Genomic DNA, 72,089 nt, shown 5'->3' with positions numbered 1-72,089 from the left:
CACTATAACGAACGTAACGAAAATCAACCGAATTTGTGTCGACTCACCGCCGCAATGCTTGGATGCGCAGCTTGAGACAGGAAACGCTCGGGTTTTACCAACACCCAGATTTTAATAACCGAATAAACGTCAATTTAATTTTTTTTATTTTTTTATATGTTAATTTATCGAAATTATTTTGGGTTTTTCGACTTTTGGGTTTTACCAACGTTGTTTATGTAACATTTGTTAATTTTTCAAACCTGAAAACAACTCGTTTATATTTTCCGATCTTCTTTTAATTTCTTAACTTGATCGTTAATCTTATTTTACATGTTTTATACTTTAATTAAATTCTAGAGGTTAAAACTGTCAATTTCTAAACTTTCTATGAAAACTTGTTCTTTGCATAATCGCGTGATCAAATTTAATAAAATTCTCATTATTATTATTATTATTACTACTACTACTACTACTTAATCATAAATTATTCATTTCAAGTTATTAACATTATTTTCAAATATTCATTTCATTGTCTACATGCGTAATCGTTAATTTGATACGTTGAACCGCGTATGTCTAGATAAATATTTTAACACGTAGCATAAATAATAATGGCATCTTAAATTAATTTTTATCCTAAGTATTTTACTTGGCACCTTTTATAAATAGAAAAATACATTTCTAGCATATATTTTAAACACAACTTTCTCTTCAAGACTTACTTATTTAACCGCCTTCAAATTACAACTATAAATACCCTTTTATTTTCATCTTATTTCCTTTACTCTTTCAACTCTTCCTCTCTTCATGAAACTGTCACAACCCGACTAGCACAATGCGGAAGCGTAAAACGGGAATGTAACAGACACCTCTGATATAAACACATTGTTTATAAAGAAATATTACAAACTAATTTACAATATATTACATTTCTTTGTTCTATCATTGTTTTATAGTCTAGGTGATACAAATAAAACTAGTTCGTTAACTATACGTTCTTACTACTAACACCCTTGCCTCTATTCACATAGCATCAACCACACACCTTGGGCAAGTAACAGATCACCAAATCATTCCGATTTAGATATACCTGAAAAACAGTTTAAAACGAGTCAACTACTAGAGTTTGTGAGTTTCACGAGTTTCAAGAAAACAGTAATGAGTATTCACAAGTTAACACTTGTAATCATGAAATAAGTATGTATGTATGTAAATGATGTAATTATGCTAAGCTACAGTAAAGCCTTGACTGTATGTGCTGCGTGCATCCATTTCCCACGCTCAATCAACCACTGTGGCCCCTTTCCGCCCACAACATGCCCCAAGTAGCTATGTCTAACACTACATAGCGTGTTGTATAATTATGGTCATGTGCAAACGGGGTAAAGTCTCAGCAATACATGCCGGATCCGTTTGGGTTTGTCAAACCAATAGTACTATTCACAAGCCACCGGCTCGAAGTTAATCACTGTGATCGTGGGGACTTTCGTGTGTTAGCACTTAGATAATTCACATCAATATATGTTTCAGGTATGTATATATAATCAAACATGCTTTTCACCCCAAAAGTTCGTAAAACTGTTTAAAGAGTGGGGTCATGAAACTCACGGTTTAGTAGATAATCAGTACTGTATCAGCTCGTGGTTTGTTCGGTCCGCTATCAGTAGTTCCTATAATCAATATTATAATAATATTAATATTTTAATATTATTATAATCTCAATACTAAACTGGGCTGTATAACTAATCTGGGAGTAACTGGAACGCCCAGAAAGTGGCAATAAGCTTAGGTTGTGATGTTGTTCAATGTCTAATACTTAAAACCGAACTTGGCTCAGATTCCCGTTTTTCCAGCTGGGCCAAGTTGTTCGTTTACGCGTTCAGAAAACAGTTATGGGAAAATAAGCTTGAGTAAATGTATTGGTTAATAAGATGATTAAGTTATAAAGAAGGATCACATAGTGGGGTCTCGGATTAGTCACGGGCCCGTTTCCGTTTATTCAGTTTGATTTAAGAAGAAACACGCACAATCCATCCGGATTGTCCAGGTTTCTCATAGAAAAGTTCGTTTTTACTTAATTAATCCAAAAATATGATTTTTGATCACTCTTGGTGTTTTGATATTCCCGCAGGTTCGTTAGTAGCGAACTTGCCGGTTTTTATAAAAACTGAATTTGTTTAATATTCAAATTAACATAATTAATTAACCGTTATTCATTAAATCATGAAAATTTAGCCACTTATCAATTAAAATATGTAGATTTTTATAAAAATATTTCTGGAATTATTTACTGATTTATTAATTTATAAAAATTCATTTTATCAGCTATATTTCGCCTGAAAATCGTCCGTTTACCCAAAAAAATTTCCAAAAATTCCACAAAAATTCTTGAATACTCAAATCATGTCCCAAAACAACCTGTATCAATTTCAGAATGTAAAAAGCTCGTGTGATATTCTTTTCGGCCCAAATTCGGCTATAAAAATTCACACGAACGCATATATACAAAACACCTTTTGACTTCTCCAAATGATCCCAAAATTCATATGTGATCAAAATACATCAAATATGAGTTCTCAGAAAAATTTAATAATTTTTGAAGTATTTTAGCTATTTTTCCCAAATAAACGTCCCAATTCGGTAATAAATTCGCCAAATATTCTCGGATGGTCGGAAAATTACCAAATTTCAACAGGGACTCTTTGACATGGTCCCTGATGTCCTTGCAAAATTTCAAGGCCTAATAATATGCACATCACAACCTTAACCTAATCAGCCCTTAAGCTAGTGTTTCGGCATTACCTTAGCGGTTTTGGTTCATTTCCGCATTTCTAATCAACTTTTCAAGCTCTTGTACTCCTATGTAGGCTAGATAAAAGTCCTATATCACAAACCAAGCAGGTTTCATCAATAGAACAGCCCTTTAACTTAGGGTTTCGGCTAGTGCAAAAAAACGAACTTTTGAACCGTAAAAACGTCGTTTCAACCCTTTAATCCATGTTTATGGCCTAAAAAAACTATCAAAACAGGTTCCTTACCATGTGTATGATCAGAACATGTTTATGGACCATTTTTGGGATTTTTACATGGTTAGGAATGATTTTTAGTAATCAAGACATGTTTTTATGGTATTAATCAAGGTTAAACAAGTACAAAAGTTACTTATTTAAGCTCCTTACCTTAGGGTTTGAAGGATTCTGGAAAATCAGGTTTAGAGTTGCTTGGACCTCAACTTCTTATAAATTAGAATGAATAAACAAGCTTGTGGAATAAGTTTTATAAAAAAAATGGGGGGTGGGGTGTGGCTGGTCCGATCGGAAGGCTTTTGGGCCCATTTTGGGCTTGGCCTAATATTCTGATTTCTCAAGCCCAAATATGAAAATCCCGGTCCAAATTTAGTTCGGGTTCGGTTTTTGGCGCGAAAAACTTATCGGGTGCGTTAAACAGTGCGAAAACGAGTGTTTTTTCGGCTAGTTTTGTGTAAAATTATAAAAACATACTATACGTTTGTAAAAATCAAAAATATTTTTACGGATCGCTTAAAACATTTCAAATAAGTGTTTGGTAAGTCCTTTTCGGCTTAACGGATGATACAATGCTTGGTTTGTAACTATCTTTCGTGTTTAAATCTATAGCGGGTAGTTAAACGAGCATGTTTTCGTTTAACTTGTTTGCTATAGAACTAAGGCCATATTACTAATATTTTAGCTTGTATAGATCGTATATCACTTATAGAAGACCCCCCCCCCAAGATATCTGGGTCATAACCCGACCCGTTCGGTTAATCGTTCGTTTGTTAAGCAAAAGGCGTTTATTTGCTTAATCGGTAAATACGTACTGAGGTGTACCTTGTTTTGGCTCAAATGTCACAGAAACATTCCTCCAAGTAAGGTTTTTAATTTATATTTTTCATATTTTCTTTGTTATTGATAGTGTTTTATGTGATTGTTCTTTGTTCTCTCTTATATTTCTTTTTGTTTATAATGGTTTTAAAACCATCATATAATCATGTCAAGGATCACACAGAATCCGTACACCATGGTGTGTGTTGTGGAGGAGACAAAGAACTAAAGGTTGGAAGATGATCTTCAGTGGTCACACCTTAACAAATTCTTACATTGTTGAGTTTTTGTTTTGTTTAATTTATTTCAATTCATGAACCATAAGGATTTTGATGATGCATTACCAAACATATTGCATTTATCATACCACAAGTGGTTCATAATTTTTCTTTATAAAAATCCATTACAAAGCATTAAAAACATGTTTATTTACAATGTTCCATATTTGACAGCAGTATAATTGTTCGACAAAGATTGAGCAATAACTTGGTCACAACAAACTGGAACAATGCAAGGCCAAATCCTATCATTAACTATATTGAGTTACAGTTCTAACAACTATTTATTTGTATTTTTTTTCTTTTGTATGACTTCACAATCGTTATTTTAAAATCAGTGCGCATATTTGTATCCTTTTAGAAGAATGGCTGTTTTAGCCAATATTGGTCTAAATCTGACCAAACTTAAAGTTGTTCCTAACACAATGATTTAGTTGTATGGAGTTTTTTTTTATAATTTTTGAGAATTGTTTCATATTTTTTATAATTTATCTATTCTAGGACAGCAAACTATCCAATTCTGTTTTCATTTTTCTTTTTCAAGTACAAGTTATCATATCATCATTACATTATAATCCTTAGGTCAAACACAAACTAGAACTATCCTTATTACTTTTATTTAGGGCTTACACGTTAGTACATTGACACACTTAACCAATATCTTAATCTTTCAACCTACCAAATTCAAGGTGAGTTGCATACCCCTTTTTCATTTTTTATATATTCTGGGGGGTAGCATGTATACCTTATGTATTATTCGAGTATTATTACAACATCTATTCAAAACATAATTCAATTTATATTTATGTATGATTATTGCATGCTCTATGATTATGCTATATGTGCTTAAGTGTTTATTTTATTGTTTGGTGGTTTGGTATCTCATCCTCATCTAGTATCATCATACATTACCCAAGTACGTTGATTTTGTATTATTAGGAACGGACCCACATCTATTTAATTGTTTATATTTTCATAAGAATTGTAATGCTTATCATTGACATATAAATTATGATTTTATCTATATATATCTAAACTTAAACTTATGTATTCTCATCAACATTCGTGCTTACAAACTTTATTTGTATATATGCTACAGGTTCAGGTATTTGATGTAATCAAGATCGAAGGTAGTTAGTTGGTCTTAGGATATTTATTCAAAATACAAAAGTATGATATATTTGATTCAATTATTGTAATTGTGTACTTGTTTTATTGTTAATGAACTAAATAATTATTGTCGCTTTAATTGGTGTCTTTTGAGCTATTGTCCAATCAATATGTTACGCCCCGACATGTTTTGCCGCTTTCGGTCGAGTTGTGACAATTTATACTGTAACGAGTATGGTCGATACCGCTAAGGTCACGCCGACTCTCCGATGCAACGATCGGGTTTTACTAGCGTCTGGCTTTTACTGACCGAATAAACATCGTTTTAAAATATGTTAGTTTTTTTATTATGGTACGTTATTAATATAAAACAAAAATAAATGATTATATATAAATATTATAACATTTAAGTAAATTACATAATAAGCCCTCACCCAAATAAGTTACATGATTAGTCCTTTAAATTTGAAAAGACTGAAATGCCCTTAATCTTAATAGAAAAGTTCATAGAAGTTAAAGTTAATAGAAAAATTCTATTAACTTATTACCCAAACTCGTTACAAATTTAAAGCTTAAAACTCAAGCTTGTTACTTTAAAACCTTAGTAATCAAATGTGTTACTTACTCAAACCTTAAGTACCATTTGCGTAATTGTGTCTTCATTTTACCTCAATCTAAGCTTTTTATCTTTAGCGTCACGGTGTGCCAAAATAGCCATCCCGCCTGTTTTAAGTTCGGCACGCATAGAAGTATATTCTCAAGTGTTCATACTTCCTAGGAGCCACGGTTAACACCCTTAATTAGTTTTTGTGCTTTCAAATTGAATATACAAACTAAAAGCATCAACTCGTGGTCTAGCAAAATAAAATCAATACTCTTAAGGTTTGATTTGGCTTGTGCAAGAAGAAGAGAGTGAGGAGACAAAATTTAAAACTAAATATCCTCATATTTATTTTTTCATGCATCACATACATGCAATACTTATCGTAACATGCAAAACACAAAGGTTCATTATTTAGGAACAACATATAAGATAATTTAACATCTCTTAACCTTTGTATTCAGCCCATAACTGATCAACCGGCTTTCCTAACAACTCAACGAAAATATTGACGTTATAACCATCTCTCATCTTTCTATTAAGTTTGGCCACAAATCCGTGTTTAAGACTATTACAATAGTCTAGGAACCGAGCCGTCACCGAGTAACCTTCATCCCATTTGTTACCCTCCCTGGGCTTAGCCCAATAGCTAAGTACAAACCCAGCCTTCAACCTCACATAATCCGCGATTCCTTCGGTTAATCCTCGTGGAGCTTGACCATTACCATCCCATTGCCATACATGTGTCATTTCATGATAAAGTACTCCAGTGATCTCAGTCTTGACATTCCCGGTGTCATCTTGAATGTATTTCGCACTTACACGAATATTATTGTTTAATGTGTAGGCAGGGACTTCCATGCCATTCAGTTTCGCGTGTTCATTAATGAATACACGTACCTGTGCAACGTCTTGTTTGTAGGAAGACCATGTAGACCATATGAAGGCTGAGGCGTCGGCTAAAGTTTGGTAGGTGTAATCGACCCCGATGACGTTGTTGAACTTTTTACCGCCCGGGGTGCCTGCAGCATGGTTGATGATGTTGTATTCCACAGCCACGGTTAGTTGGAGGGTTGCTAGGAATATTGTAAGGAGTGAGGGGAAGGAGGAGTCATTTTGTTGTCGGTTTAATTAACTTGTTTGCTGGGTTGGGTTTATATAAAGGTGGCAAGCAAGATGATGATCGTGGTCGTGGTGTGGAATTGGACCAAGTCAAATATAGCACCACCAATTATTATCTTACAAACTATTCATCTAGCTTGTTGATATTTTTAATGCATTTAATTTAGTATTTCTTTTTATTTTTTTTTACTTTTTTTTAATGAGAGTGTTGTACATGAGATTATTGGTTCAGTGGTAGCTAGTCTCTATCTTTTGGTACATGGGTTGTAGATTCAGAGTATTCCCTTCCCATCCTCTAAATATGTTGTTAATGAAGTTTGTAAAATATAGGCTGGAGTTTGAATGATTGTGAATGTAAATTATAAGATAGAGAAAAAAAAAGGTAATGATTTTTTGTAAATTTGGAGAAAAGATAGTGATTTGTTATAAATTATAGTGTGGAGAGAGCAAAATGTAATGATAAAAGTATAAAAAAATATTATTTAATTAAACAATAGAGATAAATATAGTGTTTTTTATTATAATTACAGAGATGGGATGAGGGATAGGTTGGGAATGCTCTCAGACCTAGCCACTTTGGAATCGAAGTTTTTATATTATTATTATTATTATTAAACTAAAAGTTTGGTGCCGCTAAGCCACCATTGGTCACTTGGCGACACCTTACTTGTCCATGCAATTTTGTTTTTCATTTCGGTACCGTAACGAACATAATGAAAGTTAGAGATAAGCATTTTCGGTATTGGTACCGATTGGTACCGGTACCGAATTTTGTACCGAATCAGACCAAATTTTGAGTTTTCGGTATCGGTACGGTACCACTACGGTTCGGTACAATACCGGTATTTCCCGAATTTTGCACGAAATATTGGTACCAAATATTTCCAATTTTCGGGATCAGTACTGGTCGGTACCGGTACCATCACGAGCTCATCCCTAATGGAAGTTGGCCGAATGATAATTTTGTTTTTTCTTTTGTTTGTTTTAATCCCGATATCATAACAAGCGTGACGAAAACCTACCCGATTCAGCATAGACTCAACGTCTCAACGTCCGGGACCAACAACGTCCGGTTTTACCAAAGCCCGAGTTTACGGGCTGACACCACTCCACTGGTCCACTCAATTTTTATTTATATATATTTTTAGCTCTTGTACCCCTAACAAACGAAGCCGAAACCAACCAAATCCATGTCAGTTACCGCCTCAATGTCCGGGACTGACAACATTTGGGTTTTACCACCGCCCGAGTTTACTAACGAAACAAACTTCGTTTTAAATAATTTATTTATTTTTATATGTTAATTTGACGACTGTATATTTTTTTGGACGCTGAGGTTTTACCAATGGTGTCTATACTCGTAAACGATATTAATTGAATTCGCGTCAACTCATCGACTAACGCTCGGGTTTTACCAACACCCATATTCCAACGTTGAGGTTTTATTAATTGCTCCGGCGCAACGCGCCGGGATGAAAATCTAGTTATTATATAAAAAGAAAACTTTGGTGACGACGAAACATCATTGGTCCAATTGGCATGATGCCATTGGGCCAAGTTTTTTTTATATATTTTCTGTATTTATGTTTTAAAGTTTGATAATTATATATTTCTAATTATTTTTGTTATGTTTTTTTATTTGTATTATTTTAGTTCTGATACCGACATACCATAACGAACGCGACAAAAACTGACCTAATTTGCATAGGCTTACCGCATTTTGTTTTAGTTCTAGTACCGTAACGAACATAACGAAATCAACAGGATGTCAATTCTTTTTTTTTTAGTCCGGTTTCGTAGCGAACGTGAAAAAACCAACCGAATTTGCATAGACTCACTGCCAGGAACCAACAACGCTCGAGTTTTACCGACCAGTTCCTCCTAGTTGGTCCATCTCAATTTTTATAACTTTTTTGTTTTAGTTTTCGTACAATAACACACGTTACATAAACCGGCCGAATTTACATCAACTTACCGCCTCAACACTTAGGGCCGGTAATGTTTGTGTTTACCAACGTTTGGATTTACCGACCTGTCCGGTGCAACGCGCTGGGTAAAAGCTAGTTATTATTATTAGTTTCTGAACCCATGTATTACACGAGTTTTGTCAAATAATAAAAAGAGTTAAGTGACATTTTAGTACCTGTGGTTTGTCCAATTACGCAACTTTAGTACCGTCTTTGAATTTATTGCAAATGACTACCTTAGTTTTCCAAAACTTGCAATTTTAGTACTTTTTTTTCTAACCCCGTCTATTTTATCCATTAAGTCAAGGGCAAATTAGTAATTTCAGTTATTTTATTTATTTTCTCTTTTAGTTAAATGCTATTTTCATACCCGTGGTTTGTTCAATTATGCAACTTTAGTACTTTTTTTAATTTATTGCAATTAGATACTTTGATTAGTTTGGATAGACTGGCAAACCAAGAAAGGCATTACACATTACAATTAAAAGTTCGTCTCTAACCCTAAATGGATATATCAACCCCTTCCCCGCGCTCATTGATCCTTCAAATTATCCTAACCATTGTTCATCTTCAAGTTCAATGAATTACGATATATTGTTTGTCCATGTGATTCGTCAACTGTCATTCATCTACAAGTTCAATTGATGTTATACTAAGAGGTGCGAAGTTGTGTGATTGTTATTGGCTTGATCCTCCGATGTGTTAAAGAGCTACTATTATCATACCCGAACTTTAAAAAAAAATCAATACACATAAAGAAAATGCTAGAAAAATGGCTAAGATGAACTCGGATCTTGAGCTACTAGAAGTAAAGTGACAATCAAGAACAAAAGGCTAAAAAATATGTTATACATTTCATGGTTGTTTTTCATCTTCTATCATGTATTTAGTTATTTTTTAATTGTAATATGTAATACTAGGTTATTGACCCGTGTACAATACGGGCGGAAATATAGAAATCATTAAGTAAACATATATATAATTTCAACCGACAAGTTATTTTTTCATATATTTTTTGAGACAACAACATGATTTCTAACATCAATTCATATTCATACACAAACAAAGTATGGAAATACATAAACTTACAAAGAATAACTTTACATAGTAGAATGTTTACGAAGAAAATTTAAAATTTAAAACATAAACTTCATAAACTTTAAAAAATAACATTAACAGATAACAAACAAACTTCACTAATATTAGTCTGGAAAGCAAGCAAATTAGAAAATAAGCATTTATGAAAGATTCCCGATAAGCATCCAAGAATGATTCGGGCTACTTTTCTTTCTGGACCGGGAACATAGTTGATGACATAAACATTCATATACCAATCTAACAAACATAGTGCCCAACTGACTACGAAAATTGTTTTTATATTTCATGTGAAAAGTCTTGCACCTAATAAACTGAAGGACGTCCAAAGCGCATTTAAGAACATAACCAAATCAAAACCCTTTTAAAATAACATGTTTTGACCAGAATCAAATCATTATGTTTTGAGAATGACCCATTTTAACCCGAACCAAATCTATATCTTCTAAAATTGACCCGTTATGACCTGAACGAAATCGATAACTTTTTATATTGACTCGTTGACCAGAACTAAACTGATACCCTTTTAAAATGACCAATTTTGACCCGATCCAAAGCAAATCGAAACATTTATAAGATGACCCATTTTCGTAAATGAAAATTAAAATAACACACTGGAAGACTAAGAAAAAAATGAAGGGTAACGCATACAATGTTCTTAGCTTTTGAAATCATTTCTGCCAAATGCCAATTTATTATTACTGGTTATGGAGATCAATATATATATATATATATATATATATATATATATATAAAGCTTCAGTAACTTCAACTCGCTTGAAAATTGAAACTCATGTGAACCTTTTACTTAATTTGTGAACCCTTCATATTCTTTCACTTTTCAATAGGCACTAAGACCAAACAACAAATAAACTAAATACCAATTGAAACGAAACTAAATTGAAAAAATCTAAAACAAAACCAAATCCAAAACCGAAACCGAAACCGAAACCGAAAACCTAATAAAACCAAATACCAATAAAACTAAACAAAAACCAAAATGAAACTGAAAAATTAAAATCGATAAATCTGAAACGAACCAAAAACAAAATCTTTAAAACCAAAACGAAAAACTGAATAAAGTTAAACTCACCTAAAATGAAACTAAAAAAAAAACAAAATTGAACTGAAACAAAACAACTTTATATAAACCGAACAAAAACCAAAAGCCAAAATGAAACCAAAATAAAAAATAACTACCATGAAACTTTGAAAAGAAAAACTCAAACTCGTTAAGACGCAAATGTATTAATTATTATTTATTAATAGTATATTAGATTAGAATATGTTAAATGTAATTTAATATAATTTGAATTATTTTATTACAAAGAAATTATGGGAATACATTTTATTTATGGAAAAAGTTATTGCTTTAATGGTACAGTAGAAGTAGATGTAGTGTCTCTTTTGGTTTATCTATCTATACAAAACTAATCAAAGTATCAAGTTGCAATAAATTAAAAAAAAAGGTACTAAAGTTGCGTAATTGAATAAACCACAAGTATGAAAATGACACTTATCTCAAAAGAGAAAGTAAATAAAATAATTGAAATTACTAATTTACCCTTGACTTAGCGGAAAAATAGACGGGGTTAGAAAAAAGTACTAAAATTGCAAGTTTTAGAAAAGTGAGGTAGCCATTTGCAATAAATTCAAAGCCGGTACTAAAGTTACATAATTGGACAAACCACATGTACTAAAATGACACTTAACTCTAATGAATGAGATAAGAGATTAGAGAATTAGAATGGAAATTATAACCTATTTGACAAAATTGATTTGACATATGACTCATGGATAGGTAGGATAATTAAGATGAGAAATTAGAGAATTAGAAAGGAAATTATAACCTATTTATCAAAATTATTTTGACTCATGACCCATGGATAACTATGATGAACGAGATGAGAGATTAAAGAATTAGAAACGAAATTATAACCCATTCGTCAAAATAGTTTTGCCCCATAACCCATGGATATGTATGATAAATGAGAAAAAAGATTAGGCCAAGAATGAATTTGAGATTATCACATCATCTTCGTTATTTTCTTTTATTAGTATAGTTAGATTAGATTAAAATTATTATTATTATTATTATTATTATTATTATTATTTAATCGTGTACATAGGACTTCTAGATGTCAATTTTTTTTCTAAGCGAATTCAGAACCACAACTTTTTTTCTTCGTCTTTTTACAATCATGACTCTTGCACCGGTCTTCTTTATTACAGTTTCTATCTTGGATTATATTGTTATTGATATTAATATTGAGCTAATCTATTTCGTCTTGATTCATATGGACATCGATTTCTCTTTTTGTCAATCTCTAAATTTGTAATGTGTCAGTTCGTTGAAGATGACATGGAATGAAATGGTTTCAGAGTCCAAATTCACTGGACAAAGAAAGAAAATATGACATTGTGGTTCTGAATTTGTGCTCAAGGGGTCAATGAACAAAATTTAAAAGCACAAACAAAAACATTCGTTTAACGGCTACTAGGTTCGGAATTCAGCTGCAATATGAGGCACGTGGTAACAAACCAAATGAGCTAAATATATCAAACATACTCATTTAAAAAATCATAACAAAAGGGTGTATGACCCAATGGCATCTTGGTATGTTATAACTGATAAGATGCTTCATTATCTGGAGCTTGAGGTTTCGAGTAATTTGTTAGACAATAGTGTGGTATTTAGTCTGAAAAAAAATATATAGAAATTATAACATAAATGCTAATAATTAAGCGGTTCAAAGATAAAGAGTCGTTTTAAAAATTTTGGATTTGAAATTGAACACAAACATGAGTTTTAAATGGGAAGTACCGTTCGAATCTATTAGTTTTTTTTATTTTATATGATACTAGCTTTAGAACCAATGTATTACACAGAATTTGTCAATATGGAGATTAATACAATAAATTATTTGAAACAAATAAAAAAACTAAACAGAATGTTTAGAAACAATTCAAATTTAGCTATATTGAATAAATATTTGGTTGATCAACTATTAATGTCACAAATCCTTAAAATTCTTTTTTTATGTAAATCCGCTTTTACTGTTTTACATATGAAAAGATTTTTTAAATCTATAATATATATAAATGAAACTCCTAAAATCCTACGTGTCGTGATGTGGTCGCTCCCTCCTTTTATGGAAGCCACCGATTGCTTGATTTTTAAATGGAGGCCTCTCATTGATTTAACCCAAATTCATGGGTATGGGTCTTACCAAAACCAGATAGCTCCTAAATGGGTTATAACATCTTATTAAATTATAAATTAATCTTACCAATTATTTGATATGAAAATCCTATAAAATAGGGATATACTAAAATTTAATATCAAATTTTAAAAGAAAAAAATATTATTTATAATTAACAAACAATTTTATAGTAAAAAACATAAGCGGGTCATGGGTCACCAAATCCAGATAGCTTTTAAACGGGTTATAACATATCATTTATTTATGAAACCCTTTTATCATCAAACCCTAAGTATATTATTAACTTTCTTACAATAAAGAGAATTAAAATCCAAAAAATAAATATTAAAAAACGAAAAATGTAAAACAACTGTCACACCCCGACCAAAGGCAGAACATGTCAGGGCGTAACGTATTGATTGGACAGTAGCTCAAAAACATTAATTAAAGAGACAATAATTATTTAACTTCATTAACATTAAACAAGTACACAAATTCAATAAGTAAATACATCATAACTTGTAATTTGAATAAATATTCTAAGGTCAACTAACTATCTTTGATCTTGAATATATCAAATACTTGTACCTGTAACATGTATAAAAATAGAGTTTGTCACACGAATGTTGGTGATAATACATAAGTTTAGTTGTATATATATATATGTAGGTAAATCACAATTCATATGTAAACGGTGAGCATTACAACACTTATGAAAATGTAAACAACTAAATAGATGTGGACCCGTTCCTATTGATATACAATCAATGTACTTGGGTAAGTGTATGATCATACTAGATGAGAATAGATGAGGATGAGATACCAACCATCAAACATAAAATAAACACTTAAGCACATAGAGCATAATCAATAAGCATGCAATAATCGCACATAGGCATAAATTGAATTGTGTTTTGAATAGATGAGGAAATAAAACATGAGTAAAGTTAATAAGGTATACATGCTACCCCCAAAACATAAAAGATGGAAAAAGGGGGTATGTAAACTCACCTTGATGAGTGGATTAATGGAGATGAGGATAAAAATTAATATAGAAACGGTCGAGCTTCTCGGGTGCGTCGACAAAAGGCCCTATTTGATAATGATAATATAAATTAAATAACGAAATTTTTAACAAGACTTATGACGGATTTAGGGTTTGTTTGGGTTCTAAGTAAAAGCTTGTTATTAGACATTTTATTAGTTTAGTTCAATATTGCGGATTATATCCGGGTTGAAAGATTTGGACCTCTTAGAGTTTAGATCATTATTATAATCGTTATTTATTATTTGATATTATAGTTACTAGCATTATTATTATTATTAGTTGCATTTCGATTTAACCTTTAAATAAATAAAATAATATTAATTGTTGATAAAATGATAATATATAACTATACTTGTTTGAGACCCGTGTATTACACGGGAAATTAATGAAAATTACAATATTTAAACGTTAAACAAAATACAATCAACAACACAATTATCATATATTGTTAATACAATTACAACTTTCATTAAAATTACAGGAATTACAAAGCAAAACATTACGCAATGAGTCTACAAATAAGAAAAAATTTCCTTGTACACTACATTTGTGGTTGTATTGGTCAGATTACCTTGTTTATCAAGAATCAGAATCTTGAGCCCAAACCTGCTTGTAACTCTTGACAAGGCGACGTATGATGACATAGACAGGTGACGAAAGCAATCAAGCCATCAAATAACCAAATCACACTAAACTAACTTGAATAATAATAATAATAATAATAATAATAATAATAATAATAATCTTACTATAATCTATATTGATTAACAACAATATTACGATTACCTCAACGCGAGTAGGCTGGAAGTAGATGAAGAAATAACATCCATCACCATTCCAATGAGACTCCAATTCCAAATCCAAACATGCCAGCAATCGTAGTCACCATACCCATCCTCAGTCAGGATCTTCGTCCAAATCCATTTCTCATTGACAGTAATCTCATATCCTAATAGACAATCATATTAATAAAACATTAAAGCACTTTAAAAATCATATGCATATAAGTACCATACTACCGTGTCCCCACCATTGAATGCCCACAATTTCATTTTAAAATTTTAATTTATTTTGCTTTCTCAAAACAATCAGTTCTTGAATCTTGATCATATAAACATCCATTAATGAAATGCTAATTGCTGATAAGCTTTAATTGAAGGAAATAAATATATAGGGGGTGAAGCTTAAGTCTGGGTTTTGGTCTCAATCCAAAACTTGTAACAATGGGCAAATCACTAGGAAGATGGATAAAGACTCTGATATTTGGGAAGAAATCATCAAGATTAAAAAAATCTAAACTAAATGATGAAGTAAAAATATGTTACCATACTCCACTAAAAAGCCAGAATATTAACAATTAGGTGAGTTTTAACTTCATATTCTTGTTGTAATTGAAGAAAATATACGTCAATCAAGTACCAATGTCCCAATATCATAAAACTGAGTTTAAGACAGAACAGAAACTACAGACTAATAACTCACAAGACAACATATACATATCAGCAACAACAGAACTAAATGCACAAAGTGAATCTGAATCTGATAGAATCAAAGAAGAACAAGCTGCTGTACACTTGCAGGCTGCTTTTAGGGGCTGTTTGGTAATTTCCTTAAGCTTAAACTGTAATATTGACCCTATTTGTAGCATTCATAAACTCTGTCTTTACTTAAATTATATTAACGGGTCACGATTAAATAACCAGTTTTACATTTTTGTGGCAATTGCTTGAAGATACGTATTTTTTATTTTAGGCTTGTCGCTCATTTCGGACACTAAAAGGCATTATAAGACTGCAAGCACTTATTCGTGGTCATTTGGTTAGACGACAAGCTATTTCAAACATACAAACACAATGCATGCCACACAAATTATAGACCTAGCCATCACATAAAAAATGCACCTCCCCATCAATACATCCCAATGCACTTCAAGCACTGCTCGTTATAAGCTCGTAAAGTAAACCTAAAAACTATTCACGGTAAACAGAAGCCTAGCTGAAAATAGATACCCCTAAACACAGTCTAATAACCAATTTAATCAACTAATACCATGCCTAAACTCAAATAATTAAATCACAGCGCAAAAGCATTAACAATCGTTCTATTTATACGTACATTATAAATGCTTGATTGCATTACAAGTGACACTTTACAAGTAGGAAAATTTAACTTACCAGTTTTTCCTTGATAGCATTACAAATGACATCATCGCAAACACCAACCCCATTAATATAAACGCGAAAGCAAGACGGAAAGACCGCAACAACAAAAAAAAAATAGAGGGTCAGCACTCAACATAGACGAAAAACAATATAAAAACAGTAGGTTAATCAATTTAAATGTAGGCGACAATGGGGGCGATGACGGAGGCGAGGTGACGGTGGTGGCGAGATTTTAAGAGAGATTGATAATGGATTAAAATAGACAAAGGTGGAAGAGAGGAACAAAGGAACGGTGATGGCGATGGCGTAGGTGGCTACGGAAGAGAGAAACTGGAATTAGGGTTTGATGAAAAGAAAGAAAGAATTAAAAAATTGGATCCGGGTTAGTATTATTAGGGCGGGTTAAACCGAATGAGATACCATTTTTTGAAAATGGGTTAAAATTTGTGAGTGTCTAAAAAGATAACAAGTGGCATATAGTAGTACTTATTTATTAGAATAGTAAGATATATATAAATAAATAAATAAATAAATATATATATATAATGGAAAGTTGAACGGAATTTTATTTGACTAACTAAAAGTTCGGTTAATTAAGCGAGTAAAAATTATATTAAGTTTTTAAATTAAGGAAATATAAATTTATAAATATAAGATTATGCATTTATATATACGTGTAGGGAAAATTTAAGCGAGTATTTATTTTGGAAGTTTAACGGGGTTGATTACGAGTTCACAGACTATTATTAATTTAAAAAAAAATAATTACTATTTAAAATTCTATAATAAAATAGATTAATAAAACTGAAATAAAAGAAAAGGAAACAAAACCAGGTCAGGGGGGATCGAACCCGCGCGTTGACCGTTTCCGTGTTCTAATGCACCACGCACCAGCCAACTGGGCTGGTGCTTTAATCTGATCAAAGTATGAAACGAGCAATATAAGTATAGATAATCAATTAATCCCCAAACCCTTTAGAAACCCTAAATCAAAAATTCCCAAATTGAGGGTCGATTGCCCTCTGTCAATTGAAATTGACAGAGGGCTTTGATTAAGCCTGCAAATCCGACCAGGAAACACATTTCAATTACTTGATTTGATGATGAATTGACTGTGTTTGATGGATTACAGCGTTGGCCTAGAACACGAGCTGGGTATTGATCTTAAAGGCTTCTACACAGCAATTAACTTAGGGTTTAGGGTCGTGACGATGAGAGGATGGTGTGGTAGGGTTTAATTGCGTTATGAGCGTGTATTTATAGTGTAATTGGGTTGCTTTAGCCGCGTCTTGCTAAACAAGTTTTTAGTTGTCGATTTAACATCAATACCTTAATTAAACCGTCGGTGTGATATGATTAAGGTTAGCAATTGATTTGGAAAGATTAATTACGGGTTTTAGGCCGTGAATTAAGGAACAAGAAAGATGGGGGTGGGGTGGATGGTGTCAGCGACGGGTTTGGGAGGGAAGGGATGGGATGGGATGGGATTTTTTTATTAATATTTGCAATTTAGTCCCTATGCTTTAGTTTGGGTTTCAAAATAGGTAAAGAACTAGCTAAAGGGTTGATATGGTATGAGATTGATTCATTTAACGAGTAAAGTAGATTTGAATAACACACAACAAAAACCATAATAAACTAGATAGTATATGAAATGAAGGTTTAAAACGGGTCGGGTTTCGGGTCCGAAATTTAACGAATGTTACAACAACCATTCTCTCAAACCATCAGATTGTTTTATTTGTAAATGAAGGCTTCTCACGCATTTGACCCGAATTCACGGGTAAATGTCTCACCAAATTTAGATAGCTCTTAAACGGGTTATAACATCTCATTATATTAAAAACTAATCTCATCAAATATTTGATATAAAAATCCTATAAAATAGGGATATACTAAAAATTAATATCCTATTTTATTTAAAAAAGATAATATTTATAATTAAGAAACAATTTTGTAATAAAGAAAATAAACAGGTAATGAGTATCACCAAACCCAGATAGCTTTTGAACCGGATTATAACATATCATTTATTTGTGAAACTATTTTATCATTAAACCTTAAGTATATTAATTATTAATTTTCTTACAATAAATAAAATTAAAATCCAAATATATATATATATATATACCTATTCTGATAAAGTAAAATAAATGTAGATACTTGTCATCTTTTGGTTAATTCTTACAATTATTTTCCCTCCAAAACTAATATATATGTAATAGATTAATAATTATTCACTTTCCTTTTACACTATATTTATATAATATATATATATATATATATATATTTATAAATATAATTATTAGCATATTATTTTACTGTATATTTCAAAATACTTGGTGAATTCCAAAAATCAACAAATCGTGTTTTTCAAATGAAAATTGTTTCGGGTTTGTTGTGAAACTTAAATTTGATTTTATGCGTCAAAAGTTGGTAAATAGATTGTTTGGTACAAGTTAACTACATTAAGTCAAAATTTGTTACGGGCCAAAAATGAAAATTTTGTGTATTTTTAAAAGTTTGAGAATGCAAACTAGATTTATTGTCAAATTTGTTATGGATTCAAAGCGTTGACTTGAAAATGTTAAAAGTATGAAAGCTATAATTTTATACATGATTCGGGTTTCAAATTTAATTTTAAGAGCATTTTTTGAAATAATCAAAAGGTTCGGGATTTGACAAATTGACTAATTTTCCTTCAACTATTAAAATTTAGTAAAAGATTGCCTATCAATGCTTTTAACTTTTATCAAATTTGAAATATTTATGTCAACATTAACTTTTCCTTCAATGGCGATCAAAACGTTGTATGGGAAGCATGTCAAGCAAAACTACGCTCAAATGAAACAAAATATTCACAAAATTGAATGGGTTAGCATGTTATTTTTATGTTGCCATTATAACAAAGTCTCTCTGAAACTTATCAAAATCTTTTTCATGGTATAGCTCAAAAAACATAGTTCTTGAAGAACATTCATCGTTATAGTTTAATGTTCTACTTTCTTTTGATGGGTGGTAAATTGAGAAATATATCAATAAATGTAACGCTCTTTTTCTATTTAGGCTGAGTGGTCAGAACTACTATCGTATGAGAGCTCCTATTTCCGAAATTTGTTCATAAGCAAATTTCTTTTAATTATACATATATGTCATCGAGAATAAATTTTTCAATAGAAAGAAACATTCCTGGGTACATTTTGCACAAGCATTTTTTTATATTTAAGTTCATTTAAAAAATAATTTTGTGATACAAAGAAATCAATTTATGTTCACATAGTATAGATACAAGCATAGATGTAATACATTTTTTTCATATATGCTGTGTAATTATTTGTTTTACTTGTAATTTTATAATTTGAATTATCCCGTGTATGACACGGGGTCTAAAATATATATATTAAAAACGAATAATGTAAAACAATCCCCGTAGTATAGGGGATAAAGTCTAGTTAGATAATATATTTGTATTCATGTTTTTGTTGTTATGTTACAAAATATAGATATTAAAAAAAAGTTAAAATATTGAGGAAAATGATTTAATTTTTAAATGTACACCTAATCTAAGAAATCGTATATTATTATTATTATTATTGGTATATTTTTTTTATATTATTATGCATGACATTATTATATATTAAAAATTAAACCGAAATTGGTCAAATATTTCAATTCCAATTTTAGGTTTATATTTTCACATGTAAATTGCGTTAAATGTTATTTGTTTTGTAAGGATTTGTCCAAGTTATTTGTTACATTTTTTTATATTATTATGCATGATATTATTATATATTATAAATTAAACTGAAATTGGTCAAATATTTCAATTCCAATTTTAGGTTTATATTTTCACATGTAAATTGCATTAAACGTTATTTGTTTTATAAGGAATCATCCAAGTTATTTGTTTTATAAGGAATTGTCCAATTTTAGAATATATAATCTTTATTTATAATATGGAAAGTTCTTAGAATGTCTATAAATAGATATTAGGAATTTGAGCGGGAAATTTAGCCAAGAAATAATATGGAGCTAACACGTCATCCTCATTATTTTCTTTTATTAGTACAGGTAGATAGATTAAACTGAAATTGGTTAAATATTTCAATTCCAATTTTAGGTTTATATTTTCACATGTAAATTGCGTTAAACGTTATTTGTTTCATAAGAAATTGTCCAAGTTATTTGTTTTATAAGGAATTATCCAATTTTAGAATATATAATCTTTATTTATAATATGGAAAGTTCTTATAATGTCTATAAATAGATATTAGAAATTTGAGCGGGAAAATTTAGCCAAGAAAAAATATGGAGCTAACATGTCATCCTCATTATTTTCTTTTATTAGTAAAGGCAATTATAGATTTTGGAAGGCAATTCTGATTGGTCAATGATTTCAAAGCCATTTTTTTTTCTTTTTTGTTAGTTTAGCCAATTTATCATAAAAGGTAAACGGGGGTAAAGGAACTATGTGTTGATTGTCCTCTAAATTGAAATTTTCTTCTTTGGTATGTAAAAAGAGAATCAATAAATTAATCATATTCCGGGAGGCTTCGTGAAGTGCTTCTTTAGGAGTTAAACTTCCATTTGTCTATATTTCAAGAAATAGTATCTCTTTGTTACCATTTTCATAAGAATGAATACTAAGATTCGCATTTCGAACAGGCATGAATACAGGATCTATAGGATAACTTCCATCTTGAAAACGTTATTTGTTTTATAAGGAATTGTCCAAGTTGTTTGTTTTATAAGGAATTGTCCAATTTTAGAATATATAATCTTTATTTATAATATGGAAAGTTCTTAAAATGTCTATAAATAGATATTAGGAATTTGAGCGAGAAAATTTAGCCAAAAAAGAATATGGAGCTAACACAACATCCTCATTATTTTCTTTTATTAGTATATGTAGATACATCCTTCGAAGAGGCGGATCAAGTGATACTACTAGACCAATTGATCATGGATGATAAATGTGTTGTAGGATATGGGTCAACTTTTATTAAAAATAAAATAAACGCTAATGATACTCTCGTTACTACTGGGAAACATAGGAGTCCTGTCTTGTTTTCCACATCGTTATCTACTCTATTAAAATCTAGAATTTTTCTTTTCATTTCGTCTTTTTGGTCTCATTTAACATATAATAATAGCAAAAGACTTCTATCTATATGAAATATGGAACGGAACCCCAAGGAAAAATAACTGAGTCTTTTTGGGGAATATTACAACACCGTTTACAAAATCGAATAAAATGAATATAATATACAATTTTTTATATTCAAAATAGATAAGATAATGCGCCTTCATCAGGTACTTCATGTAATAGCTTCGTCTTGTGTCTTCATCACATTGATCATAGACTAAGCTCCTTGAATCGCGTATTCATGAACGATCTTTTGTGTAGTCTTCAACGAGAGCTTGAAGTGTATCTTCTTGTATGATCCTTTGCTATAAAAACGAACAAACTAATGTTGACGGTTGAGGCTGAGGCACGTGTTCAACACGCTTCCCTTAAAACAGATTTCGGGTCTCTAGTAAAGAGTCCGTCTGTCTCCCAGGGTACAACAGCCGAAACAGTATGTACTGCCGGGAAAGGCGCCCGAGGTTACACCGGGTATATTGGTGTTCTTGAAAAGGAATCCTAAAAGGTAAGATGGTGAAGGAATTGAGTAAAGAATACTCATCTCTAACCATATGGATCTTTTTTTAAGTGAACACAATTCAAGTACCATCCAATGAGGCACAAAGCCTACTAATGTATGCAAGAGTTTAAAGAAAATCAAGTGTCTCGCTTAATTAATAACTTAATGCTATAATAAAAACTTATTAAGTGTTATCAAGCTACTATACTTGAGAGTTTCACCAAACCAAGAGTTTTATATTATTATTACAATAATTAATTTCTAGTCACCATTTCCAATTTTCCAACATGTATAAACTTAGAAGTAAGCATAGTCGTCAAACAAAAAAGATCTTTGTACATAGAAGGTGCGAGTTTGATGATGCTACCAGACCAATAGACGCTACTGACTTTTGAGTCTACGTCGTCAAAATTGGGTGCAATCTAACAATGGGAAATTTTATTGTGACACGACTTGCAAGTATTGATATTGATATCTTTTAAGTCTTCATGCTAATATGCTATTGATTTCAACCTTCAGAACTACATGTGTATCTCTCTATCATTTAATGGAATTTACCTTCTCTTTATAAAACCCTTTTAATTAAAATAAATCTCAAAACATCTATAATTTATTTAACTTTTATTTTTATATTCAACTTTTATAAAGGTGGACAGAGTGGGCTCTAGAAGGGGGGCGGTAACCGCAGGAACACCACCCCGTGGTGGTTAGTGCAAAGGCAAAAGGTATCCCGAGTGGGTTTGTGATACCGAATTCATTAAAAACAAAAAAGAAATGTATTCAGATGGGTTGGAGGATGGGAAGAATGATGAAAGACAGGCATAAAACACCATTACGACATTTCAATACTTGCACGAACTCCTTCCCAAATGAATCATAGGAAACAACACTCCCTCTCCACCCTAATTGTAAATTTTTGCATTAGATTTTGTTATACTTCAATATATGTCAAACTATGATAAGATAAGATATTATTATTGTTGTTATTTTAGGAGTAATTTTTTTTTATTACTACACATGTAGTTTCAACGACTTTTGAGATGTATGGCGTCATTACATTTTAGGTATTGTAGGAATGATTTTCTTTCATTGATCGCATTAATTTAATGGTTAAGAATAAATGGGCCTTTGGAGTGATGACAACACCCAGGGCCGGCTCTGAGAAAACAAAAAAACTTTTGGGTTGAAGGCGAAATTCTTTTTAGGCATTAAGTAAAATGAGTATTTTGTTGGTTTAAACAGTCTAATTTTTATATAGGCTTATTTGATTATAATTTGGGTTGTGTAAAAAACTTTTATATATATAAAAAAGAGATTAAACATGTCTCAAGTGAAGATATAACCCACAACCTCTTGATTACTTATTTGCTACTAAACCAAGCTAATGGTTATGTAATTGTGCTTAAACATTAATATACATATTGTTTTTAATAAAAATACATATAATTTTTTTCAAAAAAAATAAAATTCGGGCCTAGCGGGGTGTCGGGCCTGTAGCCGTCGACCACCCAGCCACACCCATGGGCCGGCCCTGACAACAACATTACATTCACGGTATCATTAACAATAAGATTTGTAAAAGCCGATTTAGGGGGTGTTTGGAATTCCTTATTTTACCTCTTCATAACTTTTCATTAAGTTAATAAGTTACAACATTGTAACTTATGAAATTTTTTCTATCGTAATATAAACACTCCTAAACACCCCCTTAATGGGCTGATAGAAATGGGCTGTGTTCTAACAATAAATTTGTAGAACTCAATTTGATGGACTGATGCTGAAACATGGGTGGTGTACAGATAAAAAAATGAATACAAAAGGGAAGTATGCATGCTTTTTTTTGAAAAATTTCAGGAACCGCCTTTTCGTTTACGCCAGTTTGCTTCCGCAGCGTGCACGTTTTTTTTTTCTTTTAAGTTTGTTGCGAGTTTTCAGTATTTTAGTATTGTGTCTCCCCCCCTCCCCCCAACCCAACCCAACCCAACCCAATATGATAGTGTTCTTTTTTTTTTGATTTAATGTCTTAATTTATTGTATGTGGGCTTTGAAAAAATTATTTTTTATATTACTTACTAAAAAAACATATTTTTTTAAAAGGATGATATTACACAATCACGATCCTTCGTATAAACCAATAAAAAGCTTACGTTAGCGACCATCAATTTTTTATCAACTAGAATAGTAAATTAGAAGCTCATGTATTACATGGGTTGAATAAAGGAAACCCGTGTTATCAAAGTGAAATCAGTTTTCTTTAAGTTTGAAACTTGTAAGTTTATATATTACAAAGTGATGAAAGATGAAATAAGAGAACACTAAAAAGTAGGTTGAGCTAAAAGAATTGTGATACATGGCATTTAATAGTGATTTATTTATTATCTATAGATATTTAAGTGTGATTTTTCTTTGATTTTTAGAACGTATTTTCAAATAATTAGGCAGTAAACATGCATAATAACATTGTGTTTTATCATGATGTTTTTCGAAAGTCTTGATAATAAAAATAAACTTTGTCCAGGACTCTAAATTATCGTTAAAAAATGTGCTTACTTTTCTTTATTTTGTAAATATAACAATTAAAATTAGTATTTAATTTAAAAAAATAATGATTTGATTACAGAGAAAAATAAGAAAAATATTGAGTATTTAAATTGGGAAAAATACAACTTATTAGTCATAGAATGTGCCGTAAGGCATAACCACATTTTATTTATTAATATCATGTTAACTTATCCTTTTCACAATGTTTAATTGATTGTATTTATTTGTATAGTGTTTTCTTTTCCTTATATGCTTGGCTTTTACGACTTACAATGCGTAGTTATTTTTTTCGTAATATTGTTCTTTTTCAAAAACGTTACAATGTATGTTGCGCATATCAAAAGTTTTTATATTCTCAATAAAATCTTTTGCCAGTAAAAAAAACCTTTATTTTCATTAACCAAATTTTACAGCTCTTAGTTTTCTTATAATCAAGTAGTATGACAAGAACTAGGCTTCCTTTAGGGGGAAAGGTTCCACCGAGGACGCGTAGAGGACCCGAAATAAGAGGTTATGCCATTCGAGAGAAATTATTCGGGTGGTAAAACCCAACTCTAGAACCAAAAGAACCTCCTCCCCCTCATATTTATGAGTTTCTTCCAGATAGATAAAAAACCATTCTTATTCTTATCAGAAACAAAACAATGGCGAGGGTAGCATGCCACCACTTCCGTTGAAGTCATCCTTCATAGCCAGAACATCTTCAATTTGGTCGCCGGAACTTTCTCTCTCGTTCGCTTTCCGTCGGCGATTCTCTTCTTCGAAGATAAGCATGAGCTTAAAAGCTGGAATTGTTGGTCTCCCTAATGTCGGCAAATCTACTCTGTTCAACGCCGTTGTAAGTCTCTATCACGCATCTATTGCTCCATTTCTATCTTCTCTTACATCTATTTCAAATTTGGACGTATGAATACTTGTTTTATATAAGTATATGCTGTAATTGAAATACGTCACTGCAATTGTATTCTGTTGATAATTAGGTCTGAATGTGATTATTAGAGTATACTGTCTAAGGACTCTAGCAATGTTAGATAGATAATCCAATCTCTGTAGAATTGACTAATTTTAAGCTCAATCTGTTATTATTATTATTATTATTATTAAGTTTTTAGGAGGTTTTGATAACATATTATTCTTTGTGAGGAATTCTGTTGGATGTGCAGTTAGTTTGAGCACAGAATTTAAACTTCACCCCATTTGGGGAGTGTATGTCGTTGATGAACGAATGATTCTTTGTGTGGAAGAACATTTGATGGTTTTACAATGGATTATTCTTTGGTTTCATTCTCAAACTTGAAACATTGCATCGGTTACTACAAGGAATTAGTCAACAACTCTGTTCATGCTTTAGTCGTTATGATGATTTTAATCTAGTTGTCGACTTAATAGAAATTTGTGGATCGTGTACCATGGTGTATGAGTTATTTGATCATGGTTTCTTGCACCATGTAGTTGCTTAGTTCTAGGCTCTAGTTTATTTCTTCTGTATAACTATTAACTTTGCCTATAGTTAAATGAGTTGTGTGAGTCTTACAACAACTATTTTCATCGTCTCTTGCCTTGTTTCTGTTTCTAGAAATCTAATCTTAATCATCCTATAAATTGACGGCATAGCCCTCTTGTTTGGGGACCTAATTTTTTGGTAAGCACCCTTTCTTCCTTTCGTTTCTTATATGGATTTGGAAAATTCTTTCACTACACTTGCACCACTTGTATTTTTATTTCGGAGGCGCATATGGAGGCAAGTGATCACTGGAAATGTGACCATAATGCAAACACAGTGTCCAAAGGAGAAGAAACCAAGAAATTTAAAGGCTAGAGCTATGTTATTCGCTGCTTTCTCAAAGAGTATTCTGATTAATTACTCATTCTTGCTGACAAAGTTGGATTTCTTGGCTCTGAGTTTTCTAATTCTAGAGAGGTTAAAAACTTATTGTATCAGTTCCTGAAAAGTTGAAGCTACTGTTTTCTCACTGGGAAACAAGGGATCTATCAAATAATTGTTTGGCATACTGTTTTCTCACTGGGAAACAAGGGATCTATCAAATAATTGTTTGGCATACTGTTTTCTCACTGGAAAACAAGAAGGATCTGACAAAGTATTTGCCGGCTAGCTTGAGATTGGGCTCAAAGTTGTCTTTGAAATCAATTATTGTCAAATCAAGGATGTAGAAGGCAATGATGTAGTTAAGATAAAGATGAAGGGGTGCTCTTTACACCAGATCCTTCAGAGAGAGCAATAGGCCTATTCTGCAACCAAGCTCTATATTGAAGTTTGTCACAAAAGGCTAGGTCATTTTTCATCATGCCACTGCATTAAGTTTAAAAAAGACTTGCCAAATATGGCATACTAAAAGGTTTTAATTAAGTCACAAAGATGCGGAAGAACCTCACAAAACTCTTTGGAGTAGGTATTACATAGCTTTCATTGATGACTACACTAATATGTGTTGGATTCATTTCCTTAAGATTCAAGTCAGAAGTCTCAGAAGTTGCTGGTATATTCTAGAAATTCAGACAGTGAATGGAAGCTCAGAGTGGCTGCAAGATTAAGCCTATAAGTTTTGACTTTTGACAATGATGAAGAGTACATGTCAGAACTTGAAGCAGGATGACAATGACAAAGTGATGGGATCATTTTTATTGCTGTTTCATTATATGCAGATTCTCGCTACAGGAACTGGTGATGAGCTTGTTAAAAGGTTCAAAGAAAATACATAACATATGTTTGAGATGGAGCATCTAGGAGAAATGGCTTGTTTTCTTGAATTGGAAATCAAGCAAACGCAAACTGAAGTGTTTTGTTCCCAAAAGGAGTATGAATGAGATATTTTGAAAAAAATTTAAGATGAAAAATTGCAAAGTAACAACTAAACCAATGTGTCAAAGGGAGAAATTGAGCAAGAGTAATGAAATCTTTACAGAAGCATTGATGGCATTGGCTGTACATGCTGTAAATCTTCTATCTAGATTCACTAACTGCACAACTTCACTCTTTTAGAGCAACTGGAATTAACTTATAGGATATTACAATAGTCACCCTGCAGGTTCTCATGATGATTTGAAAAGTTCTCTAGGTTATTGTTTAATCTTGGCTCATAGTCATGAGTCTTTTCTCGCCGTTTTAGAAAGCAAGATATTATCATTCACTCTACTGCTGAAGCCAAGGTCATTGCAGCAACATAGCTGCAAATCAAGTCATATGGCTTAGAAAATTTGTGTGAATGTAGTCCATAACTCTACTGTATTTTTGCACGCTTAAGCCATTTCAATAATTTACATTAATTGCTGATTTGTAGGAATTTATGGATCATGGGATCACGTACCACATTTTAGGTGTTATCTGATCTGATTCTGATCAAGGATTCATGGGAAATGTAGTTGCTTATTCTAGGTGTTAGTTTATTTTTCCTGGTTTAGAGTTCATTTCTAGTTAAAATGAATTCAGTTAGTTTTATAGCAACTATTGTCATTCTCCCTTGCCTCAGATATCTATCCAGAATTGGAACACTCTTAATTGTTGTTCGTAGGCGCTCTATACTAGTAACAACTTGTTAAACCAGATTACAAAGGCTGCCTTGTTTAATCGTTGCCATCCTTTGGTGCATTCATTATATGTGCTCTGGTTTAATAAAATAAATCAGCATTTGATAATCTATCTTTTATAGGTTGAAAACGGAAAAGCTCAGGCTGCTAATTTTCCATTTTGTACAATTGAACCGAATGTTGGAATTGTTGCTGTTCCTGATCCCCGTATCCAAGTACTCTCAAATCTTAGCAAATCTCAGCGGTCGGTTCCAGCATCTATAGAATTTGTTGATATTGCTGGCCTTGTCAAGGGAGCCAGTCAAGGCGAGGTTCAGAAATTCAAATTTTCTTACTTTCTAATATAAGTTCATAAATTTAATCTATATATTTTAAATGCTTTTCCAATAATTGTCACAGGGCTTAGGCAATAAATTTTTGTCACACATACGTGAAGTGGATTCCATACTTCAGGTTTGTTGGCTACTTGCATATATTGATTAATAAATCACTTGCCTTGAAACTTAAGTTTGCTTTTATATCAGGTTGTACGTTGTTTTGAGGATAACGACATTGTTCATGTGAACGGGAAAGTTGACCCCAAGTCAGATATTGATGTCATTAACTTAGAGTTAGCATTCTCTGATTTGGACCAGGTATTTACATTTTGTACCAAATTAATTTAAATTCTCTACAAAGTTTTTGACAACATGATATAGTTGTAGCATTTTATAATAAGTTGAACTGTTACAAGAAACGCAGATTGAGAAAAGAATTGAGAAACTCAAAAAGAGCAAAACTAGTAATTCACAAGTCAAAGCTAAGGTAAAACTGATTTCAGTCAACATTGATTAATAAATAATAATTCTTTCTTATTATGTCATATGAGTAAAGCTTTAAATTCTTCTTTTACAATATTTGAAAAATCAGGAAGAAGCAGAGAAGTCAGCCCTAGTAAAAATACAAGCAGCAGTACTGGATGGAAAACCGGCAAGATCAGTGGCTTTAACAGATTTTGAAAAGGAATCTGTAACTCATCTCTGTTTACTTACAATGAAGCCTGTGATCTACGTGGCAAATGTTGCAGAGTCTGATTTAGCTACACCTGAAAGTAATCCTTATGTCAAAAATGTCATGGAGCTTGCTTCTGAATTAAAGTCTGGCATTGTAACCGTCTCAGCACAGGTCTTGCAAATTTAGAATTAATAATTAAGTTTTATAATCTAAAGTTGTATAAACTAAAATTAGGGCTTCCATTGCAGGTGGAGTCAGAGCTAACTGAGCTTCCATTAGAAGAAAGAGCAGAGTTTTTGACATCTCTTGGTGTAGACGAGAGTGGTCTTGGAAATCTTATCAGGGCAACATATAACCTTCTCGGTTTACGTACATACTTCACTTCTGGAGAAAAGGTGCGAAATGGGTTTCTTTTCTAATCAGTGATTTTTGGATACTTTGCTTATTAAATGATTTTTATTTTCTTTTTGCAGGAAACTAAAGCATGGACCATACATGCAGGTTTAAGTTTGGCCCGTTCTCCTTTTAGTCCATTGGACCCGTATCCCTTATAAGGGCAATTTGTCTAAATTATATGGTTTGATGTGCTAGGAATGACTGCACCTCAAGCTGCAGGGGTTATCCATTCTGACTTTGAGAAAGGTTTCATTCGAGCAGAGACGGTGAGTGTGTTGGCGAATAAAGCTGAATAGTGAATACCTTTTCAAAGTTAATCTTATTTTTCTATTCTAATAATTATGTTTTTTCTTTTAATATTATCAGGTTGCATATAACGATTTTGTAGCTGCTGGTTCATTATCTGCTGCAAGGGAGAAAGGACTTGTAAGTTGATTCCCCATTCCCTAATCTAAATCTCTGTGGTGTGCTTATGAAGTTTTTTTTGCACTTTTTTGATGTTTTTGTTTATACGATTAATTAATAAATCAGAATAAACTTTATACCATAAAAAATACCTCCACTAGATCTTCTGTGTTATGCTTGAAACTTGGATTCCACAGCTTAAAATTCTGCTTCTAGTTGAAATCGTACCTAGCAATTATATGTTCCAGTTTCAACCCATTTACTTCTGCATGACTCGACTTGTGTTGCGTTATATCTCAAATGGTTCGAACAAAAAAGGTTCACTAAAAGGAGAACATGTTGAATGGGCCGAATGGGTCAAATGGGCTGAAAGTCGTGTCTGAACTTTAAACTCTATTTGTACCGCATATAGCCTTGTAAGTTGTGTTTAGAAGAAAATTTATATTACTTTTTAGTAATATTGCTTTTGTAATCATAATACCACATTAATTACCTTGCGCATACCAGGGGTGGCAAGTCCCGACGCGACTCAAACACACTTGAAAATAGTTAGGTTTTGGGTTGACATATCTAACTAGTTTAAAAATGGGCCATGTTTGGGTTGGCCTGTTTAATTAAACGGGTCGGGTTTGACGTGTTTAACCCGTTTAGTTAAGCAGGTTAACCCACCAACTTGTTTAGTTAAACAGGTCGACCCATTAACACGATTATGATCTGTTTAACCCCATTTTTTTACAACCCATCAGCTCGATTAGCACGCTTACAACTTGATCATTACCCGTCAACCCGTTTAGTTATTACTTGCCAGTCCAGTTAGATAATGGCTTATGGGTCGAGTTAGATAATGACTTATGGGTCGTGTTCGCTTACATGATTATAAGTGTGTGCATGTAAGGGTTGATATTTTTGGCACAAATACAAATACAAGTCGTGTTTGGGTTGAACAATTCAACCGATCAAACTGTCAACTTGACATTATTGACACCCTTACCGACAAACCATCTCGTACCAAATGTGGCATGGTTCATCCCGAACTTGTTTTGACCTGTTACCCAACCCGTCTGGCCTGCCCATATTCCCAACTCTACTTGAAATCTGTTAAATTTATATCTATTTTGGTCCTAATTTCATTTACACAAAATTCATTGTTATATATGCAGTTGAGATCCGAGGGGAAAGAATATGTTGTACAAGAAGGTGATGTTATGTTGTTTCGGTTTAACGTCTGAAGATGTTGGAACAATAAATTTTTGCCTCACACAGTTATTATTTATTAAGTCATTCAACATACAATGTTATTGAGGTAAGCTTCTCATACGCGTTGGATGAGTTAGCTGGACTCTACTCGTCTTAAGAGACTTTGGGATTCATCTGGATTTATATGTTTAGATTTAGGGTTAATTGTGAATCTAATTTCTCAAGAATTGAGATCATTATTTCATGCAATATTAATTTGATTCATGAATAATTTGCGGTTGGTGATTTGTAACTTCTTTGATGATGATTATGTATCTAACCTTCATTAAGTAATATTTAAGTTTTACCGATATGGTATGTTATTGAGTATAACTTGTATCACAATATTATGTATCTTGGTCTTATTTAAATAAGGGTATGTTTGGTTGGAGGTAATGGAATGAAGGAGGAATGGAATGAGAGAAGGAATGGAATGAAATGGATCATTAACATTCATTTTTCTTGTTTGGTTAACCTATAGGAATGAAATCAATTATTAATTTTTATTGTTTGGTATCCAAAAAAATTGTAGAAATGAAATAGAAATAATAAAAACGCTCCTATCTGAAAATGCTTTTTAACAAAAAATAAAAAAAAATTAATAAAAAAAAACCTACAATGGCGATGGTGGTAGCTCCGGCGACGAAAATGGTGGTGGCGGCGACGGTGGTGGTGTCGGCGGAGTTGGTGGTGGTGCCAATGGTAGTGATGGTGGTGGTGGTTGTTAGGTGGTAGTGTTGTTGAGAAAGTAGGGTGAAGGAGGAATGGAATGAAAAAAAAGAAGGGGGATGAGAAGGAATGGTTTTGATGGAATGGAATGGGATTCCATGTGGAATCATCCATTCCATTGAGCAACCAAACATCACTTTTTTCATTCCCACGTAATGAATCATTCTATTTCTATTGTCATTCCTGCATACCAAACGCTACCTAAATGTTCTATTTGTATCAAAATCAAAAATTAAGTTTGTGTTTGCAAAGTAAATGCTAGCAGATCTTTTCAACCAAGAAATCATATCAATACTTTCTATCAATCTAATTTAAGTAACAAATGGTGACTTTACATTTCTAAATGACAAGGGTCAGTGGTTAAAGAAGAAAAAAAATGATAAGTTGAGAGCAGAATTAAAGAGTGTGTTTATCGTTAATAAGAAAAAAATCTATCTCATAATTAGTGGTCATATTTAAACTAAAATAAGCAATTTGAGTTTAACATTTTATACTTTAAGCTAAAGGTAATTGGTTTAGAAAGAATTTTTGACAAATTGTGTTTGGCGTTTCAACTTTCATGTCTTTGATATTTTTCGACTTTCATCGCTAGTTCATGATTGACATTGGCTCATTGCAAGTTCGCTACTTTTTCAGATATCAATGTAGTTGGTGTTGAACTCTGTGACAGTGTTGTGAAGTACTATTATGATTAAAAGTGGTCTTGTCGATCATGTTGAATCATTGCTTGTCGTTACGAGCTAGAAGTTGAGTTGTACACATCATGGGGTACTTCTTACTGTTGGAGTGGGTTTCGGAGGTCGTAGTCCAAAGCACCTGTCGACGACCGAGCTAATATACGTACATCATAATCATTGAGCATAAACATTGAAATTAGAAGTATACAATAATGTAGTATCATGAGAGAAAGAGAGGCCCACCTATAGCAGGAAGGACCAAAGGGCCTTTACTTTAGTGATGTTTAGTTATCAGGTGGAGGCATTTCCCTTAAATGATGAGTGTTCTAATCTCGTAATTGACATAAAAGATGCATAATTAAGACGTATATTAGACAGCATATAAGTTTGTTGTTCCATAAAAAACCTATTGAGGGAAGAAAGGGGGATGAACCTTTACAATAGAGCACATTTTATCGAGTCTAACAAAGAGGTGAAGTCAAAGAAACGTTTTATTCATGAAAGTGAGAAGATTGATTGCAATTTATAGTGTAACACAATAATTACATGAAACATTAACAAAGCTAGATATATGTTAAAAGCTACAATTCAAATGAATAAGTAGACAAAATAGATTTATTGATTTTAAATTTGTAATGCCTAACAATATATTACCTTTTTCCTTACATAAATATACACAACTAGGCATTTCGGAAAAATAAAGTGCAATAAATACAATTATATAAAAGCTGACAAATAGGAATAAGTAGAAGAGATGGGCTTTCATGATACGCCCACACACGTACCCCCTGTGGCCCAATGCCCAATAAAGGGACCAACACATTACACACCCATCACTGGATTTACTATTCATAACTCAAAAGCCAGGCCCAAGATCATAAATTCATAATCCAAAGAAGCACACCGTTGTTGCCATGGTTCCTCCTGTACTAGATTAATCCCATCCCACTACTACAGTAGTAGAGTTGTAAAAAAACCAAAAAAACCCAGCTTTTCTCCACCCTTCAACTATGCCATTCAACCTATATTATACTTCATTCTTTATTATTTCATGTATTTATATTATTTTAAATACAAAAAGTATACATTTGAATAAGTTTGGTGTCCGTGGGATGGGTCATTGGGACCATGCCACTAGTCGTCTGGAGGTAGAGGGCACAATGTTTCAATGAGACCACTGATGCCACCTCAGCATCATTAGTGGTGCTTCGTGAACCATACATCATAGCATAATCATATTAATAAACAGAAAAAATCGAATCAACTTGTGAATTAGATTTTCAATTTAATTCCAGATCATGTCGAATTCGATTATTAGATCCACAAATCTTGCTTATCTAGATAATCGAACGAAATTAATTCAAATAAACCAAATAATAACAAGTCTAATTGAATTTATGACCTGAATTGAGAGCCAAAAGTTTAACGCTGAAATTCACATAATAAAAAAGTTTAAAAAAAAGCTTTTAAATCTAGATTCTTTCTTTTCTCTCAAAATTCAAGCATAATTATAAAGCCGAAAACTGATTCATAACCTATTTTCTATATATTTTTTTCAGACCCAAACATTTCATAAAAACCGAAATTTGACTCGCAACTAAACCAAACTCACACAAAACACTGAAAACCGAAAAATAAAACGCAAAACAAAAAAGAAAAAACTGCTTTAATTTAATTTGATTTTTTTTACATTCTTTTGAAACCACTCTCAATACTCGGTTGAGCTTTTCTAAACAAGATGCAAAACATGACTCACTAGAAAAATATCAAATAGGAAACTCAACACTGTATGAAACCATTTGAGTTAGGTTTCGAACTTAAACCCACATATGAAAGATTTGAAAGACAAACTCCAATGTGATTTGAAACTATTTTTAACACCAAGGTCTTGGTCTCCCACTTCCACTCCATGTATTAATGCGTTTACAAATTCTCTTTCCTTACGCAATCAATTATTATTATCATGTCTCACACTCGTTAAAATCTTTTCAAGATTACACCACTAACCCGACAAGTGGCCGATGATATCTGCATAATAATAATAATAATAATAATAATAATAATAATAATAATAATAATAATACTATTCAATTCAATTCAATCAAAAAGTAGCACGCACAGTCGCTTTCCCAATTAGTAAGCTCTTTTTCAAACTACACCTGATCATAATATTTTGTCTTAATTCTTTACTTTCTGCTTCAATTGCTTCCATGATTCAAGCTATACATACATACATACGTACCCAGTTGTCACTTACTTGATACTACTGTTTGGTACTTTTTGTAGTTAGGGTTTTAGTCTATAAAGTGTTTGTGTAAATGACTGCCTGCCCATAAGGTGTTTGTGTAAATGCCTGACTGAATATACTAGAAGTAGACTTGTTGCTTTTATCTGGAAACTGTTAACCCGAACTGTTCAAATTCGGTTCGGTTACTAGTTACTCGTTTTTCTCGTTTCTGGGTTTCGGGTCAACCTGAAAAGCCCGTCTGTGTTTTATATCCTAATAGTGCATGTTCATTCGTTTCGTATTCCATTACGGATTAATTTGACTCTTTGATTGGCATATCATCGATTTCTACTTCGAAGTTCTAATTGCTTATTTATTCTACTAGTTCTACAAATTTTACACTTTTAGTTTATCTTCGACGAAAATTCTACAGGTTTTTGTTCGATCGATTTTAAGTTCGTTCAATTCTTTAGCTTTTGTTCGATCGGTTTTTGTTTGGTTGTTTCCATCTTTGTTCTCAGTAGTCAGTACAGAGTCAAATATCTATTTATTTGTTTATTTATTTAGTTTTCTAGGTCAAATACGATAAAACCCAAACCCGGGAGAGATTAGGGTCGGGTTTCGGTTCTAGATTTAGAATTCTTAAACCTGAGGAACCTGAAAACCGGAAGTACACCCCTAGTTAGAAGATATGTTTTGTTTAAGTTTCCTCTTTAGTTATCCTCATTGTAATTCCATAAATAGCTGATCAGTAATATGCAATTACGTGGTTTTCATGATTCAATAGTTTCTCGGTCAATTTCACATGGATCTAACAAGAGTAAATGCGCGTATCCGTTCATCTGGCTCAACACCATCAGACGAATCAGAACTCGATTTGGAAAAAACATGTTACAGTCAGTCTAATCTCCCTTCATTCAACCCACCGACACTTCAACCATATGCATCGGGTGGACAACACTCAGAAAGCAACGCAGCTTATTTTTCATGGCCTACGTCAAGCCGGTTAAGTGATGCTGCTGAAGAAAGAACAAACTATTTTGTGAACCTACAAAAGGGCGTTTTACCTGAATCTATAGGCAGGTTACCTAAAGGCCATCAAGCAACTACTTTGCTTGAGCTCATGACTATTCGGGCTTCTCACAGTAAGATCTTGAGGTGTTACAGTCTCGGTACTGCTATCGGGTTTAGGATCCGTAGGGGTGTGTTGACAGATATACCTGCAATCTTGGTGTTTGTGTCACGCAAAGTTAATAAGCAATGGCTTAGCCCCATTCAGTGTCTACCAACTATTCTTGAGGTAAGAAACACCATTATTATTCATCCCTATGATTTTCAATTGCTCATTTTTGTTGGTGAATCATCTTAATCCAATAGGGACCGGGGAGCGTGTGGTGTGATGTGGATGTTTTGGAATTCTCTTACTTTGGTACACCTGAACTAGCAAGCAAAGAGCAGCTGTACACTGATATTGTGGATGATCTGCGTGGAAGCGGGTCGTGTATCGGTTCAGGTTCTCAGGTAATATTAGCTTAACCTCTGCTATTGATGTCATTATGTTGCAATCATCGATCAAGTGGTTATCTCTAGGCCTGTAAAAGAACCAAACGAGACGAATGGGGCTTGTTCGTGTTCCTCTGGTAACTTTAACCAGTTAAAGGACCGAACACAAACACTTAAAACGGGCGAATTTAGTGTGTTAATATTTTAAATTGGAAAGCGAGTGTGTTCGTCTTTGTGAATGTTAGTGTGTTAATATTTTAAATTAACGGTTCATGAAAACACAAACAAATACCAACTAAAAGTAAACGTGAATATCCAAATTAAATCATATCATCATCATTACATTCAAGATTGCAAAAGTAAACAAAGATATCTAAACAAAGGATACAAATATGAGATAAAGTGGATTTTAATTGATACTGGTAGTACATTAATTTGAACAAATATTTAGAATATTTAAAGTTTAAACAAACAAACCTAATGAACGAACATAAACAAACGTGAGCTAGCGAACATAAAGGAACCAAATGAATGTTCATGAACTTGAACGAACTTCTCGCCGAACGGTTCACTGAACGTTTGGTTCGTTTACAGGCCTAATTATTATTATTGTACGGATATGGACTGGTTAAAGACTGGTGCTTTATTAAATAATTGTAGTTATGATAGATAAAAAAATGCTCCTTTTTATGTATGTTAGGTGGCAAGTCAAGAGACATATGGGACATTGGGTGCTATTGTGAGAAGTCAAACAGGCAACCAACAAGTCGGCTTTCTCACAAATCGCCATGTGGCGGTTAACTTAGACTATCCAAATCAAAAAATGTTTCATCCTTTACCACTGACACTCGGACCTGGGATATATCTTGGTGCCGTTGAGAGAGCCATTTCGTTCATCACAGATGACCTTTGGTATGGTATCTTTGCTGGCACCAACCCAGGTTAATTAACCCTTAATAATTATTAATAGTTACTAAGTACATTTAATTCTAGAATGTAAAAAAGTTTTGAACTTGATATATATGCAGAGACATTTGTGAGAGCAGATGGGGCGTTCATCCCCTTCAGTGATGATTTTGACATGTCAATTGTAACCACGTCTGTAAAAGATGTTGGAGAGATTGGAGACGTTAAAATTATAGATTTGCAATCCCCAATCAACAGTCTTATTGGCAAGAAAGTGATGAAAGTTGGTAGGAGCTCGGGCTTGACCAAAGGAACGGTCTTGGCTTACGCCCTTCAATACAATGACGAAAAAGGAATTTGCTTTCTTACCGATTTACTTGTTGTTGGTGAAAACCAACAAACTTTTGACCTTGAAGGTGACAGTGGAAGTCTCATTATTATGGCGGGTGAAAAGGAGGAGAAACCGAGACCCATTGGGATTATATGGGGTGGGACCGCTAATCGTGGTCGACTTAAACTTAAAGTCGGTCAACCACCGGAAAACTGGACTAGTGGCGTTGACCTTGGCCGTTTACTTAATCTTCTTGAACTTGATCTTATTACAACAAGTGATGCCCTAAAAGGTTTGGAAGTTGGGCTTCTTATTGCAAGTTTAGTCTTGTGGTTTCACCATATTGGAAGTTTGGTCTCTAGACTTTAAAAATTGCAAACTTAACATTGGTGGGAGGGTTGCATGATTAGTTCCCATCGTTAGTCCTAGTTAGTTTTAAAAGAAAAGTGATGTCATGTTCCATCGTTACTTGTAAGGATAATTGTGTCTTTTTAAATTTGGATCCCTAATAAATTTGCTCTTTCATACTCCACAACTTCTAGCATCTACTTCATCACCATAAACTAGGCACTAAACCTTCGATTTCGCATTGATCAAAGGTGATAAAGTTGACGCTAGGAGTTCTGGAGTTTGAAAGAATATTTTATTAGGGTTCCGAGTTTGACAAGAAACGATTATCCTTACACATGTGGCACACGATATCACTTTTCTGTTAAAAACTGAATGAACTAAACGTGCAACCCTCATACAAATGTTTGCACCAAGTTTGCAATTTTTCAATTATGGGGACCAAGCTTGCAATATGGTCAAACCACAGGGACCAGTTGTGAAATTTTTTCTTTTTAATATTAGATTGTGAGATTTTTTTGATTATATTTGGGCAGGTGCAGTACAAGAACAAAGGGCTGCTTCAACGGTGCCCGTTTCACCAGGTGGTGATTCTTCACCGCCCGAAATAGTGCTACCGAAAGACGAAGCTGAGCCATTAGGATTACACATCCAACAACATATCCGTTTAGAAAACGGATCAGGTGGTGGTGGGCCCGATATCAATTTGTTGCCTGCAGAAAATGCAGCCCGCATGGAAGATGGGCCGAATGTCGAGCTTCAGTTCATTCCGAGTTTTAACGGGCACTCACCGTTGCATAGAAACGAGCGACGATGGTCTGAGAATCTAAGCGCATTGAAGACCGAGAGCGATGAGGATCTTGGGTTTGACCTTCATTTGGGGGACAATGAGGCGAAAAGAAGGCGGTCTGATCCATTGTCACCAAGTATGGATGAAGAAGCTAAATGAGGCCATGTCTTATGTATTTACGTTTTATGGTATGTTAATCGTGCTTTAATTAAGCTGTGAGTTATGATGAAACGTGATACGATGCTATTATTAGTGTTTGGCCTAATGGTATCAAGGAGATCGATAAGGCTGTGATATTCTAAAGGGTGACTGGGTGAGGGTTCAAACCCTGTTGGTAAAAAAAAAATGCCGTTCAAAAAACAATTAGACAATAAATAAAAAACAAAATTAGAAAATCAATTACAGAAACAAGCAACTAGTATTTTTAATCAAGCACACCCAGTTTAAAAAAACATAACCATTCACTCAAATATCATATGTCATGATCGGTTTTCAAAGTTTGTTAGAACTTAGAAGCAGGCATCCAATACGCAGCAACAACATAGCGCCGCACAACTGCAACCAACATATACAGTTTCAATGTATAATCATAAATATAACAATTTAGAGTGGATGTTATCCGTGTTTTCATAACCGGACTGGCTGGTCGAACTGATTGAATCGGGAACCAGATACATAACCTATCTGGTTGTGTGTATATGAACTAGTTGCCTACCCGTCCTCGGACCAGGAATGGGATTTGCATTTTTCTAACATTTTTATTTTATTTTTAATCCAAAATATCATTTAATGACAAATTTACTACTTTAAAGTTCAAACTCTATATTTTGTTTATTAAGGTTCCATACTTTATTAACATTGTAAATCCATATAAAACATAAAGTATTGTTGTCCGGTAAGACATACCAGTTCGACCTCTAATCACGCATGAAAACATTGGATATGTGATAAAGGTAATTACCATCCTTTCCAGAAGCCATCGCCACGGCTAGTAGTGTGTGTGGGAACATGGTTACCTTGAACTGTGTTTGTCGGATATCCTACCGGCGGCGGAGATTGTTTCTCCATGGCCATTGGAGGAGGATAGGCAACTGCAGCACAGTTCATCATTTCACATACCATTACTAATAGTAATAATAATAATCATGTAAATGTAATAGTAAGTGAATTATGGTTATGAAACTCACCAGGAATCTGGTTGTGATTATTTTGGCTCATGATGGTGTAGATTGAATATATAATTAAGAAGACAGACAGGTGGTTATGGGAACCAGAATGGGAGTGTATGTATGTATATATAGAAGTGAGGGCCCCACAAATATTAAGCCGGCGCCCGGCAGCATCTCAAGAAAAGGAACACAACACAAGACGCTCAAGTGGCAAAATGCCAATTCTCATCTTTAACTATTGTTTCTTGATTTAGAATCCTAATCTAGTTGTGATGGTGCTGTTTGGTCATCAACTTTATTCATGTGATTATTGTTAGGAAAATCTTTTCTTTCATGCGAATTTTAACTTTATTTAAAAATAAACCACTGATCACTTCCGTGATCAAGATACTAGAGGAGACAAAGACGCTAGGTTTCCTTTGGATAAACTCAAGATTAAAGAACAACTTCAAATGGAGCAAGTGATGTAGAAAATTTTTAGTATAATTGTTTTCAGTTTGTTTCCTGTTCTAGCTCCTTGCTAGAACTTTATTATTATTATTTTTTAATGTGATTAGCTCCACCGACGTTCAAATAAAATTTAAGAATAATTCATGGTCGTCATCGATATGAATCGCCCTCTTAGGGAAAGAAACATGCTCAACCTCAACCTGTGTTTGACACGGTTTTTTTAAAGAAAGATTTTGTTTTCGTGAAAGGGGCAAGGTTAACCCAAAAGATTTTCGTTCATTAATTGTCAAGGGGCAATTCAAGCTAAAAGACGATCTTGTCCTTAGTTTGTAAGGAGTATGAGACAATATTCTTGTTATTGTATCATGATTAGGGCTGTCATTTTTATCCGCAACCCGAAACCCGACACGAATAACTATTAAACCGAACCTGAAAGTACTCATACTCATGAAACCCGAACCCGAATTTAAGAAACCCGAGTACAACCCGAACTAATATGAGTCGAGTGCCGAGTCCTTTTTAATGGGTTTCGAGTATACCCGAATAGTCCGTTTGACTAAGTCTTCTATTCAATTATTATATCACATGCATACACGAAAAAATGTAAAAAAAATAATAATAAGAAATCATGTTAATTTTTAAATATCACGTGGTTCATGGAAAATTTTTCATATTACATCATGCTAGTTTTATTATATAGCATGTTTTAGAAAAAAGATATATAAATATTGCTCAATTTACCTAACATATAGAAAGGGAAATACGTGTTATCCTACAACTATATGTTCTTTAACAAGGAAAACATTTCATCTTTGATCAGTGTTAAAGTGACTCACATTTGATTAGTGTTAACGAGAATTGTTAAAGAATTGTGTATGTTGATTATATGGTTTGTCATTTGCTTAAGTAAGTTAAAATTTGAAGATGATATATTTGCTTGAATTTTAACATATATATTGTTTTAGCTTTTTATGTCATATACTCGAAATCCGATTAACCCGTACTCATAAAACCCGAACCCGAGTACCCCGGGGGAGATTAGGGTCGGGTATAAGTACTCAAAATAAATTTCTCAACCCCGAGGAATCCTACCCGAAAAACCCAAAACCCGAATAACACCCCTAATTATGATTTTTACTAGATTAGTTGCCCATAAATACACTAAATTAGTTTACGATGGTATTGTAATACTTGGAGACCACTTCATTCTCTAGCCTATAATATTAGGTTATCTACTCAAATTTGCGTTCTACATTTAGAAACTAAATACTACATTTGCTACCAGCTATTAACCAAACAAGGGGAAAAAAGTCGCATACGAGTCCTTAAAATATTTAATATTCATTTCATCACTCACTTAAAAGGTTCATACTTTGAAGAGCCGTGTGGATAACCTAATAGAATTTAACGACTTTCCATACAAACATATTAATAACCCAGATCGAATTAAATACAGGAGAATATTTGGCACAACTCATCAATTTTATTAATCAAGAAAATAACTCAAAACTTGATCACTTCTTTAATAACCCTTACATGAATTCTTTAAGATTATATAGAGGCTCGATTACAATTAGAATAAAATACAAACTCCTATTTATCTATTAAATAAAATTTCATCTCTATCTAATAAATAAAATAGATAATTATCTCTAATTATAATAATTAATTAATTAATGAGATCGATCCATTAGCTCGAACCGGCCCCACCTTCCTGACTCATAACTCGGTTTGGAAATTAACTCCAACAATCACCCCCTTAATTTCCTAACCGGTATAAGCGGACATTTAACTTCGAACACGTCTCTTTTGTTCCTTTTGATTTGACCCACGATCTTGACCTTCTCGGCTTTCACAACCATATTGGTCCTCATCATCTTGGTCTTCACCTCTAGGAACTTCTCTTGATCCATGACTTTGTTCTTTCGGCTCTCCCGAACTCGACCTCGTTTATGACCATGTCCCCGACCATTCCCTCGGCCGCATGAACTCGCATTACCGCTCCTTTGGTTGCGATTCTTGTCATCTAATCGAGCGAACAACAGTTTTCCTTGATCATCTTTTGTTCCCGAATCGTTTAACTTTTCCTGAATCGGCGTGGATTTCTTAACATAATCCGGAATTCCCGCTGTTAATTTAATCGTGTATAGACGGTTTCTCGTTCGAAAGCCTTCATCATAAGTTTACCCTCGTCATCATATAAGAGCAAATAGTTCTCCTTCATACGAACATCACACCCGTTCTCCGTTTCTTAACCGAGACTTATTATATTATCTTTCAAACTTGGTATAAAATAAACATCGGATAAAACCCGATCATCTCCTGTTTTCGATTTTAATAAAATCTTCCCTTTACTGCATATATCAACAGACGACCCGTCCCCGAATTTTACCTTACCCGTTATATTTTTGTTGAGTTCGGAAAAATACGACTGATTACCAGTCATGTGGTTCGACGCTCCGTTATCGAGATACCAAGTGCCTTCCTCCACTTTCTCAGCTTCAAGACTTTTCGGGTTAACTCATTCTTCGTTTAAGTAAACCGTCTCATGAAGATTTAAATAACCAGCTGGATCACTATCGGCTTGTTCTTTCGTTTCAGCCAGATTTGCTTCCTGGTTTGCTCGTCTTCGTTCCGGACACGAGGACGCGAAGTGTCCCATCTCGTCACACCGAAAACACTTAATCTAGGAGCGGTCTTTCCTTTCTCTTACCCGTCCTTCGGTTTGTCCTCTGGTTTCCCGGCCTCTTCCATGTTCCCATGAACTCGGCCCACCTCTACCTCGGCTACCGGACTGATCATATGATTTACCTTTGTAACTACTTTCTAATCGATTGAAAAGTAACTGACTTTGAGACTCAGAAGCGCGCTCTCTCCCTCATAGACGTTCCTCAAACGCCTTAAGTCTTCCAACAGCATCTTCAAACCTCATACTATCGAGATCAACAGTTTGCTCGATTGAGGCTACCAGGTTGAAGTATTTGTCTGGAACCGCGTCGAGTAACTTCTTCACTAAAGCATCTTGCTCGAATTCGTAACCAAGACCCGTTTCCTTTGAAACCATACCGGTTATTTTTCCTGCAAACTGATCAACAGACTCGTTTTTCGCCATCTTGAGTTTCTCAAATTCACTTTTCAGCGTTAGAAGTTGAGCCTTTTGGACTCGCTCGGCCCCAACATATTGTGCCTTCAAAGCCGCCCATATTTCTCGTGCATTCTTGTATTGAGCAATCTGAAGAAGAATATCTCCTTTCACAACTTGAAACAAAAACGACCTTGCCGTTTTATTCTTCTTCGCATCAATAGCTGCACCCTCTTCTGGTTGAACGACTTCCCATAACCCTTGATCGTCCAAAATCGCTTCCACCACAATCGCCCATGTGATGTAATTGGTTCCACTCAGCTTTGGAACCTGTAACGAAATCCCCCCGGTCACTTTGGGTTGGATTTTCGGCCTTTCTTCTTCACCTGCCATTGACGCCCTTTTTTTCTTCCGTCGGTAAACACTTAATGGTGTCAAACTCTCTTGCTCCAGTCCGTTGGAACAAACACAAACAAATCAGTCCTGAACAATCTTTCAAAACCGAACCCGTTCGCTCACAACACCCCGATCACAAATACCACTTGAAGAAAAACAAATCTTGTGAAAAAAAACTTAATTGAAAGAAAAATATTCTGGTTCATTTTCCTTTTCGTAACCTGTGCACACCAACTTTTTCTTTTAACACCTTTTTTAAAACAAGAACCACCAAAAAGGACAAAACCTTGCTTGTCTGTCTTCTTGGTTAATACGGAACCACAAACAGAAACCCAAAATCTTAGTTTCTGAATAAACCAAAACTCAATCCTTTTCTTCTAACCAAGAACCAACCTTGTTCCTGATCCAAAAATGACGTCTGTATTCTATTTTATCCCCTAAAACCTGCTGATCGACACCTCCAGTAATCGATTAGAACAGCCCCTTCGAAACAGGACCTGCCACTGAAAGAGCCCTCGCCTGCTTTATGTTGTTACTCGACTGGAACAAGTCCTTCTGTTCAATCGACGGCCCAAGCTTCACTTCTTGAACAAACCTAGTTGAATCTTGGTCTGCTCCTGCGATATTCAGGTTATTCGATCCTTGCTCTGATACCAATTAAAGGCTCAGATCGAATTAAACACAGGAGAATATTTGGCACATCTCATTAATTTTATTAATCAAGAAAATAACTCAAAACTTGATCACTTCTCCAATAACCCTTACATGAATTCTTTGGGGTTATATAGAGGCTCGATTACAATTAGAGTAAAATACAAACTCCTATTTATCTATTAAATAAAATTCCATCTCCATCTAATAAATAAAATAGATAATTATCTCTAATTATAATAATTAATTAATTAATGAGATCGATCCATTAGCTCAAACCGGCCCCACCTTCCCGACTCATAACTTGGTTCGGGAATTAACTCCAACACATATACTAAAAAGTAGTTAAGAAAAATGTCGTTAAATTATATGGAAAGGTTTAAAAAAAGAAAATCTGAGTTATTGATACACAGAAATGAGCCAATCACAAACCATGCGGGTATGACTAAAAAATTTACTCAATGCAATTATGTTTTCTAGTATGAAACGGTATTTTAAATGTTTTATGATACAAAACAAATAGCGCGTACATGCGTCAATCTTCTTATTAATACTAATACGACAATCAATAATCCCCCCCCCCCCTCTCTCGCCCACACATATATATATCTACATATTGTTGTGTATATAGTGGAGCGTTCTAGACATAACACATTGCTTTTGTTAAAAAAAACAATAACAAAATAAATTATTCATTTTTTTATAACTATAAGGGCATGATTAAAAAGCAAAATCCAACCACCTCTTCTAAAATTCAATATATGTGTGTATGTGTATGTGAAAGAAAATAAATTTCGTTTATTTATAAACATACACGTCCAGTAATGTGCATGTTATATTACCTACAAATGTGAGTAGAAATGTAAACATTTTAAAACATGTTTTAACAAATTAGTGCGTAATGGTTCTTATTTGCACAAATATGCATTTAGATGTAAGAAATATTTTTTTCTAGAATATAACTATAAATAATTTTTTTCTAAATATTTTATGAGTCTTTTCGTATATAATATATTGTAATTGAGAAGATGATTAGTTGAAAGTTTATAGGTCCGAATAAAGTGAAACCACATGGTAGAGAATACATTAGTCTTTCTTTCTAATGTGGTGTAGTGATATGATCTTTAAGTTTTTTAATGAAGACTCAAGTTCAATACTTACAACATTTTGGAGGGACATAGGTGACTCAATGAAGAAAAACTGAGATTTTTGTGATCTTCAGTTCGATACTGAGGGTGTCCGGGTTTTACTACTAATAAGCTTTCGGGCAGGTGGGTTTTCCCCAAAACTGCAGATAACTTGAAGGCGCTTAAGGACTCCGTGCATATAGGTTGGGCCAGTTGATGGTGACCTTTTGCCATTGGGATACCTGTTGTATAAAGTACCTAGACATTGTAGGTGAGAATATATTCTTTAATTCAATGTAATGCATTTGCATGTTCTCCCTTTCTACTTTTTATAAAGAAGCATTTGCATGTTCTCCCTTTTTACTTTTTATAAAGAAGACGCAAAATCTCGATTCCTTGCATACACAAACAACCTGTTTTCTTAGATAAGTGAACTCTAAAATGTTTCTAACTAAAATCGAAATTTGCAACACTTTATCTAGTACATACAAAAAAATATTACTTTGGGTGACCTTATGTATATATTTTCGTTTATATAATTATATTATTTCGAATTTGTGCCAAATAAATTACATAATACGCTCATACTATATCAAGTAAAATTAAAGATTGTGTTCTACTTAATATTAGATATCAACGCACGAGATGGTAAGTATGCTTTGATAAGAATCGTCGAATTTTACCTTTAAAGGTCACTGACAGATCTAGGATTTTTCACCCGTGGGTTCCCCTTTTTTAGGAGTTCAAATTTCACACAACCAAACGTTAAAATTTTCGAGCTGGTCAAGTCAGGTTGTAGAATACTTTATAATACGATATACTAAAATAATATGTTTATTTAAAAAAAACGTAATAAAACTAAATGTCATTAAAAATGAAAAAATAAATTTACATTAGGAGGCGTGATGTGTGAATAGGTCTGGAAGTAACCGGAAGCGAAAACATTTTTTTTAGCTTTTTAAAATCCCAACTAGTAACAGATTGATGGTTTACCAAAAAAAAGTTACAAAAACCATTATTAGAGAGACTTGAACTTGAAACCCTCCAAGATTAGAAGGGTTTTACGGAGAAAGAGTTTTAATAATACACCATTTTAATCTTTTTGTTATGAGGTCACTTCCAAAAATCTTACGAATTTACAGAAAATCAATGGGTTCCCATAAACCCGTATTGAATCTGCCTTGATAATGGTCTATGACAAGCTAGGTCACCCCTGGAGTGTTAATAGCACGAAACAAGCGTTCCTAATAAAATTTTAAATTATATTGTTACTTAGATATCCATGTGCCCCTTGTATGCGGTTTACCAAACTTACATAAATGAGTGTCCAAACCAGGGTAGGACCTTAACTAGATTTCAAACACGAATAAACCTGCGTTAGAATCCGATTTGATTGAACCCAGTTTAGACCTGAGAACCATAGGGTTAAAATCGGCTTGCAATTAAAACCGGTTAAACATGAACCAAACCTAGTTAAAAGACGGTTTCAAACCAGTCAAACCCGATCATTTCCTCATCAAAACTAGTTTCAACCTGAGTCGGTTTGGAAAGCAATAAACATTTAACAATTAATCATATGAGACATATAACACACAATTGAGCAATTATTCTAAATAGTACATAAACTAAAGTTTGCAGTTTGAGAATTCGAGTCTTATATCATTTTTGTTTAAGTAAGTATGCAAGCTACCCCCAAAGTATAAAAGCGAAAACGGGGTTGAAATTACTCCATTGGAAAATAGTGATGTCGATGAAGAAAATTCGAATAATAATATAATAATAATAATCTTCAAGAAAGCGAGCCGACGGTTTAACGTGCGTGTTTTAGATTGAAAGACCTTGAGTTAATAATAAGTCTGGAAGATGAGATATAAATGGTATAAAAGTTCATAAAAGCAAGGCTTGGGTTTTTGGGAGTTTAAGTTATATTTTACAAAATGCTGTTAGATAAATGAAGAATAACATGAAATGGGTTTTACATGAAACGAGGCCTTTGATGTTTAGGTTTACTCAACCTTTGTTAAGTTTTACATAGGAGTTGGTTTAGTGCTAGTGTGCACGATCCTGCTAATGTAAGCATCAAGATCCGACTTTTAAGATTTGTTCAGTTTAGTCGGTTTGGGACTTGATAAAGTAGCAAATCCACATACAACTTACCAAACATCTTATCTTATCTTATCTTACTATACTAATAAAAGAAAATGTTGATACTTAGGTGTCAAACATACGTTTCTCCTAATTCCTAATCTCTTATCTCATTCATTCTAGCTATCCATGGGTTATGGGTCAAAATCATTTTGTCAATTGGGTTATAACATAGTGTATATTTTATTCATTATTGAGTTAAGTGTCATTTTCATACCCAACCCAAGATTTAACCAACTACGCAACTTTAGTACCTTAATTCATAAGTATTTGAGAATCACATTAACTGAAATAACAAACCTTATTTATTTTTATCATTTGACAAATCTCGTGTAATACACGGGTTCAAAAGCTATTTTTAAATATATGAATAACTTCAATAAAATCAGTAGCTTAAACAAGTTTGAGGATTTTTATCAATTAAAGTCCCAAACTCGGGTTTAAGCGAGTGTAAGTCGGCCCGATCTTGGTATAAAACCAAATTTGGTTCCGACACACCAAAATCTTAGAATATAAGTAATATAAAGTGAAGCATGAGTTAAAAAGGTTTGGAAACTTTTTGGTGGTTTAAACGATGACTAGCTCGTTAAGACGAGTAGTTCGACTTTTACCCGAAACTTGGTTTAAGCCAAGATTTGCTCTAACACTTTCAAAATCTTAAGTAACATGAGTGATATAAAATAAAACATAACTAAAAAGATAAGTTAAACTTTTGGTGATTTGAACATTAACTAACTTGCTAAACAAGTGTTCGGTTTTACTTGGTTTTTACCCGATACTTAGGTTTAAGCCAAGATTTGTTCTACACTTCCATATCAACCATATAATGACTAAAATATGAAGAAAAACTCATATCTAAAGTGTTTGATGCAACATGGTTGCTTAAAAGTTAATTAAAGTGCTTAAACCAGTGTTCGGTTTGGTTCGGTCCTTGACTCGGTATGAAACCAAGGATGGTTACCACATGTACCACACCATAGAACTAAAATATAAAGGAAAACTCAGATCTAGAATGTTTTCACGCAACATGGTTGTTTAAAAGTTAATTAAAGTGTTTAAACAAGCGTTTGGTTTTGGTTCGGTCCTTGACTCGTTATGAGACCGAGGATGATTATCACATGTCCAAAACCATAGAACTAATAATAAATTAAAAATTTCCAGATCTAAACTCAAACAAAAAAGTTAAGCGAATAAACTTCCCGAAAACAACCCAAACGGTTGTAAAATGCTTAAATATGTGTTTGAATGACCACAAGCCTTGAATAAAGATAAAAATGATTTTCTCAACATAAAATGACTTAGAAAAACTGAAAATATCAAAAACATATACCCAAAAAAGATTAAAATGCAAGAATAAGTTTTGTTGACTTTTAAAGTCAAACTTAAGCAAAACTTGCTAGAACAACTTGCAAGATCAAACACTTTGAGAGAAGGAGGTGAAATGAGCAGGAGAAAATGGATGAGATAGTGGGGTATTTATGGGGGAGAATTAGGGTTTGAGGTGTTGAATAAAACCTTTATCCAATGGATAACCGGTACACTTTGACGCTTTATTAAAAAAAAGAGTTTTGATTTATGTAAATTATAACCAACGAAAAAAAACATGTTTGGAGGTTCTTATTATAATTATGGGTTGAGTTTTTGTTGGTTTGGATGGTTACAACACGAGTTCGGGCCTTAAACAAACCAAAAAACGTTAAAAATGATTTTTTTTTGCTAAAAACGAACTGTGGGATGCTGAACATCCGGCTGAGGCCAGCCCTACGCGTCACGTGAGGTGGGGTTCTCGGCCAAACTTTGTTTGTTTGGCAATTTTAGTCCCTGTAGCTCGTTTTAGGTCGTTTTAGCACAAAACAAGCGTTTTAAACACCGCTAAAGACTTTTGAACGAAACAAAAAGTATGAAACATGATCATAATATAAAAATCTTTGTTTTTATTAATATCCAATGATCCGAAAGCCAAAATGGGTCAGGTTTACAATACAAAACGAGTACAAATGTGAACCGAAAATGACGAATGTCACAGCTGGTTCGTTTATCATTTCACGACGGACACTTTTAGAGTTCATGATTTATAAAGAAAAAAATGTATTGTCATATGCTTATTTCGATAATCATCCAAGAACGTTTAGGTTTCCAAACAGAAGTATTTATACAAAATTCTGGATTACTAAACTTCTACCTATTTGCTACAAAAGAATAAACATAAAATAAAAGGACTATAATCAGAATATTATTATTATTATTATGTTTCTTAAATCAAGCAAACTCTTAATCTACTTAGTTATTCATATTTTTAACTCCTAAATTTAATTACAAGTTATACCCGGTAGTTGTTAGCGAATTCATATTATTTTTGACCATTTAGTTAATTTTATCCAACCATATTAATGCACGCAAGCATGAGCAGTGCAACCAAATTAATTTAAATTTGGAACTTGGTCATTTAACAAATATAAAAGAATGCAAAACACTTGGGGGTTAGAAATTTGGTCTTGCATGCATATACGGGCCGTGCCACAAAACCAAAAGGAGTCTGCAAAATAACAGCGTAAACGGTTTTATCGTTCGTCATTAGCGGTCTATCGGTTCTACAAGATATTAATTTTTCTAATAATCGACATAATAATTCGACATTTATTATTTTATTGTTTCAAATTTGTCGTATATTACAAATATCGTCTGTTGTGATCATTTTCAAAAATTGTTAGAACTTAGAAGCAGGCTTCCAACATAAAGCAACAACATAGCGCCGCGCAACTGCAACCAACATATATAGTTACAATGTATAATCAGAATATAACAATTTAGAGCGGATATTATCATCGTTTTCAGAACCGACTAACTGGCTGAACCGGTTGAATTAGGAATCGAACGCATAATCAGTTCTGTTGTGTATTGAACCGGGAATCTGATTTATTATCATTTTAACTTTTTATTATTTTCATTTCAAAATATTAGCGATGAATTTACTATTTAAACTCTATTTTGTTTATGAAGGTTTCAAATGCTTTATTAATACTATATATGAAGATTAAGTATTGTTACACTACATATTATTTCAAATAACATATGTTTTTGAATCCAGTTCAGCGTGTGTTCGACGTCTGATGATCAAGTATGATTGAAAACTTTAGTAAAGGAAATTACCATCCCTTCCAGAAGCCATCGCCTGCACGGCTAGTAGTGTGTGCGGGAACATGGTTTCCTTGAGCTGTGGTTGTCGGATATCCCACAGGCGGTGGCGGTGGTTGTTTCTCCATGGCCATTGGAGGAGGATAGGCAACTGCAGCATAGCATCATTTCACATACCATAAATAATAAAATAATAATAATAATAATAATAATAGTAGTAATAATAACATGCAATGTAACAGTAAGTGAATTATGGTTATGAAACTCACCTGGAATCTGGTTGTGATTGTTTTGGCTCATGATGGTATAGATTGAATTGTTTAATAATTAAGAAGATAGACAGATGGTTACGGGAACCAGGATGGGAGTGTCACAAAACTATATATTAACCACCAAGATAATATTCATTAATCAAATTATTTGAATTAATTACCAGCTTAATTCTTGCCTAGCATCACGACTCACGAGCATATCTTTGGAATCATGCATTATCATTATTGTCACAAATATGACGCTCAGGTGCCAAAATGCCAATTCTCATCTTTAACTATATATTGTTTGTTGATGTTGATTTAGAATCTCATGTAATTATTCTTAGTAAAATCTTTGCTTTCATACGGATTTTAAACTTTATTTAAGAATAAACTACTGATCACTTCCGTGATCAAGATACTAGAGGAGATTAAGACGCTCAACTTCCATAGTTCCATTGAATAAACTCGAGATTTAAAAGGAACGACTTCAAATGCAACACTTGGTGTAGCTTTGATGTAGAAAAATTTTAGTATGGTGTAATTGTTTGTAGTGTTTTCATTGTATCTCAATTCTAGCTCCTTAATTTCTAGAACTTTATTATTATTCTAGCTCCTTAATTGCTAGAACATTATATAGTCGTTTACATTTAACATGATTTGACTTGTGGTTGTATTAAGCTCGACTCTATTAAAGGTCATGGTGTGATAAACTTCACCATTTCAATACCATTTTAAACATTTCACTTTAAATATCGATATTTCACTGATCTTGCCTATAATTTGAGCACATTGATCGTAATCTTCAATTTGCATTTGTTTGTTGATATGCTTTTCGTAATTATGATATCTGTTTTTATCTCCGCCAACGATCGATTAAAAGAATAAAAAAGAACACTCTTCAATAATCCAACTTTGATATTTGTTAACCATGCATGATTTCTATGTTTACTAGTTTTCTTTTCTAGATTTCTCTTTAGTTATTTTCACTAATGGCATCCTTTCTCATCGCTCGCAAAGGCACGAACTCAATTTCTTCATTCACCACACATGATAACTTTTTAACTCAAATACATTGAAATGTTATGTATAAGATCTTTAACAAGTCATACGTTCACCAATGTTGTTGCCAAAGTGCAACGAGCCAAGGAGTCAAATGCAAACGTTGTTGTCAAAGTGTCGAGTCTCTCAAAAGGCCATACTTCCCACAAAGGATTGTTGATTTCACTTATCTTCTGCCAACATGAGCGAAGGATGCTTATGGCCTGGGGTGCCCCCTCCCCCATGTCTTTGATCTTTCTATCACATCATTTTTTCACCATAGTAGAATTTGACGACTTTCCATTAAAACATATACTAAAAAATATTAACAAAAAAGAGGTTTAATTCGTTAAAAAAGAAAATCTGAACATTAAAACATATACTAAAAAATATTAACAAAAAAGATGTTCAATTCGTTAAAAAAGAAAATCTGAATTATTGATAAAAAAAAAATGAACCGGTAACAAACGGCGCGAGTATGTGGCCCTTACTAATGCTCTTATGTGCTCTAGTCTAAAATGGTATTTTGATGATACAAAACAGGTTACGGTTATCAGATTCATAAATGGTTACAAATACTTTCATCCATGATGCATGTAGTGTGGGCTGGTGTCAATCTTCTCACTAATCTATGCTTTTAATGTGAAAATCACTTTATAAATAATTGAGAAGATTATTAGTTGAAGAAAGTTTCCAAATTGGAATAAAGTGAAACCACATGGTAGAGAATATATTAGTCTGTAATTTGATATATAATGCATTTACCTGTTCCATTTTTATACTTTTATAAAGAAGACACAAAATCTCGATTCCTTGCATATACATATAACTTGAACAACTGAAGAGGTAGGTCCCAGCAGAGCCCAGTTGGACCCGCAAGACTCACCTTGAAGAGGGACGTCTGCGCAGAAACCAACTGGATCCGCAGGACCCACCATGCTCAGAGACGTGACGTCCTTACGCGCAGTACGCAAGCTGTTCCCGCAGGAAATGCCTCCCAATGGTGAAGGACTCCGCCTGTTCCCGCAGCTTCGGATACAAGCCATCAGGGAAGGCCACCCGCGCAGCAAGGCTACACGCACAAGGCACTTAGCTCTCAATCACTCAGTGTCACCTGAAGGAATGAGCAAAGCCGGGAACAATCCCGCACAAGGGCGGGAGGGGGAATACTCCCGCCCAAATAAGCCAGTCCGTACGATACGGGAAGATCTTCTGTACTGTACCTGACGAGGTATGGGCAAAAGATCTGACTAAAGATACGACAGCTTATTGACAACAGTATGGCGAGCAGCATGCTCCTGTACTGTATCACTATTAGCCGCTGCCTACTCACCAACTACTGCCATACCACGTGCATAGCCGGCAGTTGGTGGAAAAGGAATAGTACACAGCAGGCCTGGTCACTATCAGCCGCTGCCTACCCACCAACTACCAGCAGGGCACGTGCGTAGGCCACTGTTGGTTGAACAGGAATACTATTGCAGCCGGCCACACCTCCTTGGAAACCTACCTTCGGCTATAAATACCACAAATGGTATGATCATCTCATCAGAACATATCTTATCATATTATACCTGATATCTGCTCTAGCAATCTCTTAATATACATTTATATTTAAAGAGCAATCTAGTCTGATTCTCACGCCGGAGGGTGGTCACAAGGAGGAACCCCCCCCCCCTTCTCAGTGACAAGCTCACGGTGTCTGTTTTGCAGGTTATCAGAAGAACCATCTTTACCGGGTCTAACCCCTCGTGGGAGACATCTATCTAACCCCCAGGTTACCCGTAATCTGCCCGGGGTCCGGTTAGTGTTTCTTCATTGGCGCCATCCGTGCATAAAAGCTAGAACTTCATTTTTCTTCAGTTTTTTCAAACTTCTGAAAAGATGGTTAAAGAAACCCCGGTAACCACAACCCCAGCTACTGGGGGGAATACCGGCTACACAGTTTTTACAAACACTACCCCGGTTACCCAAGCCGGGGCAAGTGAAGTAAATTTTACAAACACTACCCCAGTTACCCAAGCTGGGGCAAGTGCAGTAAATAATCACTCACTGGGATTCACCGAGACCCAGTTAGAGAAACGAAGACTCCCCCGCCAAACACTCGATGAAGTCAAGGCATGGGCGGAGGCACGTCAGAGGGAATTCCAAGCTGAGTTGGACGAACGCTTGCGTTCCGTCCAACAGGCTGACGAATTCGAAGAATACTCGGACGATGACTCGGAGGAATCCGACACCGACGCGAACCCTCGCCATAAGGCAAAAGGGAAGCGTAAGGAAACGGACTCCCAACCGAGAAGGCATTTTAGAGAAGCCTTCAAACCAAAAAACACAGGTGGAAGTCCACGTGACTTCTCCAAAACATTCAGACCAAACGTTGCAAATGCGGGAACGTCCAAATTTGCAAGGGACATTGCAGAAGCAATCGCCCCAAAAAGTGCCAAACAGATGTCCAACATCGGCACTTATGATGGTATATCTGATCCAGACGATCATTTGAACAGATTCATAGCGGGGGCAACCGTCAGTAGTTGGACGGAACCCACGTGGTGTTACATGTTCCAAATGACGCTTGTCGGGGCTGCTAGAGCGTGGTTCGATCGTCTACCGGTCAACCACATCTACGACTGGGCTGACTTCCAACAGAAGTTTAGCCAACACTTCAGCCAACAACGAAAGTATACCGAGGAGCAATGGACAATCCTCAAATGCATTCGAGAAAAAGATGAATCTTTGCTAGACTTCATCACTCGCTTCAACTCGAAGAAGCTAAGTCTGGGTAACATTAGCGAAGATCTTGTTCGCGCTGCTTTTATTCAGGGCGCGAACGACCCAGAGCTCATCCGCACCTTAACGGGTAAAGATGGCATGCCATCCACATGGGATGCCATCATGACAGCAGCTAAACGCTTTGCGGAAACGGAGAAGCAACTGGGTAGAGATCTCCCTCAGAGCACAAACCTCTACACCCAGAAAACAAGAGAAGACAACGTCCTTACCGCCCGATTAAACAAAAAGCGGAAGCTAGGCATTTGGCAGTCAAGGGTAAACTTTGACACCTCATCCGGCTTGCAACATCGGTTAGGCGGAAGGGGTAACGTACAGTCGAACCAGAACTCCAGATGGACGCCGCTCACCAAAAGCGTCACCGAGATATTCGCCACTGAGGAGCTCCCATGGCCAAAGCCTCAAATAATCCGACATCGTCACAATGCTGATCGGAGCAAATACTGTGACTTTCACAGGACAAAAGGCCACAACACCGAAGAATGCATAGACTTAAAGGACATGGTCGAAGCATTTGTCAGAGATGGGACGCTCGCGCACCTCGTGGCGCAATGAACGCTGAGCAGGCTGATGCGTGTAGAACCCCAGCTGGGGAAAACACGAATAAAATTCCAACTTCAACGTGGAGACTACATGCTGCGTAAAGAACGAGATCCCGAACCAGGTGCGTATCGGCTCGATGGCACTCCCATCCCAACAACATGGAAGGGAGCACAATTACACAGTTTGCATGTAGATCAATTCCAAATTTGTAAAGAAAAGGCCAAGAGCCACTTCTAATGGAAATGATTCTCCTTAAAACATCGACGCTGATGATTTTACATTTATACTTAACTATCAACACTGATGCCGGTTTTCACCGCATACATAAGTGTGAAAGTCGTTGCATGGGGAAGGCGGCAAAACCCGCATAAACCCAAAAAACGGCAAACCTTCACGCAGGTCAGTTGAAGGGGAAAAGTTCAGTCATCCTACTAAATGAAAGTGCCGGTCTATCCGCATGAATCATGAGAGGAAACTGAACACTAACCCATTAACAACCGCGCGTCGAACGGTTAATTTATTCAACACGGATATGCCGGTTTTCACCGCATAAATACGTGGAAAGTCGTTGCGTGGGGAAGGCGGCAAAACCCGCATAAACCCAAAACACGACAAACCTTCACGCAAGTCAGTTGAAGGGGAAAAGTTCAGTCATCCTACTAAATGAAAGTGCCGGTCTATCCGCATGAATCATGAGAGGAAACTGAACACTAACCCATTAACAACCGCGCGTCGAACGGTTAATTTATTCAACACGGATATGCCGGTTTTCACCGCATAAATACGTGGAAAGTCGTTGCGTGGGGAAGGCGGCAAAACCCGCATAAACCCAAAAAACGACAAACCTTCACGCAGGTCAGTTGAAGGGGAAAAGTTCAGATCCTACTAAATGAAAGTGCCGGTCTATCCGCATGAATCATGAGAGGAAACTGAACACTAACCCATTAACAACCGCGCGTCGAACGGTTAATTTATTCAACACGGATATGCCGGTTTTCACCGCATAAATACGTGGAAAGTCGTTGCGTGGGGAAGGCGGCAAAACCCGCATAAACCCAAAAAACGGCAAACCTTCACGCAGGTCAGTTGAAGGGGAAAAGTTCAGTTATCCCATTAAATGAAAGTGCCGGTCTATCCGCATGAATCATGAGAGGAAACTGAACACTAACCTATTAACAACCGCGCGTCGAACGGTTATTCAAAACAGAGAATTTCTAACAAAAGGATGAGGAAAACCTACACGCAGGTCAGATATAGGTTAAAGTTTAGCCATCCTACTAAGTGCAAGTGACGGTCCTACCCGCACAATCACGAAAGAGGAAGCAGAACTTCAACCTATTATCTACCACGTTCAAAGGTTAACTTAGCCTAAACACTTAGAAATTTCAAAAAAGGATGAGGAAAACCTACACGCAGGTCAGATATAGGTAAAGTTTAGCCATCCTACTAAGTGCAAGTGACGGTCCTACCCGCACAATCACGAAAGAGGAAGCAAAACTTCACACCTATTATCTACCACGTTCAAATGTTAACTTATCCTCAAAAAAGATAAGGAAAACATCCACTCAGGTCGGATATAGGTAAAGTTTAGCCATCCTACTAAGTGCAAGTGACGGTCATACCCGCACAATCACGAAAGAGGAAGCAAAACTTCAACCCATTATCTACCACGTTCAAAGGTTAACTTATTCTACACTTGGAAAATTGCTAATTTAAACTAAAGTATGCAAGTCATATAACGTTTATAAAGCAAGGAATCCAAAGAAAGTAGCGGTCTTACCCGCATAAAGATTTATATTTCACAATGATTCATTACAAGAATGGCCGGGTAACTACCCGCCTACAAGAAAATAAATCTATACAAGCTAAATCTATTATAGCAGTGGGAAGGGATCTTCAGGATCAGGCTTCAGGGCCACTTCCACTTGGACCAGCACCATCAGTAGATCGTGGCAGTTCAAGGAAAGCTTTAAGGATAGCTAGCCCATCATCAGCAGCAGCAACTTGATTCACCTTCTCCACCACCGGATGCGGGAAGGCGGCGTACTGATTCACTGCTTGGTCATAAACAGCTTCAGTATCAACATTATACAAAGGGAAGTTGGAAGGCGGGATGCCTTTCTCAACGAACCCTAGACCAAGCAGGAAGCCGACCTTTTCCCCATCCTCGTGAGAAGCGTTGAGGGCTGCGCTCATAGCATCATCATAAGAGGTCTCTGAGAAGACCCGATGCACAACCTACAAGAAAATATACAAGTGTCAAAACCTTTTCTATTTACAAAGAAAAGCGTAAAGAAATGAAAAGCATACCTGAGACAACGCTTCTCGAAGAAGCCATTCCTTGGCAACCAGAGCTTCTTGGAGGGCAGCTTGAGCTTCGTTACGGGCGCGTTCGGCTTCACTCTTGTTGAGGTTGGCAAGCAACACTTCTTTAGCCGCAGCCTCTTCGACGCCCTTTAGCTTCCGCTCAGTATGGTCAAGCACCCCCCTCTGGTCCAAGATCTCCTGGAGCTTTTTGGCGTCTTCCATCGCCAAGGCATCATGAGCCTGCTGGAGAGCCTCTAAATTGGCTTTAAGCTCTTCATTCTCCACGCGTAGAGGCTCAGCAACAGCTTCAGCCTTGGTGGCCCTCTCGGTTGCGTTCCTTGCAGTTTCCTTAGCCAGCCGAAGCTGTTCATTAACAGCTTGGGCAGCCTTGGAACGGGCCTCGAGTCGAGCCTGAACTTCAACCTCGAGGGCCTTGAAGGCCTTCTCCTTTTCCGCAGCCACTGCGGAAAGCCTTTGGTTCTCCTCACGGACAGCCCGCGCCTGAGCCACTTCAAGGCGAGCTGCTTTTAACTTGTCGTTTTCACGACAAAGCAGCTCGACGCGCGGCTGCATCCGGGCCAGGAGAACCCGAAGCTCATTGGTTAGCCTACCCTCCTGGTAGCTAGCCATGGCTTCCCCCAACGCACCACTGGGAGCAGCGTGACGAGCCCATTCCACGCACTCCACAGGGGTGCGAAGGGTTGTTCCTCGGCGAATGTTCCATCGTGGAACATACACTTCATTGGAATCCGACACTGCAAAAAACATAAAGCAGTTAGGAAAAGATGATAAAAATATATATATAAAATAGGCCAAAAGAACCCTACGCACCTGTAGGGTCAATAACATGCCGATAGCCGCCAAACCCATCACCTGAACCCAACGGAAATCCATCCAAGAGGTCAGGCAGATGGGAAGGAGGCAGAGATTGGCGAGAAGCCCCATGCATACCTGAAGGTTCGGCCGTCGTTGCCGATGACGGAGGCATGGTAGAAGCCGCCGCGGTCGCGGCCGCGGAATCCGCAGCGAAAGTAACCGCCGGCTCGGTGAAAGATGCGGTAAAAATAGCACTCACAGCCGGCGGTGACATCATCACAGCTGGAACAGTCGGCTCAAAGGAGTGAGCAACTGAACCAGCGGAAGCAGGCGCAGGCGCCTGGGTCGTCGCCTCAGGTAGGCTGACCAAGCCTACCGTCATGGGCGGAGTACTCTGCGCTCCACCCTGGAATGCGTCAACATCCACGCCTGCACAAAGAAGAAAAGTGTTAATGATGGAAAACTATGAAGTTAAGATAAAGGAAGTTTGTACTTACGAGTTTTCTTGAGCCTGAAAGTGCGGACGGGCGGGGATGAACCCGATGTAGCCGGCCTCTTCACGCCCGTCACCGTTGTCATCTTGGGCTCTTCGGTGACAGTTGTCACAGCCTCCGGAATGGTGATCTTATCACCACCGGGATTCCCCGCCACCTCTTCGCTCTCGGTCTCCGAGTCAGACCGAGGCACCGGATCGGCAGTGGAGGCCACCTTCTCCTTCCCCTTCCCGCCGGCAGCCTTCTTCTTCCGCACCAACGGAGGACCATCTGCGGATTCCTCATCAGAACATACGATTAGAGGAATTCCAGCAGAGGTTTCAACATTGAGGGGTCGAGGGTCGAATAGCGCCTTACCTGGCCGCCTGGCGCAAAGGATCTCGTGGCCTAGCGGATAGACCTCCACGAACCGATCCGCCGTTTGTTCTAGGATGGGCAACTCGTTCTCGTCTAGAGCGCGAGTACCCATCCGAGCGGGACCGTCAGCCTCCCGCGGGTTCAGGAGCGACTGCAAGTCGTTCCCCTCTTAAATAAACAGGAAAAAAGTTAGAAGAGATTCTAAATCAACAAAAAGAAACAAAGCATACCGTAAGGAACAGAGTTCGAACCGTATTCGAGGACGATTGGGATCTTTTGCGCATCCGCAGCCTTCCACACCCGGCTCATCCCCAGCATCACCATCCCGGACTCCGCAAACCGGTAAACCGGAGATTGGACTCGGGATATCTTCGCAAACCATTCCGCCTCCTGGTAGTTGGAGGCGTGAAGGCTGGGAAGTGCTTGCCCATTCTTGAATTTCATGGCAAGGGGGATGGCGCGAGCGGAGATGTAGAAGAACTCCCGCTTCCACGAGCGAAGACTGCGCTCGGTTGCGCAGATCTTCAAACCCTTAATCCGGGTTATCAATGTATACCACCCCTGGATGCACCTCCAAGTGTAGAAGGTCATCAGGCGGTCAACATAGGGCTCAATGCCCAGAATCCGGCACACCCACTCGAAGTGCCGAATCTTGGCAATCGCCATCGGGTGCACCTCGGTCAGGTGCACACCGTGCCTCTCAAGGACACGGTAAACAAACTTTGTCAATGGGAACCTAAGATTCCCATAAACAAAGAATGCAGCATAAACCCCGATCTTGCCTCTGGGGGCATCATACACCGTCTGGTGGGGTTCAGGAAACTCAGGCTCGAGAGACTCGAGCATGAACTTCCTGACGATGTACTGATACAGATCGCCAGGCAGAGCACACTGGCACTCGCCAGCAGTACTCTTGTCATCGGCTGTAGATTCGAGATCACGAGACGACATCTTGCAAAAAGAGAAGAAAACGATTTCAAGAGAATGCTCGACTGAAAGATGAGTATTCGCCGGAAATCGTTCTTAAGATGAAGAGAAGAGTGAAAGTGTGGATTACAAAGAACCCTCTCCCCCTTTATATACTAATCGCAATTAATGCGATGAATTTAATGCGGAAGAGAGAGAAATTGAAGGTGCAATGAAACTATGACACGTGGCAAAAAGCAAGCTGGCAACAGCTGACAGGACGCGTACCATTAATTTCGCGGCCACGCGCCCGAAAAATCGCACCCACGCGCCTGAAAAAGCGTCTGGAATGACCATGTACTGTCACGTCACCATAACTTCCTGCACGTCCTGACACAGTCAGAAGAAACCGTCGCACGACGTTTCAGAGGTTTGGACTGTTCTTATCCTTTCACCAACTCTTCGAATTTCAAAATTCAAAAAGATTCAAAAGTAAGCGGGAAAATACCCCTTACCTTGGCAACCAAGTAACCGTAAGACGGATGCGGGTACAGTGTTAAGGCAAAACCCTTCACATACCTAGCACCCGCAGGGAATTGAAGCCAAGAATACCTTGGCAACCAAGTAACCGTAAGACGGATGCGGGTACAGTGTTAAGGCAAAACCCTTCACATACCTAGCACCCGCAGGGAATTGAAGCCAAGAATACCTTGGCAACCAAGTAACTGTAAGACGGATGCGGGTACAGTGTTAAGGCAAAACCCTTCACATACCTAGCACCCGCAGGGAATTGAAGCCAAGAATACCTTGGCAACCAAGTAACCGTAATACGGATGCGGGTACAGTGTTAAGGCAAAACCCTTCACATACCTAGCACCCGCAGGGAATTGAAGCCAAGAATAACTTGGCAACCAAGTAACCGTAAGACGGATGCGGGTACAGTGTTAAGGCAAAACCCTCCACATACCTAGCACCCGCAGGGAATTGAAGCCAAGAATACCCCGGCAACAAAGTAACTATAAGACGGATGCGGGTACAGTGTTAAGGCAAAACCCTTCACATACCTAGCACCCGCAGGGAATTGACGCCAGGGGTACCTTGGAAGTAAAGTAACCGTAAGACGAGCGCGGGTACAGTGTTAAGGCAAAACCCTTCACATACCTAGCGCCCCGCAGGGAATTGAAACCAAGAAGGATCTTCTGGGCAATGCTTGCGGAAACGGAAATAACATCCCCGCATAGCGGGAACGTCGAGAACTACATTGTTTGAGGCTCCAGGATGGAATTGGTGGTTTTAACATAATTGATCACTATGTTCAAAACTACCAAAACCTCAGGGAGAATCCACACAAGTGGGACTCAACGCTCCTGACTTGCGAGGAGGTTACAGCCTACCCGCATCATACCCAAAGATCAAGCAGGAAACTCGGGAATTTCTGCAAGTGACAAGGACTTCCGCGGGAAGAATCCCCATGGAAAACCTTAAAAAACCCTTTTCAAAACCCTTTGCTTAAGTCCAAAAGTTCACCTCACTTTATTAAACACTCATGAGAAGAACATTGGACTGGGGGGACTTGAAGAGGTAGGTCCCAGCAGAGCCCAGTTGGACCCGCAAGACTCACCTTGAAGAGGGACGTCTGCGCAGAAACCAACTAGATCCGCAGGACCCACCATGCTCAGAGACGTGACGTCCTTACGCGCAGTACGCAAGCTGTTCCCGCAGGAAATGCCTCCCAATGGTGAAGGACTCCGTCTGTTCCCGCAGCTTCGGATACAAGCCATCAGGGAAGGCCACCCGCGCAGCAAGGCTACACGCACAAGGCACTTAGCTCTCAATCACTCAGTGTCACCTGAAGGAATGAGCAAAGCCGGGAACAATCCCGCACAAGGGCGGGAGGGGGAATACTCCCGCCCAAATAAGCCAGTCCGTACGATACGGGAAGATCTTCTGTACTGTACCTGACGAGGTATGGGCAAAAGATCTGACTAAAGATTCGACAGCTTATTGACAACAGTATGGCGAGCAGCATGCTCCTGTACTGTATCACTATTAGCCGCTGCCTACTCACCAACTACTGCCATACCACGTGCATAGCCGGCAGTTGGTGGAAAAGGAATAGTACACAGCAGGCCTGGTCACTATCAGCCGCTGCCTACCCACCAACTACCAGCAGGGCACGTGCGTAGGCCACTGTTGGTTGAACAGGAATACTATTGCAGCCGGCCACACCTCCTTGGAAACCTACCTTCGGCTATAAATATCACAAATGGTATGATCATCTCATCAGAACATATCTTATCATATTATACCTGATATCTGCTCTAGCAATCTCTTAATATACATTTATATTTAAAGAGCAATCTAGTCTGATTCTCACGCCGGAGGGTGGTCACAAGGAGGAACCCCCCCTTCTCAGTGACAAGCTCACGGTGTCTGTTTTGCAGGTTATCAGAAGAACCATCTTTACCGGGTTTAACCCCTCGTGGGAAACATCTATCTAACCCCCAGGTTACCCGTAATCTGCCCGGGGTCCGGTTAGTATTTCTTCAACAACCTATTTTCTTTTCATAGATAAGTGAACTGTAATATGTTTCTAACTAAAATCGAAATTTACAAAACTTTATTAGTACATGAAATATTACTTTGGGTGACCTTGTTATATATTTGTTTATATAATTATATCATTCTGAATTCGTGCCAAATAAATTACACAATACGTTTATACTATATTGAGTAAAATTAAAAGATTGTGTTCTACTTAAAGTAAAAGTTAGATATCAACGCACGAGATGGTAAGTATGCTTTGATAAGAATCAAGTGTTGGATTTTACCTATAACGGTCTATGACAAGCTAGGTCACCCTGTAGTATTAATAGCACGAAATAAATGTTCCTAATAAAATTTTAAATTATATTGCTAATTAGCTATCCATGTGCCCCTTGTATGCGCTTTGTCGAACTTACATAAATGAGTGCCCAAAAAACCAAGGTAGGAACATAACCCGATTTTCGAACACGAAATGAACCCGAACTAGAATTCGATTTTATTCAACCCAGTTTGGACCCGAGCCGAACCATATGGTTAAAATCGGCTTGCAGTTAAAACTGGTCAAACCTGAACCGAACCTAGTTAAAACACGGTTTCAAACTGGTCAAACCCGATCATTTCCTCATCCAAACCAGTTTCAACTCGAATCGGTTTGAAAAGAGCCCAATTTGATTATATTGACCCAACCTGGACGGATATCAACCTCAACCGGCTTGGACGTAGAATCTATAATATATATAAACAAAAACCCTAAAATCCTACGTGTCGCGATGTGGTCGCTCCCCCCTTTTATGGAAGCCATTAGATTGCTTAATTTTTAAATGGGGCCTCTCATTGATTTAACCCAAATTCATGGATATGGATCTTACCAAAACCAGATAGCTCTTAAACGGGTTATAACATCTCATTAAATTAAAAATTAATCTTACCAATTATTTGATATGAAAAACCTATAAAATAGGGATATACTAAAATTTAATATCCAATTTAAAAAGAAAAACATATTATTTATAATTAATAAACGATTTTATAGTAAAAAACATAAGCGGGTCATGGGTCGCAAACTCCAGATAGCTTTTAAACGAGTTATAACATATCATTTATTTACGAAACCCTTTTATCATCAAACCCTAAGTATATTATTAACTTTCTTACAATAAAGAAAATTAAAATCCAAAAAATAAATATTAAAAAACGAAAAATGTAAAACAACCATTCTCTCAAGCCATCAGATTGCTTTATTTGTAAATGAAAGCTTTTCACGCATTTTACCCGAATTTACAGGTAAAGATCTCACTAAACTGAGATAGCTCTTAAACGGGTTATAACATCTCATTATATTAAAAATTAGTCTCATCAAATATTTGATATGAAAATCCTATAAAATAGGAATATACTAAAAATTAATATCATATTTTATTTAAAAAAGATATTATTTATAATTAAGAAACAATTTTATAATAAAGAAAATAAATGGGTAATGGGTATCACCAAACCCAGATAGCTTTTAAACCGGATTATAACATATCATTTATTTGTGAAACCATTTTATCATCAAACCTCAAGTATATTAATTATTAACTTTCTTACAATAAATAAAATTAAAATCTAAATATATATATATATATATATATATTAAAAACGAATAATGTAAAATAACCCCCGTAATACGGGGATAAAATCTAGTTGGAATATATAATGAATAGTGTGGGACTGTTGGAGAATAGCAAACGAGCACAAATGAAAGCCCAGCTTCAAAAGCCCAAAAACTTTAAACTGTGACGAGTTACTACAAAGCCCGTAACGGCCCACATTCTTTAACTTAGTCATGCCTTTGAATTAGACTTTTTCTTTCTAATATATTTTTATAGATTTTTTGGCTGCTATTTATTTTGTTTATCAACTAATAAAACCGTGAACAACATAGATTAAAATAATAAAAAATTTAAAGAATGGGACTAAACTGAGATAGCTCTTAAACGGGTTATAACATCTCATTATATTAAAAATTAGTCTCATCAAATATTTGATATGAAAATCCTATAAAATAGGAATATACTAAAAATTAATATCATATTTTATTTAAAAAAGATATTATTTATAATTAAGAAACAATTTTATAATAAAGAAAATAAATGGGTAATGGGTATCACCAAACCCAGATAGCTTTTAAACCGGATTATAACATATCATTTATTTGTGAAACCATTTTATCATCAAACCTCAAGTATATTAATTATTAACTTTCTTACAATAAATAAAATTAAAATCTAAATATATATATATATATATATATATATATATATATATATTAAAAACGAATAATGTAAAATAACCCCCGTAATACGGGGATAAAATCTAGTTGGAATATATAATGAATAGTGTGGGACTGTTGGAGAATAGCAAACGAGCACAAATGAAAGCCCAGCTTCAAAAGCCCAAAAACTTTAAACTGTGACGAGTTACTACAAAGCCCGTAACGGCCCACATTCTTTAACTTAGTCATGCCTTTGAATTAGACTTTTTCTTTCTAATATATTTTTATAGATTTTTTGGCTGCTATTTATTTTGTTTATCAACTAATAAAACCGTGAACAACACAGATTAAAATAATAAAAAATTTAAAGAATGGGACTAACATCGTATGTTTCATTGTATAAAAGCTTGAATTAAAAGTATAATAGTTATTTTAACAAGTAAAAATGAATATATATATATATATATATATATATATATATATATATATATATATATATATATATATATATGAAGATGATCAAGAAAGAACTCATTTTTAAATAGAGAACTAAAAAACTAATAAAAAAAATATTTTTAATTTCATTAAAAGAATATTTTTATTTTTTTTTGTTTCATCCTTCTTATATGTTGTTATTCTTCATTAGAAAAATATAAAAATAATAATTAAAAAAACTCATTGTAGTGTATATATGCAATACATCGACTTTTTTTTATTGTATATGTATAATAGTGTGTATTTTTTTATATATGCTATAGCGTTGAATAACATATACGCAATTGCTAGTCTTGTATATGTGTAATAGTGTTATATTATATACAAAAATTAAAAAAAATCGATATAGTGCATATGTGGATTCGTGTTGTATTACATATATGTAATAGTATGTATTGCATACAAGAAATAGTGTTGTATTTGCATATATTCAATAGTGTGTATTGTATAATGCAATTGTGTTGTATTATATGCAATAAAACACTATTGTATATATGCAGTACACATTATTGTACATATGCACTACATCGACATTTTTTTTTGGAACAATATCAACTTATTAAGTGGAGGAAATAAAAAAATTACAAAATATTTTTTTTAAAAGAGTTAAAAATAATTCTTTATTTGTTCTTTATTTCTCTCTTTAGGAGAGTTGTCTCTATATCCCACCCATATATATATATATATATATATATATATATATATATATATATATATATATATAAAATAAGATAAAAATTTTTTATAAACAATAAAGATTTAAACCAAAAAATTTTAAATATTAACAATTTATAAGAGCATTGTTATTATTATATAGTATAAATAAGAACTTTGTTGCCGCAAGTGTCCTGTTGGGCCATTTGGCGGCACCGCATTAGTCCATGAGTGTTTTCTTTTTGTTTTATTTCAGATAATGTACGAATGTAAAGGAAACCGGCCAAACATCAATTTTCTATTTTTTTTGTTTTAGTCCGGTACCATAACAAATCTAACCAAACAATATTTTTTTTTGTTTTAGTTCCAGTATTGTAAAGAACATGATGGTAACCGACTGAATTTGCGTAAACTCACAACCTTAACGCTTGGATTTTCCCAATGCGCAAGTTTTACCAAACTACGCCACTACGTTGGTCCACCTCAAATTTTATATTTTATTTTGTTTTTAATTTAGTTACGTTACTATAACGAATGTAACTGAAACCGACCGAATTCACGTCAACTTACCACCTCAACGCCCGGGAATAACACTTGGGTTTTATCACTGTCCGGGTTTTGCCGGTCAAATAAATGTCATATATTACTCTTTCCGCATGTTAATTTGATAAATTTATTTTTTGGGTTTTAATGCTTGGTTTTACCAACGTTATTTATACAATAACGAACGCAATTAATACTGACAGATGTCGCGTCAACTAACCTTCGTAACGCTCGGGTTTTACTAATGCCGAGTTTACCGACCGAATGAATATGTTAATTTTTTTTATAATACGCTATACGAGTGCCACTATATCTTTTCTGGTTTTTATTATTATCATTATAAATATGTTAATATGACGAATTTATTTTTTAAGTTAAGTTTCGTTATTGTAACGAATGTAGCTAATACTGACCGAATTCACGTTACTCGCCAGTACAATGCCCGGATTTTATCTACTAATTTCGCCATGCATAGCGCGAATAAGTTACCAGTTAGTTATATAAAAGGAGCATATTCCCGTCAGTAAGGTTTTAATTATTCATTAGTCAATATGATAGTTTTTAATAGATTTGGTACAATTTTACCTGTTGGCTCTCTTGTAGGACGTATGTTTTGGTTTTATTTTGTTGACCTTATGCTAGAATTGTAGAAATACCATGTACATAATAAGTATTAATTCAATTAGCACTTGAGAAATTAAAATTATGTATTAGATAAGTAGACTTTCAAAGAAGGTCCATAGAATATTATTCTATCCTTAGTAGAAAGTATAATTTCCGTTCAACGAAAATTAAAACCTAATATATTTTCTTAACTTGTTAGGTTTTATAAGTATACTACCTCTAGTCTAAGTTAAGTAATACACCACATATGCTTGCAAATAGATCATATGTAGACTAGTTTAAATTGCACTTGGTTCAATTGTGTTTTTCAGTTTTGACTAGCTCAGAAACCGGTTTTCAAGAGAAAATGAAAACCGCACAACAATTGTTATAAGGTTCCTATTGTCCCATTTCAAGTTCGCTCCAGTTGTAGCCACAATACATACTGATTTTTAAACACCCTATCAGTTTGGTCAAACTTTGTAATGGAAATGTAAGAGGCTAGTTGGATGGTTTTCTTTTTTGAGCGTAGAAAACATATTTTCCATTCGACTAAATTATATTTTGATCCCTGTGGTTTGGCACCCCTTTCAACCTAAATTTTGAATCTTTTTAACATTTTAGTCCCTGACACTGATTATAATGAGTCAAATCTGTTAAGTCGGGAAATCTAAGTCATTTTATTGGTAAGGATCATTTATTTAAATTATATTGGTAACACCATTTAAAAGTTGGGGTAGATGTGTCAATAATAACATAAATGATCCCTTTTAAAGTTGTTATAGTAAATTTAATAAAAACAACGTATTTTTAAGATGTATCATAATTATACAGAAAAACAAGTTACATTTGTGTTACAAATTCTCATGCATCTTGGCACAAGGAAATTAAAATGCGACATGTCTTCAACTAATAGTCAAATTGCACAAACCTTCAATATTATATATATAGTTAGTATAAAGTGGGATTTAAAACTGACCCTTGGATCAAAACCCAACAGCCAAATCTAACAATCCGATAAGTAAGATTAACTCTCAGCCTTTTGATAAGAAGTAAAAACCATGTTTTTCTTATTTTATTGCTAATTTGAATTATGGATAGATGTTGTTACTAACACATACATAATGAATGTTGTTTATGTGATCCTTTATCCATTTCATATTTGTGTTGACGTTGCTGTTCGTTGAAGAACTAGAAACGAAGGCTTTATTTTTTATATATATATGCTCAACTTATGTATTCACTTGATGTTGTTCATATTTAGAGGCTTACTATATATTTATTATGCTCACGTTATAGTAATTTGAATATTTATTGTATGAATGATTATGGTCCTATGTTTTCCTCTACCAGAATTAACTAACAGTATGTGACAGAGAGTATGTGTGGCAACAAAGCTCTAGCTTCGTCATAGTTGAGATCATCTCAAAACTAAAATATGTCGAGTTCATGTGTTTTTTATTCTGTATTGTGATTATAAGAGAGCCAAGTACTGGTGTAGCTGCAACAAATGGGTCTTCTAAGAACACCTCAACAATTGAAGCACCATCATTGTAATTAGATGAACTAACCAAGACTGCAAATAGTTTGGTTCATATATTCCAATTGGGGAAGGCACTTATTGTCGGGTATTTTATGGAAAGCAAACACGAGTGAAGAAGTGGTCATAAAGAAATTGGATATGAGCTCTTTATCAAGTTCTGAATTTAATGTAATAGATAAGATGAGAATACCATCCTGTTTTTTATAATAGTTTGTTAATTTATATACATTCAGTTTTGAAGGAGCTGAGCAGAGGCATCTTAAAATAAAACACACCACAATTATTTTGTTTCAATTGGTCTATAAACGAAACAAACGAACACGTACTACGCAACTTGTGAAATCGCTGAGGTAAAATCTATTTCATATAAAAATTTGTGTCATTTTTGTTTATTTGCAATGCTTCTGATTATTTTTTGTGCATATTATTATGTGGCTTAGGGTTTGTATTGAGGAAGTGACATATGGTGTATTAATTATGAAAATTTTCATTCAAATTATATCATGTGTTGATCGTAGAGGAAAACCTGAGCAGCTTGCATGAACCTGCATGCTTGAATACAAAGAAGAAGCCATCTGTGTAAGTTACAAAAAAAAAATAAATAAATAAATAAAAAAATTTCAGCTCCTACCAATTTCAGTTAATTTTAAATACATGTTTGATTGTCATGTAGGCAACTGTTGCAAGACCATATTCAGGTAAATTGGCCCTGGATGATGTGGATTGAATTGACATGGTGTACCGAGTTGTTGCTGGCCACATTGAAACTCTTTCATTGGCCATTGCAGACGGTTCTCGTCTAGGTTGACACAAAAACCTCTTATTTTACTGATTTTAAATTTATAATTTCAAAAACTTATTTTTGTTTTATAGGTAACGAAGGGAGTATGATTTGAGGGGTATTCTTTGCCGAGCTGTACGTTATGCAACCGATGTACTAAAAGCACAAATATTTTGTGTCACGTTAATATTATATTCTATATTTTAATCTTTCTAATTTCTATTTTTTTTTTGTCATGATGGAATTAGATTGGTAAAACTTGTGGTGGATGTAATGGGCCATGTTATTCCCGAGTCAAAACAACAAGAGGCACACGTTATTCGTTAAAAGACATGGCGATTGTCATAAAACAACTTAACCGCTCTGATGAAGCGATTGAAGCAATAAAGTCTTTTAGGCGTTTGTTGTGTTCAGTTGAGTCACAAGAATCACCGGATAATATTCTTCTTGAATTGTACAAGGTAACTAATTTATTTTCTTAATATTTTTGTGGAAAAGGTTTGAAACACGTAATAACTTTTGTATATGTTTACAAAGATCAGGACGGGTGGATGAGCAGATTGAACTACTTCAAGCAAATCTAAAATATCAATATGATATCTAAATAAGCAATACTGATGTGTCGGATGTTTCGTTTCAGCTTTGTTCATTCTTCAGTAAGTTTTGATATTTTATTAGTTCATGTATATTTTGTTTTTGCTCTCAACCTCGGATTTTAAGTTCTGATTTAGTTACGCTCGACAGTTTCGGAGTTGAGTTTCCTTTGAGTGCTACTGTAGCCGAGCTTCAATTAGCACTAGAAGGGTTACCGGTGCATTCAGGTACATCAGCTTATGTAGTTCTAAAATTATTAATTTATTGATTTTTCAGTTTTATAATTATTAATGGATTGGCATATTTACTGATTTCTCATATCAATTACTTTTTCTTGAAGTATTTTGGAAGCAATGAGTCTAGACCAATCTTGTGTGATTTGGAAGAAAAACTCAAATGGGCAAAGTTATACATTCTGACAGAACAACACGGAGTAATTGGTTGGGCTCAAATGATCTCCATAGCTTATAGAAGAGCTTATTACTGTAAGTTATTTTGACTCTATTTTTCACTGCTTTGTGGATATTTTGATCCGTCATTTATAAAAAGGTCGATATAGGTTATGTTAAATGATTCAAATCAAGATATATTATAGGTGGGTCCATTTAAGGTTGTGTTAACTCAAATCAAGAAATCTTAGGGGCATGGATCAGACTCGGTGAAAGTTAGGCATGTAAACAAACCGGATGAACATGTACAGGTTATATTTGTGTCTGTTTGTTAACTTTATACGAATAAACGATCGAACATCAACAATTAAACAAACACGGGTTTCTTGTACAAATTTGTTTATAATAAAGATACGTGTTTGTGTTCGTTTTTGTCCGTTCACTAATAGTATAAATAAACAGTTCATGAACGTAAACAAACATACACGAGCAAGAACCTTCACGAATGTAAACGAGGCTGAATATGGATAAAAGAACATTATTGACCGAACACCAATTACAAAGTAGACGTGAACAACTATCTCTTGGGCCTAAAACATTAATATAAGTAGACTAAATGAACAAAAAGACTTGTGTACATGTTCGTTTTTCATATAATTAAATGAACAAAAAGTTTTGTTCATGTTCGTTTGTTTATTTATTTTAAATAAACAAACATAAACGAACAACTCACTGAACGGTCAGTTCGTTTACAACGAGTGAAAGTTGCTCAAATCTATTTTCAATAACATCTTAAGTTTGTTTTAATAAATGCATTCATAATCACAACCAAAGTTATAAGTATTTATCCATGAAAATACTTTCAAGTCAACCGAACCTGGCCTGTTTTACTAATATTGACAAAACAACCCATTAACTTTTTTGAGTTTTGACATGTTACCCAACCCGTTAGTCTTACCATCTCATGGCATAGGGGAACCTGCAAGCAACTCGAACCAAGAAGCAATCTACGCAACCGAACAAGGCTTCGCAGTCGGAATGGAAACTTCTTTATTCTATTCGTCACAGGCACGTTCATAGGAGCTTGTCTAAAATAACTTTTTTTATGCCCGAATGACAGTTCTATTGTCCATATTCACAAGTACTATTAAAAGGCAAAATTCGCTAAAATCAGGGTATTTTTCTGTTCTGTTTATAAAACAAATATAGTAATTATTGCTAATTCTATTAGTAAGTTTAGAACCAAAAAGTTTTCCCTGCTTGTGGTACTCTATGGCCATATTTAAGCCTGGCAAAATGGATGTGTGTGTGTGTGTGTTTGGGGGGGGGGGGGAGGTCGTAAG

The 72,089-nt window shown here is 35.0% G+C and overlaps 2 protein-coding genes, 1 long non-coding RNA gene and 1 pseudogene across 5 annotated transcripts; 2 read left to right on the top strand and 2 right to left on the bottom strand.

Moving 5' to 3' along the window:
- Window positions 1-6,199: 6,199 nt before the first annotated feature.
- On the bottom strand, window positions 6,200-8,360 carry LOC143558124 (uncharacterized). Its single transcript, XM_077047030.1, has 2 exons — window positions 8,279-8,360; window positions 6,200-6,889 (listed from the first exon to the last, which is right to left on the bottom strand). The coding sequence occupies exons 1-2, from the start codon at window positions 8,358-8,360 to the stop codon at window positions 6,261-6,263; spliced, it is 711 nt and encodes a 236-aa protein (XP_076903145.1). The 3' UTR covers window positions 6,200-6,260.
- A 16,880-nt stretch (window positions 8,361-25,240) lies between these two features.
- Window positions 25,241-31,251, top strand: LOC143558114 (uncharacterized; annotated as a pseudogene). The gene is made up of 11 exons (XR_013139678.1): window positions 25,241-25,434; window positions 28,265-28,453; window positions 28,542-28,595; window positions 28,667-28,777; window positions 28,884-28,946; window positions 29,052-29,306; window positions 29,384-29,530; window positions 29,609-29,636; window positions 29,727-29,797; window positions 29,898-29,957; window positions 31,097-31,251. The product of XR_013139678.1 is annotated as an uncharacterized LOC143558114 (transcript).
- A 3,422-nt stretch (window positions 31,252-34,673) lies between these two features.
- Window positions 34,674-39,002, top strand: LOC143558121 (protein NARROW LEAF 1-like). The gene is made up of 6 exons (XM_077047028.1): window positions 34,674-34,714; window positions 35,593-36,105; window positions 36,183-36,326; window positions 37,009-37,249; window positions 37,337-37,837; window positions 38,430-39,002. The coding sequence occupies exons 2-6, from the start codon at window positions 35,611-35,613 to the stop codon at window positions 38,840-38,842; spliced, it is 1,794 nt and encodes a 597-aa protein (XP_076903143.1). The 5' UTR covers window positions 34,674-34,714; window positions 35,593-35,610; the 3' UTR covers window positions 38,843-39,002.
- Window positions 39,003-39,066: 64 nt separating this feature from the next.
- Window positions 39,067-51,140, bottom strand: LOC143558112 (uncharacterized). 2 transcript variants are annotated; one of them, XR_013139676.1, is made up of 3 exons: window positions 51,108-51,140; window positions 39,645-39,774; window positions 39,067-39,238 (listed from the first exon to the last, which is right to left on the bottom strand). It is a non-coding gene; the product is annotated as an uncharacterized LOC143558112 (long non-coding RNA). The 2 variants fall into 2 exon arrangements; XR_013139677.1 differs by lacking the exon at window positions 51,108-51,140 and adding an exon at window positions 39,871-39,903.
- Between the last annotated feature and the right edge of the window lie 20,949 nt (window positions 51,141-72,089).

This window comes from Bidens hawaiensis, unplaced genomic scaffold, assembly GCF_021521415.1.
Source record: "Bidens hawaiensis isolate Kalapana, Puna unplaced genomic scaffold, B.hawaiensis_p1.1 tig00019326_1, whole genome shotgun sequence".
Lineage (NCBI taxonomy): Eukaryota > Viridiplantae > Streptophyta > Magnoliopsida > Asterales > Asteraceae > Bidens > Bidens hawaiensis.
The sequence above is the reverse complement of the archived record's forward strand: the minus strand, read 5'-3'. Positions and strand labels throughout refer to the sequence as shown.

What these genes read in the sequence shown, in the direction of transcription:
- LOC143558124 (XM_077047030.1), bottom strand. Translation starts at nt 8,360, where the DNA reads ATGGGTGTTGGTAAAACCCGAGCGTTAGTCGATGAGTTGACGCGAATT. An exon ending in TACGAGTATAGACACCATTG is followed by an intron (nt 6,890 to 8,278) that starts GTAAAACCTCAG and finishes CAATATTCCTAG; the next exon opens with CAACCCTCCAACTAACCGTG.
- LOC143558121 (XM_077047028.1), top strand. Translation starts at nt 35,611, where the DNA reads ATGGATCTAACAAGAGTAAATGCGCGTATCCGTTCATCTGGCTCAACA. An exon ending in GTCTACCAACTATTCTTGAG is followed by an intron (nt 36,106 to 36,182) that starts GTAAGAAACACC and finishes TTAATCCAATAG; the next exon opens with GGACCGGGGAGCGTGTGGTG. An exon ending in CTTTGCTGGCACCAACCCAG is followed by an intron (nt 37,250 to 37,336) that starts GTTAATTAACCC and finishes ATATATATGCAG; the next exon opens with AGACATTTGTGAGAGCAGAT.